Source organism: Diospyros lotus, chromosome 14, assembly GCF_014633365.1.
Source record: "Diospyros lotus cultivar Yz01 chromosome 14, ASM1463336v1, whole genome shotgun sequence".
NCBI lineage: Eukaryota > Viridiplantae > Streptophyta > Magnoliopsida > Ericales > Ebenaceae > Diospyros > Diospyros lotus.
This window is the reverse complement of record NC_068351.1, coordinates 16,862,283-16,934,371: the sequence shown is the minus strand read 5'-3', so window position 1 is coordinate 16,934,371 and position 72,089 is coordinate 16,862,283. Positions and strand designations below refer to the sequence as shown.

General features: G+C 33.2%; 2 protein-coding genes across 3 annotated transcripts; both read left to right on the top strand.

Annotated features, from left to right (window-relative positions):
- The first annotated feature begins 34,183 nt into the window (after positions 1-34,183).
- Positions 34,184-39,062, top strand: LOC127790421 (boron transporter 4-like). 2 transcript variants are annotated; one of them, XM_052319938.1, is made up of 15 exons: positions 34,184-34,307; positions 34,803-34,922; positions 35,029-35,111; positions 35,253-35,445; positions 35,560-35,698; positions 35,794-35,959; positions 36,072-36,238; positions 36,369-36,422; positions 36,786-36,959; positions 37,061-37,156; positions 37,244-37,360; positions 37,550-37,869; positions 38,053-38,335; positions 38,504-38,641; positions 38,769-39,062. In XM_052319938.1, the coding sequence occupies exons 2-15, from the start codon at positions 34,819-34,821 to the stop codon at positions 38,799-38,801; spliced, it is 2,067 nt and encodes a 688-aa protein (XP_052175898.1). In that variant the 5' UTR covers positions 34,184-34,307; positions 34,803-34,818; the 3' UTR covers positions 38,802-39,062. The 2 variants fall into 2 exon arrangements, with proteins under 2 accessions (XP_052175898.1, XP_052175899.1); XM_052319939.1 differs by lacking the exon at positions 36,369-36,422.
- A 7,448-nt stretch (positions 39,063-46,510) lies between these two features.
- On the top strand, positions 46,511-47,190 carry LOC127790676 (uncharacterized). The gene has a single exon (XM_052320271.1). The coding sequence runs from the start codon at positions 46,647-46,649 to the stop codon at positions 46,986-46,988; it is 342 nt and encodes a 113-aa protein (XP_052176231.1). The 5' UTR covers positions 46,511-46,646; the 3' UTR covers positions 46,989-47,190.
- The last annotated feature ends 24,899 nt before the right edge of the window (positions 47,191-72,089 follow it).

The window sequence follows — 72,089 nt, the reverse complement described above, 5'->3', positions numbered from 1 at the left end:
GAAATTATGCTAGGGGCAGGTCCGGTTTCAATACCCTCGTATAAAATGGCTCTTGCAGAATTAAGAGAATTAAAGACCCAACTTCAAGAGTTGTTGGACAAGGGGTTCATCAGACCAAGTATGTCGCCATGGGGAGCACCAGTACTCTTTGTCAAGAAAAAGGACGGGAGTCTGAAGATGTGTATCGACAGCTAAACAAGATAACTGTCAAGAATAAGTACCCACTCCCTAGAATCGAGGAGTTGTTTGACCAGTTACAGGGAGCCAAGGTCTTCTCAAAGATCGACTTGAGATCAGGTTATTACCAATTAAGGATCAAGGCAGAAGATGTGCCCAAGACAGTTTTTTGTTCTCGATACAGGCACTACGAATTTTTGGTGATGCCATTCGGACTAACCAATGCCTCAGCAGCCTTTATGGATACTATGAATCGAGTCTTCAGGCCATTTTTGGACAAATTCGTGATCGTGTTTATAGACGACATACTGATATACTCTCCATCGGAAGAAGAGCACGAGTCACATTTAAAGGTAATATTGCAAACATTGAAAGAACATAAGTTGTATGCCAAATTCTCGAAATATGAATTTTGGTTATACCAAGTGGCATTTTTAGGGCATGTTATATCAGCCGAAGGAATATCAGTCGACCCGGCCAAGATAGTAGCTGTGACGAATTGGAAGCAACCTCGGTCAGTTATTGAAGTTAAGAGTTTCTTGGGATTGGCTGGGTATTATAGAAAGTTTGTGGAAGGGTTTTCCAGGATTGCAACACCCCTCACCAAGTTAACTCAGAAAGAGGTGAAGTTCGACTGGAGTGAGTGGTGCGAAAAAAGTTTTCAAACACTTAAGGATAAGTTGACAACCGCTTCAGTACTAGCTATGCCAAATGGATCAGGAGGATTTATGGTGTACACTGACGCCTCAAGAAATGGGTTGGGGTATGTGTTAATGCAGCACGGTAAGGTCATTGTCTATGGGTCCCGACAGCTCAAGAACCACGAGAGGAACTACCCGACTCACGATTTGGAATTGGCTGTGGTGGTATTTGCCTTAAAGATTTGGAGGCATTATTTATATGGCGAGAAGTTCAAAATTTTTAATGATCACAAGAGTCTACAATACGTCTTCTCGCAGAAAGAATTAAACATGAGGCAATGAAAATGGATGGAGCTATTAAAAGATTACGACTGCACTATTCAATACCATCCTGGTAAAACTAACGTGGTGGCAGATGCCCTAAACAGGAAAGAAACCACTGGTGTGGCCGGAATGATGATGGCAGAGTGGAAGCTAGTGGAAGCATTTAGTCTGATGACGGTGGGAGTAATTTCTCAAGGAAACTCTGCATACGCAGCTAGTCTCACGCTGTAACCAGAATTAATGGATCAGCTAGCCTATTCAAAAGACTCTTGAATTAAAATGTGGGTTGACGAGCATGGGCGAGCAAAGAAACCAGAATTTGAGGTAAGAGAAAATATCCTTCAGTTTCAAGGAAGAATATATGTACCTCGTGTGAAGGAATTACGGCAGGTAATTTTGGAAGAAGCCCACCGATTCAGGTACTCGATACACCCTGGTGCCACCAAGATGTACCAAGACTTGAAGGCTGTATATTGGTGGCTGGGAATGAAGAAAAGCGTGGCAAGATACGTAAGTCAATGCGACACATGTCAAAAAATCAAGATTGAGCATCAAAAACCGGGTGGAAGTTTGCAGCCATTAGAAATCTCGGAATGAAAATGGGAACATATTACGATGGATTTCGTGACTAGATTGCCAAGAAGCCCTAAAGGAAATGATGCTATTTGGGTAATAGTTGACAGACTGTCTAAGTCTGCTCATTTCTTAGCCATGAAAGTAAGACAACCAATCAGCAAGCTAGCTCAGCAGTATCTTAATGAGATTGTCAGGTTGCATGGAGTGCCAGTAAGTATTGTATCCGACCGCGATCCAAGGTTCACTTATAGGTTTTGGGGAAGTCTGCAAAAGAATTTAAGTACTCAGCTTAGGCTAAGTACAACTTATCATCCCTAGACTAATTGTCAATCAGAAATGACCATTCAAACCTTAGAAGATATGTTGCGAGCCTGTACTATTGACTTTCCAAGTACCTGGGAAGAGCACTTACCACTGGTAGAGTTCGCTTATAATAACAGCTACCACAGCAGCATTAGAATGGCTCCCTATGAAATCCTGTACGGACGAAAATGTAGATCCCCAGTATGCTGGACTGAGGTAGGCGAACGTCAAATTTTGGGGCCCAAGATAGTTCAGGAGACAACAGAAAAGATAAAGATCATTCAAGAGAGAATTAAGGAAGTCCAGAATAGTCATAAATCCTACGCAGATACGAGAAGAAAGAACTTAGAATTCCAAGTTAGTGATACAGTGTACTTAAAGATATCCCCACTAAGAATGATGACTCGAAGCAATAAGAAAAAGGGCAAGTTAGGTCCCAAGTATATAGGACCATATGATATAATGGAAAAAATTGGACCAGTCGCTTATCGACTTGCTCTACCCTTGGCTCTATCAAACCTCCACGATGTGTTTCATGTATCGCAACTTCGTAAGCATGAGCCAGATCCTTCCCAGGTAATGCCAGCTGAAGCTGTCGAGATCCAAGAAAATCTTTCGTACGTTAAGAAACCGGTCAAAATTTTGGATCGTAGGGATTAGGTCCTGAGAAACAAGTTAATTCCCCTTGTGCAAGTCCTGCGGAGAAACCCGATAAGTGAATAAATAACTTGGGAACGAGAAGAAGACATGAAGCTCAAATTTCCATAACTTTTTGAAGATCCAATGAGCGAAAAATGATCAAGTTTCGAGGACGAAATTTCTATAAGGAGGGGAGAATGTAATACCCTAAGTCATCGTAAATAATAATTTGGTATTTAGACCCTAGAAAAATTATTAGAATTATGACGTTAAGCGATAAATTTAAAGGGTAAGGTATAATAAATTTATTGATTGGTATGTAGTTAAATGCATTGCATATAGTTTTAAATAAATAATAAAAATATGTCATAAATTTGTATTTTATTCTATTAATGTTTATAAATAGATATATATATGTATAAGTGTATATAAATAGATATATGTATACGTACGTATGTATGTATGATATAAATATGTATATGAATATATGTATATATCTGTATATATATATAAAGGCAAAAATCTGCAAAATCTGGAGCAAGTGCACGGCCATGCTCTGGCCACACCTGCAAGCAAGAAAATCAGGGAGGTGGGGGGCATTTAATGCCGAGGTGACCATCAGAGTGGCTTCCCGAACACGTGAGTGTCTCGATGGGACGTTCACGGCAGAGTTCGGCTATAAATAGCCGCGTTCGAGCAGCCTTCTTCATCCGAGAGTTTTGCTTCATAGATCGCTCGATTTGGGTAGTGTTTGAGAGATTTGAGAGTGGGGTTTTGATCCTCGAAGTGTGGGCAAGCTTTTTGGTGATTTTGGTGGCCAATGGAGCAATGAAGAGGGAGATCCAAGCATCGCTGAAAAATCGCAACTTCACCGGAGTCGCGCCTTCAAACGCAAAATCGAGGTACCTATTGTGCTTTTTTCTAAAATTTAAGGCCATAATCAGGTTCGGGAGGTCGAAATTAAGGGGGAGGGAAGCTTCTTTTGAAGCTTGGAGGCTCGGCATTGTCGTCGGCGGTGAGAAGGCCACTGGAGAAGACGAACCAGGTGGGCGCGTGGTTGCATGCGCCCGCGAGTAGGAAGAAGGCGCGTGCCTTCCACGCACCCGCAAGAAAATAAATAAAAGAAAAGAAAAGAAATAAAGAAAAAAATAAAATAAAAGAAATAAAAAAAATTGCAAATTTTTTTTATTAAATCTGGAATTATGTTTATGTCTTGTTTTATGAAAAATATTTTGGAAAATGCTAAATTAATCATTTATTTAAATAGTTTTTCTATTATGGAAATAAGGAAAAAATAGGAATTTAATTTGGAAATTCCAAGAAAATTCCAGAATGCTAGAAATATTATTTAAGGAATATTAGTAAAGAGAAATTAGATAATATGAAAGTCTAGATAATTATCATGTAATTTTGAAGAAATAAGGCTTAGAAATAAAGAGAAATTGTAAAAAATATGGAAAATAGTAAAGTAATATTCTAAAAATATAAATTTAATGTTTTAGAAGTCCTTGAGGGCAAGAGAATTGAGAAATAGCCGCTCGACACGATTTTCGAGGTCGACACGATTTTTGAGACAACTTAGCTATAAGTTTACCGTTTCAAGCTTAGTACGGTTATAAATGTTTATCTTTGAGAATGCTTACATCATATTGACATACTATGAAATGTACCCATCACGTAGACTGCATCCATGACATGATTATGAAATGCATAATTACACGTTAATGTCATTGATCACACGCATTTGAGGCCGTAGGGAGTACCAACTAACACTGCTACTTTACCAATGGTGCACCCATACACCTCGGCTTTGAAAGAGGTGGCCGCTAAAATGGTAGGTAGCATGAGGGGTGCTGTTGACACCTACGAGGAAAGACATTGCATACACACATGACATAGCATTATGTACCCTTACTTAGATGATTCAACATCTAACTTGGATTCGCCCCTAGAATATTCAACGTTCCAGTTGGGATTTGCAGTGATGATACAAAGGTTGAAGATGTGTAGTGGCGCGAGACGTCAAGAAACGAGTAAATATGCCACGTTATGTTGTAATATTAATAGTTCAAGAATTATGTACGTTTTAATTTACTTTCAATAGCTTATGTATCAATTTTGTAATAAATGTCATGTTCAGTTATATATGTAATACCACGAGCAAGTTCAATTCAGCTTCCACTTTATAAGATTGTATTTATCTCTAGTGTATAAATTAAGTACTAGACAGGTCTTAGGGAATTTCGTGAATAATGCAATAAAAAAAAAATAAGACCAAATTTTCTAAGACATAACACGCCTAAGAGAAGATGGGGTGTTACATTATTTTTTTTCATAATTTTTCAAAATTCCAATTAGTCCAATTTTTATTTTTAATCAGACCCTGAGCAGCGAAAATCCATAATATTTGCTCTTATTTCTCATTTTTCCTTCAAATCCTATCAATATGATAAATTACTTAAAATGAATATAAAAAACATATAAAAGGATGATAATTAAGTATAAAATTAAGTAAAAATGGTATAGAAAATATATAAGAAATATCATCACATCATCTACCTTTGTCATTTTTTATTTTGGCTTTTACTCTAGTCTCCATAACTCTATACTCTTCGTTGGCACATTCTCTATTGGTATTATCCTCATCCTCTATTGGTATGTTAACTCTTAAACAACATCTTCATCATCATTTTAACATGAAAGGCCTTGGCCCTTTTCGATATTTATTTTACCCTAAGATCATCTCTCACTTCAAAAAAATGGATATGCCTAAAATTCTACCGCTAATTACTTAGGGACAAAATTAGTAACAAATTTTAATTCGTGGTTTAACGAGACGCCACTAATTACTTAGCAACAAATTTTTAAATTCATCACTAAAGCCAAAAATTCCATAGGAAAAAAAAGTATTAAAGATGGAAAAATTCTGTCACTATTAGCGATTTCATTGTTATTATTGGAGACAAATTAAAATATTTCATCACTAATAACAGATGCAACAATAAAAACAAGGGGCATCTGGTGCCCAATGGCTCGAGCGCATGCGTTCTCTCTCTCTCTCTCTCTTTTTCAAAAAATGGTGCTTCCTCTGCCACTTGAACCCAAAACCTAGCGTGATTGAAGGCCGTAACATGGCTCGCTTGACCACAAAGCTATGAACTCAATCAATTATTTATTTGCCCCAACTTATATTTAAACTATTCTTTCCTACTCTCTATACTAAAATCCCAACTTCCTATCTAACTTTTGGTCCTACCCAACGATTAATCAAATTATTATTAAATTATCATATATGAACAATATCAATTATTTTATTATAAAATAAAAAAACCCTTAATATAGAGTTTAGAGACATAAATTTTTATTTCTCTGAACTCATATGGTTCCACATATGTTAGAATATAAATATTATTTATATTTATATTCTAAAATATAAATACTAATTATTTTATATTCTAAAATACCAATTATTGTCGCATTCATGTTTTCACTTTTGATTATCTTTATTTTATGTTTCTTTATTAAGCTAAGGCAGAGATAGAATTAATTCTATATCTAGTGGTAAAGACAAAATTAATTCTATCTCTAAGGGCAAAGAAGGAATTTTTTTTGTCCCAAAAATCAAAGACCGAAAAATTCCGTCTTTGACTGGAAAAAAATATATAGAGACGAAAATTTTGATTTCAAAGAAAAATTTTGTCTCTAATTTCGTCTCTAAATCAAAGACAACTAATTTTTGTTTTTAAATTTGTCTCTAAAATCATTTTTTTTCAAATCTATCTCTAATCCATCTCAGTTAGATACACACAAAAAAAAATACCTCTCTAAAATCTTTTTTTTTTTTTTTTTTGTAGTGTCTAATTTCTCCAAGGCATACCCTTACTTAGGCAAGTATATATGTATTGGATCTTTTATCTTGAGCTAGCATCACTAATGTTAAGACTCTCTTTAATCCCTTAAAGCCCAATTCTCACCCCTCATCTTGGGATGACACCTCGCTCGGGGATTCTACACTTTATTAGTAGCTTATGGGCAGCTTAGTTTACCTTACAATGTCCAAACATTGCCTGTATTGTACATCTGGTTAGCCGATTCAGTTATGCTCCTCGCTCAACTCATTATGATGCCATCCTCCACATTCTTTGATACATAAAGGACACTATATTTTATAGCCTTTACTACTTCACATCTTCTACTCTTTCCTTGCATGCGCATTCAAATGTTGATGGATTGATGATCCTACATACTGCTGCTTTACCAATGGTTTTTGCTTCTCCTTTAGTGATTCTCTTATCGCTTGGCACAGTAAAAAGTAAACTGTGGTTGCCTATTCTAGCATTAAAGTTGAAGATCGCGCTGTGACTAATACTACATCTGAACTGGTTTGATTATGATGGCTTCTGGCAAACATAGGGGTCCCTACCACTAAGGTGACTCATCTTCCTTATCATAGTCGCAATGTATTTAAATTAAAAAATATTATTTATACAAATAATTAGATTATTAAAAGAATGACCAAAAGCGTTAAATGATAAAATTACCTTCACTCAATTAGAAAGCTCTGCCTCGCTTCATCTCATCACCGCTTTCGCCTCGCCGACCATCGATGCATCCTCTCGTTGCCCCACTGCAGTGTCTTGTGCGACCGCCGTTGCATCCTATCATCACTTTGTTGCAACGCCTCTCGCAATCGCCGTTGCATCTTGTCATTGCCTCTTCGCAATGCTTCCCGTCGACAATCGTTGCACCATCTTGTCGCCTTGCCACTACCACATTTGGATGAAGTCTAGGCTTTTCTCGTCCACAGCGCTTTGATGATCGATGATGAAACTCGATCTATAAAATTCGATTCAATCATCGAGCCTATCATCTCGTCGGTACATGTAGTATATAAAAATTTAAATTACCCGTAATGATATTTTATGAACACACCAAACATATGAAGATTGATGGTCACTTTATTCAGCATCATTTTGCTCATAACACTCTCAAGCTCGTGCATTTCCCCTCATCTGATCAATTTGCTGAACTTTTCACGAAAGCTCATCGTCTAAGACACTTTCATGATCTTTTTAACAAACTCAAGCTACAATTTTGAGTTTGAAGAGGATGTCAATATAATTATACGCTTCAAATAAAAGATAATTACACAAAATATAACTTCTATACAAATTATCTCCAAGATATCATCTCTTCAAATACATATATATAGTTCAAATCAAATTAGAATTGGTTAATTTTGTTGTATCTTTATATGTTTATCTCCTGTACAATTTGGTTTATAAATAGCTATGTAATACAATACACAAGTCATTTCTGCTGTCATGTGTGAATATTTTTCCCAAAATCCCTTATTCATCTTCACATGTGGTTACGTTACATTGCATAATTGGTTCAAATACCTGTAGTTATTTAACTATTAGGCTAGGAATGAGATTTGAATTCAACTTTTATATGTTCTAATACTATGTTAAATTATTAATTATCACCTTATTTAAAGACTTCGGTTGATTGATAAAGAATTAACTTTATCTTTTCCTATGCCAATAAACTATTTATTCGAAAGCAAAATGAAAAACATCTGTATGAAAAATGACAAAAAGTTGACGCTTGAATGTTGTCCGCCAAAAAAAGCTTCAAAGAAGGAATTTTATGTTGATTCTGGATGTGTTTTAAACTTCATTGTTTGTAAAGCTTGAGAGACGTGCATGGTTGAATATAAATATTTCAATGATTGACTAAAGGTGGTTAATTAAACGACAGATTTGTCATTAAGGAAAGTTAAGAAAACAAATGGAGTGGTGGGAAAATTTTCAATCTATAATTTTGTGACTATATATGGACTGTTACCTACACCATGTATGAACCTGATTTGTAAATGTATGTTGGTGGCATGGTGTGATCACTAGCTAGTTGAAACATTTTGAGCCTAAAAGTGTGAGATTTGAGCTTAAACAGGGGATAATTAATTTTGGGCAAAATATCAAATTTTGCAAATTTCATTCAATTTTGATGCTGGATTATTTGGTGATTAATTTGAATTTAGTGTTTGGTCTGTTCTAATGAGATATTGGTCCTTAAATTGGGCTTCAAGCTTTTATAACAATATTTTTGAAATAAAATAATAGATTTTATATGTTATGGGACTTTTTGGTATTGCTGTGATGTGAAAGTAATGTTGATAAGATATTATTATATATCTTGTTTGATATTGTTGTGTTCTGAAGACAATATATTAATAAAGTAGTGTATGGTAATTGAGTTTGGTATAATGATGCTTATTAATTAATGTTAAAAATAAGTAATAATTGTTTAGTTAATATTTTGATAAAATGTTTAATATATATTCTGTCAAAAAAAAAAAGAGTAATGCTATTTATTTAAACTGAAATTATCTCCACTCTAGTTGGTAGATTTTCATTAAAAAATGGATACAAGTTTCTAATAAAAATGTACCAATTGGATCTCTAATTTAAATAAATAACATTACTTAAAAAAAAAAAAAAAACTTATCATTCAATTTGTATTGTATTAATCATTTTCCATCTTTCCATCAAATTCAATTTTTTTCTCTTCCAAAACAGTTTTACATGCATGGATCTCATCTATCCATGCAGCCTCTGCCGTTTGTATCAGACACCAGGCGCTTCAGCCTCCGGAGAAGACGAAGAGATGCAGCCTCCGCCGCTGTCTGTGTGCTAGGCATTGCAAGTCGTCAGCACTGGAGAAGACTGACTGACGAAGGGTCGCAGTCATTGTTGCATATGTCACCCTCCGGTGTCTCTGCCACCGTCTGCGTCGGCACCTAGGAAGGTCCGCACTACAAGGACCTTAGTCGTCGAAGATTGCAGAGTTAAACAGTCATTGTTATATTTTTGGTATAATGCTTTTCTAAAAAGTGCAATCACCCCTGCACACATACATGTACATATAATTCAGCGTACATTAATTAGTAGCTTACAAATTGATGGGAAAATACCTTTACTCACTAAGTTATTCTTGAAAATTGGTCACACTCATTCGGCTATGTATCTTTACTAACAAGTAATAAGGAGATGTCACCTGTCTTATCATTTATCTTAGTTTTGAAGAATTACCATGAGTAGCTAATTCTCGAATTTTTATCTGAATCAGAACTTAACATTTATTTCTATATAGGTCAAGAAATAACCAAGCACAAGAGTATTGGAAATAAACTAAAAAATTCTTCGTTATCATTTCCAAGTTTATCTCATTTTTTAAGAATATTTTGAGACTAACATTATCTCTATCTAGTTTGATAAACTCTTTGCTAACTCAAGATAACCGAGCATGAGAATAACAAAGAGAACTTCAAATATCCCCGCTCATTTCATTTATGGAAAACTCAAGTCTATCTCTATCTAATCCAAAATATCTAGCTCCAACTCAAGATTATCAAATTTGATAATCTTGGATAAGAGAGCTCTAAATATCTCAACCTACCTGAGTTACATAAAGGCAGGAAACCCTCATAGATAAACCACTAAACTCAGTGTTCCTATACATTTATTGTCCATTCATTTTATTTACTTAACTGTTTGAGATATGCTAGAAACAAACTTTGCCTCTCTTGCATATACTTACATCGAGGTAAAATTATGATGATCATTCCTAAATACTATCATCACAAATATATACATATATAGGTAATTTGTTAAAAATAATTTTATATGTAACGGTCCACTAATGGGTTTAGAGTATTTAACATTTTATGTTCTATATTTTGTGTTTTATGTTTATGTTACTTAAACATTTGAGTATAGTAAATTTTGATAATGTAAAATTTCTAAGGATAGATATAGATAATTTCATGGGCTTATTACAAATGGGCTTAATTTAAGTCGTTAAGAAATGAGGATTTGGGCCTAGAGGTAAAATGGATAAGTGGGCCACGATGTGGGCTTGAGCCTATTTGGGTAATAGAGGTTTAAATTCAACTAGAAAAATAGGTGAAATAAAAAAAGAGAGATTAAATTTAAAATTGGTAGCCAGAGTGTCCTTGAAAGTGTTGTTTGTCACGTGAGCAAGGGGTGAATTGGTCATTTCACAAGAATAAGCATGCAAACCTGCAGCCACTTTCCCTTAATCCTCTGGTACACCGTATTCTCTTATTATGTTGTTCCCTTTTTGCAACGAATTGCCTCTTGATTCTATTACCATCATTTTCGTTCTTCTTTTCTAGCTGCTACGTACATAGTCTTCTTGTTCTCTTTGTTATTGTACACTCTACATATCTCTCTCCTTACCGTTTGAAGCTCAGTGAAGAAAGGAGCTTAGCCAGCAATATTTGTCCGAGAACTACTCCTCAACCAAGTTCCTTTCAACCATTCTCTCTTCATTTTTGCAAGTGATACTTGCACTATTTTTTTTCTATTATGTCAAGCAAGCCTCGTGATTGTCTCATCCATTCCTACTCACTGTATGTTGATTATTTATAAATGTACATATACTGATCTAGTGTGTTGTATGTGGATTTCTTGGTGCTTCATGAGTCTTTCCTTGAGGGTTCAAATGGGATTTACATCACCCCATAATTCTTTTTCATAGGTGGCTTTGTTGGTTAGGAAAGGATGCAAACACCTCATTCGTTTTGTATCCTGTTGGACTGTGCCACGTAGAAATATATATTTGGGTATATATACCAATGAACTGTGAGCCTTTTTGGTAGTGTATCTGATACCTTGTTCTACTTCTTGTGGGTCTTCTTGTAGTCTCGAATGGAGCTTGATACACCCAAAAATCCTTTTTGTGAATGGTATTGTCGACGTTCGATTTCAGCCGATCGTGATTCATTTTGGGCCGCGGTAAGTAAATCCAAAATACCAAGAAGAAGAAAAGAACCCAAATTCCAAACGTGAGTCAACGCCAGAATTTTTACGTGGTTCGGCCAGAACGATGCCTACTCCACGACCGCCCTCTGATTATTCTCCCTCTCCCTCATGATATCTATCATTCTTATTTATACTGAGGGGCTTTTACAATTTAGATAACATAAAGAAATACAATGAGTGTATAATGGGAGACAAACAGCCCTTATCGCCTTCACAAGACCGGGAGTGGGATCCTCATTACGAGGGGCATGGGCTGTTGCAGATAAAGTGAACGGACCCTACCTCTGACTTCTCAGCAACTTTGCCACTCATGCGAGCTGGAGGTTTTAGGCCAGCGACCTAGATGGTCAACGATATGGAGGATATTTCTGGGAGCTCGTTAGTCGATTGTTGGGAGCTCGTTGGGAGCTTATCTGGAGCTCGTCAAATGCTTACTTTACGAGTTCCAGATTTCGGTGGTGGCTGGACTTTCCTTGACGAGGTCGTCTAGGCCTTCTTGGCCTCGGGTGATTGGGCCGGTCCATCGGACCGAGTCTGGCCCATGCGGGGTGATACGGGAAATACATATAACAGGTATATTTTCATATTAAAGGAGATACAAGACCTTACTCATCTCTATATTTCAAAGATGCAGCGTTTCACACCTATATATATATATACCTCATCCGAATGTGCCTCTCAAATTCGTGATTTATTGTAGCGAATTTGACCATGCTTCATTCTTTTAGGTATATCTCCTTGTGATGATATCCGATTTAAGATCAATTTGATGCGTTGGAAACTAGACTTCATAGGCTTTGATTTAATGCACTATTCGAATGATTTGATTACGTTTTGAGCCCAAAACAACCCAATTAATTTATGTCAAGAAATTCATAGATTACTGCTTTCGTGTAATCTGACCACATGGTATTCTTTGGCCTATAACTTTTTGTTCCCATCTCCGAATTTAGATCAGTTTATTGGGATGTAAACTAGACATCCTAGGATTCATTTTGATATATTACCCACATTATTTGGCTTCATATTGAGTCCATAATGGCCCCGTCAATCTTGGCAAAAAATTTGGAATTTTACTATTTTGAATTCTGCATTGTTGTGGTTTTTGTGGAATAACTTTTGGTGGATAATTCCGATTGTGAATCCGTTTGTTGTTCCCGAAACTAGAGTTCTTAAACTTAAATTTTAAAAGTTTGTTTAGGGCAATTGATCAAATATCGAGCCTGAATCAATTCTTTGAAATCATCTAAAAATTTAAGAAATCATTGATATGTAATTCTTTTTGGGTTGCCCATTCCTTCTTATGGTTGAGCTATAAGCATGAATGCAAGTAAATGCATATTGGCACAAGTTAAATGAATTTAAGCAAAGTATATAATGGGAAGAATAGTATATTAAATCTATAATACTCCTCAAATGGTGAATCAAGATTTAACCTTAAATAGCATCTCCCAAAATTATTTCGGTGTTATAAATTTGCATCATAAATGTGGTAAATATTATAAAGTAAGATATGCTGGATTTATTTGATGATGGTGAAAGACTCGGCATGGGTGAATGATATTGAAAGTATTTATATTGGGAAAACAAGGATTTAAATGCATGTGGTTGGCAAATGCATAAATGATGCATATATGTACATGATGTATATATATATTTTGTGCACCTATTATTTTGTGCGGAGGGAAAGGATACCCTAGAGCACCTGGCACGGGATGAGGTAGGCATAGCCCGACAGGTTGGCTCTATACTTATTTGTGATATTCTATTTACACGATGCACTTTTGTATGTGTTGATTGATGGCTTGCGAGCCTACGAAATTTGATACTGACATTGAAATTATATGCACCTTTGCATAAGTGGTACATGGTGGATGATATATTTAAATTGGAATTGATAAATTCATAAACTATGAATCTTGTGCATAATTGTTGAGTCCTTGATTACTCTCTTTTGTGCCACCATGTTCTTGGATCCTACTCATTGTTTATTGTTTCTCGAATTTGTTGAGCGTCGTGACTCACTTGATCTTCTTTACCATTTCAGGTAAAGGAAATACGGTTATTGGGGGTTAGTCCAGTGGGATTAAGGCCTAGAGATAGTAGTGTATGGAGATGTGTTCTAGCTTGAAGATCCTTAGTAACATTTTCGTGACGCTTGTAGTGAAATGATTTTTATTTTGTTAATTCACACTAGAACCTCTTATTTATTTTGTATAGCCTTTGATACTAGACTCATGAGATATTGAAAATATAATTGAACCTTAATTTAGTTTCCACTGTTAATAATGAAATAAGTTGTTTGTTTTAATATAGTTTGTTCTATATCATCACTGCGATGATCTCCTTGCGGATATCCAATACTAGCAAGAATATTCGGGAGTGAGCCCTTACATTATACACAAACCAAATATTAAAAAATAATATGATTTTTTTTTTTTGTTTCTTAAAATATTTTCATATGTAAATTATCTTTAATATAAAATATTATATGCTAAAACAAATGTAGACTTTATTGTTCTATTTTTTTTTATTTCATTACTTAATCACTCACAAACAAAGCCAATATGGAGACAGAGAACTAAAGAGTAGAAGAAAAGCTATTGGGAAAAATATGGAGATTTTTGTATAACGTAGCTCTTGAATAACGTGAAAACTCGTTATCTTTTGTTAGTTTTGTATTTTCAAAAAAGGTTTAAGGTAGTGACGATTTTTTGGGTAGGTCAAATCTTTATAAGTCTCGACCCATGATTGAAGTATAACCCTTATTACTACTTATTGGCAACCCAATATAGAAATCGAGCCATAAGCCTATTAGTCATTTCTTTAGAGAAAAAAATGAGCTAAGCCCATTTGTTCAAGAAATGAGAAGCTTAGCCCATTTGTTTGTTTTTCCCTAGCTGTCCACATATATATATATATATCTATGTCTCTGGGGGAGACTCTCATTCTTCCTGTCTCTCTCTCTCTTGTCGGCGTCAATGTCCCCTCTATATTTACCTACTTTCCTTGCCGCTTTGTGTGGCATTTTTGCTTGCTGATTTGTGCGGTGATCTCCTTGCCATTCTTGGACCGCGCCTCATCGATTTCCTGTTGTTGTACTTTTCGTACAATAGTTTTAATGATGAAAAACATATATTGGTTTAATCCCTAAGTCATGAGTCAAGTATGTGGTTTTCAATATATATCAATTTCAATATCAAGTTTCACTTTGTGAAAATGAAAACCCTGTTTTGACTAAGTCTGGAAAGTTAGCATCTTATAAGGAGACATATAAGAAAGAGTTTTGTTTTTATAAAACTATCTCCCGATATTTTGATATCTAACATTCATTAGTGCTAAAACGATTTTTAATGAATTTTTCATTAAATAGAAAATATATATTTTGGAGGTGGTATTATTGCTAAAACTTGAATTTGTACTAAAATACAAAATCTACTTTCTTATTGATTTGGATTTTTATTTTCTAAATATTTTTATTGAATCCAAATAGGGGGTACTTCGTTATTTACATTTATATATTAAAGTAAATGGAAGGTAAAATATAAATAAAATAAAATGAGAACATTTACTTAAACTAAAGAAATGTAAATAAGCCGTGATGTATACATGCTGTGGATTGTGCTTTCATGCAAATGTTTCTGAATATCTGTCATGTTCCTATGCATGTTTCGAAACCCCTTTGAAAAGGTTTTCAATGTTTTCAGTGTATGCTATTTCGAAACATCTCTGCTATGCATGTGTTTTCAATTCAAGTTTTGAACCATGTTTCGAAACCTATATGTCTATGTTTCGAAACCTCATTTCCAGAGAGGTATGTTTCGAAACCTCTGACATTCTGTCAGCAGATCATTTGAAAATCGAGATGCATGTGTGCTGTATTTTTGTATGCTTCTCACATCATTTTATTAATGCATTCTCCATGCTATGAGATTCAAATTTGAATTTGAATGTGAGTGCTTATAAAATACTCAAAGTGGGCATAAGGATTTGTCTCCCACTATTTGCTGTCTCTAAGTGCTTTGTCTAGCTGGAAGCTTGTATGTTTCGAAACATGTTGTCTATGTTTCGAAACCTTGGTCTATTTATGTGATGTTTCGAAACACACTTTGTATGTTTCGAAACCTACTTTTCTGTCTTGTCTCTAACGACTATAAACGGCCAGATTTCTATCTCTTGGTATAAATAGCAGGTATTTGAATACAAGAACAGATTGATTGAGAAAGAACAAGATACAACAAGTGAGCACACACTAGACACACACACACAAGCACAAATGATCTAAATCCGTTTGACAAGCATTCAACGAAGATCCATTCATTCATAGATGTGCATTGTGATGTGAAAAAGGAAAAGCAAGTGCAAACAATAAGTATCATCATCCAGCTCTCCTCACCTCAAGTTAAGAGGTTTGTACAATCATGTGGTAAGGCTTTTATTGCTCATTGGGTTGTAAAAGATAAAACGCTTATTATCTTGTTAATGTTGTAAAGGTTTGAGTTTCGCTTAAAACTCATTTGGTGTAAAGGTTTGAGTTAAGCCTAAAACTCATTGTGTCAAAGGTTCGAGTTTATCCTTAAAACTCACTTGGTGTTAGGTTTGAGTTGAGCCCGTAAAAACTCACATTATAAGGTTTTGGGGTGAACCGTGGTAAAACCCTTGTTATGGTGATCACTAGTAAAAGTGATTGGGATTGCAAATCCTTCAAGTGGGTAAGCTTGAAGGTAGTGGAGTAGGCGGGTGCTGAACCACTATATATCTTGTTGCAATGTGTTCTTTATCTTTCATGTATCATTATTGCCCATTGCACATGCTTGCATAAGTTTTGTTATCAAAGTTTAAAATAGTTTTCTTGAGCATAAACTTATACATATTCATAGAAAACATATCTTTGATATACACACATCTTTGGTATACTCTCAATTATATAAATCGTCTTTTCCAAAGATCGTTATTTTGAAATACAAGGTAAAGGATTTCGAATCAAGCAAAACAGTAAAATAGATTTCGAAACATATATAGTAGGTTTCGAAACCTACTTAATAGAAAAGTTTATTTCGAAACATATATCATATATTTCGAAACATAGTGTTTTGTCATCTATTAAAGTTTTAATTTATCGAAAATTTACCTAATCCCAATTCACTCTCCTTCTTGGGATATATTTACCATAATTAGGAACCAACATTTCCCTCTCTATATATTTGATATGGGCGACCCTTGGGAGGTAAGCTTTTGCGATCTTAATCCATTCTTGACTTCTCGTTTTTATCTTTGTGATTCTTGTTCCTATGTGGACTCTACTTTGTGTAGAGCATTCACTTTCTCTTGGGCGGGTGAACAGATTGGGTTTGGGCTTTGTTGAGACTTGGTGGTTCTATTCTTGGTATTGCTTAAGTGGTGATTCGATTGCCTAGATATGAGCCTTGAATGTCTCTATCGTGACTGTTATAGAGTTTTTCTTATACTTTGTGTATATTTGTTTGATTATGTTTTTGATTAATACTTGCACTAACTATCACTTTTTATAGATATTTCGCTCACATCTTTAAAGTATTATTTGTCCTTACTAAAATTGTAAATATTATAAGAAATCATATAGATTTTATAAATGTTATACTTACAAATAAATTTGATAAACAATCCTTACAAATTGACTTGTTACCTACAAATTTATAGTAGTTTTATTTAAATTTAATAATAATACATAATAGTGATTAGTTTTATTATTAATTTTAAATATGACTTATAAATTTAAATAAAAGTATTATAAATGTATGTTTGTCAATCAATTTATTAAATTTATTTTAATTTTTTATAAATATAAGAAAAAAAAGTTGATTTGACTTCTGATGCATGAAAACACCGAAATGGTATAGGTTTAGCATTTCCAAAACATTTCCTATCCCAAACCACTAAGAAACACCTAAAATCTATTTTTGGGCTCTTTTAATAATTTTAAAAATATTTCAAGACTATTTTGTAATATTAGAAAAAATAATAAAAACACGTTTTTGTTGCACGATCACATTAAATATGAAAGCAATTTCATCTATGTTATTTTGGCTACCACGTTAGAGACATAAGCAACTTATATTTATGTTTGCTTTAATAGATGATGATTGAATTTATGTTTTTGTTTGATTAAATAATTTTTTTTTATAAATTCTTATATTAAAAATTATATTTACAAAAGACTCATATATTTTATTTATTTATGTATTTTTTATTTTTTTATTTTTAAAAAATATTATTTTTTTATTTTCATCTCGTATCATATATATTTTAAATTTTTATTTTTATACAAAGATTTGACAATAGAACCCATTGATAAATGATAACATTTAGGAAAATGTTACTTGTACAAATAACTTAGTTACTGAGAGAATAATCGAAAATGCCAAAATTTAAAAATATCTTTACCTAATTTCTCGTTGTTGCCTCTAGATGAAGCCCAATCAAGCTTCATGATAAGGCCCGATCAGCTTCATCCCATGATAAAACCTAGTTGGATTTCATGATTGATGAAATCTAATGATTGATGATGAAGTTCAATCTATGAAGTTAAATCATATTTTATCATAGGATGAAGTCTGATTCAATCATCGAGCTTATACATCTTGTCAATATATGTAGCACAATCGTAACATCTAATAAAGTGCTTTTGTTTTCATCTTCTGCTACTACCAATAACGTTTCAAACGTCATTGATAACGTTTAAAGGGCATGTGTTATCATAATCTTCTGCCAACCTTTCCTTTGTCTACGAAAAAATAAGAATTATGAAATGAGGTGATATATCAAGAAAACATTACATTTCAATAGAAATTAATTATTTATGATAATTTCAATTACAATATATATTATGTTAAATTTTTTTTTTTAAACATTAAAAATAGTATCATAATATATCTAGATAACTTAAATAGTAACAAATACGCTAATACTATTAGTGATGTCATTATTATTGTAAGCACCCCGCCCGGATATCCCAACCGCCCGATTTATCCGAACGGAAGCGCTTACGGAAAGAAAAAAGGAATAAAACACAAGACAAAAATACCCTGGCATGCATACATAAGAAATACAACAGCGAAAGCAAAATGATATACATGCACGCATGTAGGTACCCCACTAGAACAGAGGTCACGGAGTATATAAAAATATATACAGACATTGTGCCAACAAATAGGAGATACAAGGAACAACCCGGCACAGTAAAAAATAAGAAACAAAAATCCTATCAAAATATCAGAGATAACAGGGGCAAGTTAACTGTATTCCTTACCGATACAGCTGGCTGCTAGGTGGAAAGATTCTCACCCTCGGACTTCACTTTACCCTTACCTGGAATGATAGAAAGCAAGGTGAGTCGTAAGAGTCAGTAAGTTATAAGAAATTAAAGGCTGTAACGTGAATAGAAGAGATCACCCCAAATATAGTCCAACACGTACACACAAGCCATGTGATGCAACAATACAATAGTGCAGCATAATAAAAGCACATACCAGTCATTGGGGCCCACACAAGACACCTGACACCCAAGTCCTATACCAACCTGCCGCTGCCCTGAAAGGCAACATAAATCTCCATAAACCTGCGCACGCTGTCCCGGGTCAGTACTCCCGTCACCCGTGTCCATGTCGGTACTCCCGACACCCGAGCCATAGGCTCCCTCGGAATGGTCCTCCCGTCCGAGAACTAATAACTACCAATAGTCATGCAATGCACATAAAAATGCAATGGTGTAGTGAGCATCAACGTGATACACTGACGCCCATACATCCAGGCATCAGGCCATGCTCCGCCCACGTAGTAAACCACACACGATGCATATGCCCATACTGGATGCTCATAACCAAGCTAGAATGTCCGTGACCAAGCATAACCAGATCATGAAAACCCCAACATGCAACCCGTACCCATGTGCACACCAAAACATGCAACAAGAATGAAATGATACCAGTCATGTTATAATCACGTAATGGCAGAGCTAATCAACAGTGCTTGGCACCGGTCAACGATCAGTGAATAGGAGAGACCAGCCGACGGCCTAAGATAGACCGTACAACAGTCACTCCGTCACTGAACAGCTAATCTTTGCCCCCACTGCCCAACCGCTCTAACCTATGATCAACCAAAATCCATAATAATACCCAAACAGCTAAGAACCTAGTCCCGGGTGAGTACGACATCATTCCCACAGGCTTGGGGGTGGCACAAACCCCCATTGGCAACCAACAAATAAAATCCTCGGGACTAGTTTAATAAATTAAATTTTAAAATAAATCGTTTAAAATTTCATAATTTATTAACAGCTGAAACAAACGAATGGAGGTCAAATAAGTTGACAACGAATAAAAAGTTGTGGAGGGTATAAAGAACATGCATTTACGAAGATATCCTTAGGCTTGATTTGACCCAACGCGGTAAAAAAATATACAAACTATAATACCCCAATAATTCGCCAAAATTAACAAAATCGGACTTTAAACGAAATTTCGACTATACAGAATATTTATTACTAGCTTCTCTATATACTTGGCTAATCAAAACTTGAATTAAACTTGATTAAATCTTGATTTTCCACCAAAATCCTCTAATTTTTCGTTCGCGCGCCCGTTGCTTCTTTCTGGAATTTGTTTGCTGTTCGCGCCGTAAAAATCGGGCAGAAAAACGGCCTTTAATTGGCCAAAATAAGCGGACAGAACGCGGCCACGTGGCTGCCGCTGGGAGGCCACCGCCTCAAGCCCAAAACGGCGTCGTTTTGGGAAGCCTAGGCTGATTAAAAATCATCCAAATTCCAGCCCTCGCGCGCGCAGCCCCGCGTCTCGAACCTGCGACCTCTCCCGCTCCCACAGGCCAGCGTACCGCCCGCTCTAGCCACTGCCTTCAAACATATTAGCACACGTATTTATATATAAAGGGACCCTTGGTCCCTCTTTCCAGAAACGCACCTACCCCCTCCAACTTCCATTATTTACACACACCCCTATAATATTTACACTAACGTTCAAAACTACCAAAAATTTCACAATTTAATTTATTTTAATTTTTTTTCTTATTTCAGAAATATTCTAAAATAATTAATTAATTGTCTTAATTTCTTATTTTCTTAAAATCACGTAATCTATTATTATTTATAACAACAAATTATTTTAATATTCCTTTTAATTTAGATTAACACAATAACTCAATAATTAAATTAATTTACTATTTGCGGTCGCTACAATTATTATTATTATAATAATAACAAATAGTTTACAAATTATAAAAAATACGTAGAAGTGTCATTATCCGTTGTAATTAATTGAGAGGGGGAAGATTCTGACGGGGTCACTAGCCGATGGATACTCCTTTTGACAAATCCATATTTGCCAACCCAAAAGTTGGACAAGCTACCTATATAGTAGGAAACTTAAAACATTTATTACATGCAAACTTAAAGTTCCCTTCGCCATGCATTTAGATCAATATAGTATCCTATTTTAGGGAGATTTTTGTTGCTTCTCCTAGTCCTCCTCTTTGTATAGCCACCGTTGCAAATAATATAAGAGTCATAATTAATAACGATATTATCAATCATGTATTATATTCTTATTAAAGAATATGGTAAACAAAAATATATATATATATATAGTTTCCTCTATTTATTATCTTCTTTATTAAAAAAGGATATCATATAATTAATAACACTATCATCATTTATAACTTTTATTATTCTGCCGCCATAAATACGCATGACGGAGAATTTGAGTCCAAAAAGAGACAAATCTTTGGTTTGGGGATAGGATGGACCATGTTGGACAAAACTCCCCCCCTTGGCCCATTCACTCTTAAGAAGTCACGTAACTTTTTTTTAAATAAATTTAATAATAAATAAAATAAATAACACTTTTGTTCAAAATACTTTTCATATTTTATTTTTTTCTATTTATATGTTGGGTAACAAACACTACCTTATATTAACCAACGTTACCTCACAAAATACTCATTCTTCTCTCCTTTCCCCATCACAGAACTTTGTTTTTATCACCACCATTGTCGCGGACACCACCCTCGCTACTTTGACATCAATGTAAGTTAAATCTTTTTAAGTATAATTTTATTTTAATTTATTTATATTTAGTTTTATTTAAGTTATTGAATATAATATACTTAGTTAATTCCTAATTTTAAAATTTAATATATATGTATACGTTATAAAATATAAAAATCTTTATATATATATATATTTAACAAGGTGATTGTGTCAATGATATTTTGAGAAGTAAAAATAAATTAAACTTCAATTTTAAATTCATTCAAAATCTAAGTTTGTGAAATTCACTTAAATTTTATATTTGGAATTTTGTGATTCTAACTATATATACTAATTTATTTATAAATAAATTTTATTACAAAATTTTGAAATGAATTCATTCCAAACAGAGCCTAATAGTCTTACAATAACTGTTATTTAGTATTTTACTAACAAGGGAATAGACTGGAGCTATGTTGCACGGAAACGGAAATGGGAAACGTTTCCGATAGGAAACGGAAACATGGAAACGGACGTTTTTCTAAAAAAATAGGCATAAATAAGGTCCGAAACGGAAATAAGAAACGTTTCGAAAATATTTCGAAAATAAAGAAACGGCACCTATGAGGAAACATATTCTTTTGCAGATGTCTCAATTTCATGAGTAATGCTATTCATATTGGGGAGAAATAAATAATAGGGATGTGATCATTCATGTGAAAGTGTTTAATTAATATCATATATTTATTTTAAAAATATAAAAAATAAAATTTATTGAGCATTTTTCATATTCTTTAAATAAATCCTTTCATATTACTGTCACATCATTGTTGTTCATCTCTATTGAATAATATTACTTTAATTTTATAAATAATAAATTGCTGTGTTAGATAGGTTTGTAACGTTTGTTGGTGCATCTAAATTACCTTTTCACCAATAAATTCATTTTAGTTCTCCAAGCCCTTGGGATTAATTTTAGGTAATAAATGAATTATACTTTAAAATATTTTATTAATTAATAAAAAATATCGTTAAATTCACCTTAGTAATGTTAATTATTATTTTTAGAATAATGATTAGGGTGCAATAGCTGTATTTTATCAAATAATTAAATTGTTTAAATATTAAAAATAAGGAAAATAATTAATATTACACTAAAAAATATTGTATCCTTTAGAAATTCAAAAACTAATTATTTCTTTTTGAAATTTGGGATGTTCTAAAAAAAATATTTCCAAAAAATAAGTTTCTAAAATAGTTTATCATTTCTTAGGATGCAAAATAAAATGTAACTAATAAACGGTGTTATTATAATGAAATTAATATTTCAGATGAAGGGTGAATTTGTAATTTTACACAGTTATATTTCGTTTCACAAACTTGACTCATGAGCATGTTAAAAAGTCATTAAGACTGTTTGTTTGGAGAAAAATATTTTCTTGAGGCTAAACAGTATCTCAAAAAGAATTTTTTTGAAATATGTTTTTTATTGTTTGGCTATAAATTGAAAATATTATTGAAAAACTACTTTCAATGTTTAGCTAGCACTTAGAAAATTACAATATTTTTTATCATCAAATCTATAATATAAAGATAAAAAAGTGTAATAAATACATAATTTCAACAAAAATTAAAACATAATAATATTGTATAACACAAAGAGTGGGAGCTAGAAAGAGTTAGATGACAGATGGCACGTAGCTAACGAAAGGTAAAGTGAGAAGGATAAAGCGAGGCGACGACGAGGTAGATGGAGATTGAGAGAGGGTAGTATATATCGAGGATAAATAAAGAATGAAATAACACTAGTTGGATATTTTTTGGACTGAATGTGGGCAAAGAACTCCTAGGTTAAGCATGCTTAAGTTGGGGAATCTTAAGGATAGGTGACCCCTGAAAAGTTCGCGTAAACCCATTAGAGTAAGTTGTTCCAATCCTTTCTATCGCTCGGTGCGGGATGTTACAAAGAAAGAGCTAAAAAGAGTTAGATGATAGATGGCGCGCAACTAATGAGAGGCAAAGTAAGAAGAAGAAGGCGAGGCAATGGCAATGTAGATGGAGATTGAGAAAGGTAGAGCACGATAGAGATAGAGAAAGGCGAAACCCGATGGATATAACAACGTAGGCAGAGATTAAGAGAGGCGAAGCACGATGGAGACGAAAAGAGACAAAGCACAATGAAGACATCGACACAGGCGAAGACTAAGAGAGAAAAAATGCAATAGAGATAGAGAGAGGCGGAACACAATAAAGACTACGACGTAGGCTAAGAGAGGTAGAACACGATGGAGACAAGAGAGAGGTGGGGCAACACATGCAAATAGAGGAGAAGTAGGTGCGACTATTTTTGGAAAATGATTTCCCATTTTTTTAGATGAAAAATTATTTTCTTAGAAAATGCATAATTTTATCACATAGGGTGCGTTTGACTAGCCAAGTTTTCCATATAAAATGGCCAAATTCCACTCAAATTCTAGCTTTTGGGATATTTGATTGACCAAATTTTCTAGAAAATTTTTTTTCTCACTTTTGGTCACATGACCAGATTTTCTAGGAAATGCTGGAAAATGTTTTCTCATGGGGGAGAGGGGTAGATTGAATTTTTCAAGGAATTGATTTGCAGATTGCCCACCACGTTTTGTACAAGCATTTCTCTACTCCCTCAACAGTGATTTTTTTTTATCCTTTAGGTAGTTGAGAGTGTATACAATGGATATGAAGTTGTGGTGTCAGCTCAAAATGTAAGGACGTGATTGAAGACTATAAAAAAAGAATATGTTGGGTTAGATCCTAACACTAGATGTGTCACAGCCGATGCATTGGTTTGGGAGGAGTTTCTTAAGGTATAATATTTCATTAACTAATAAATATTTTTGTCATTGCATATTAGTAGTATAGTTTTTTTTGGACATTTACAAGCATAAAATGTATATCCCTTTGTTTCTAATTTTTTTTTTAAGAAAAACTAGACTTTGGAAAATGGAAGACCAAACTTTGTCCTCGATATAATGAGTTGGAGGTTATCCTTGGAAATGATGCTGCTACAGGAGATCGTTCTATAATTGGCAATAACGATTTCTCTCCCATTCATAGTATTTAAAAGTAAATAATAAAAATATATGATTCATAATATGCCTTATATAAAAGATTCTAACAAATTCTCTTCTTTTTTTTTTTTTTATTAGTAATGGATGAAAGTGTGAATGAGATTGACACTCTAAGTGAAGATATAAATACAAGCAGAAGTAGCACTCTTAAATGTAACGTCAAAGGAGGAACCAACAAAATCTGGCATAGACATACCCAACCCACTAATGAGAGTATTATTGCTATATCGAGCATTGTCACATCATCTAAAAGAATTGCTAATGCTATAGAGATTTAAGTAACGTTAGATACGTAAAATCTTATCAATTGGCAATTGATTCTAGAAAAATTACAAGGCATAAAGATAGACAAGTGTGGCATCATGCAAGTCTTGAAAGTCTTTCAATCAAATGAAAGTTTTGTTAAAATCTTTATGAGCTTGACTGATAAAGCATCCATACGAGATTTAAGTAGTGTTTTCTTCATGTTACAGTTTTGAGTTTTGAATTTATTTTCAATTTTGTGTTTTGAGTGTCTGTTTTGAGATTTTTAAAAACGTGTTCTTTTTATCATTTTGAAAAACTGTTTCTTAAAATGAAAAACTAGAAAACGTGTTTGTTTTGTAGTTTTGAAAAATTGATTTGTGTTTCTTTTCCTTTCTTATTTTCTTTGTTTTTATTTTCTTTTTTTTCTCATTTTCTTCTTCTATTATCCAATGCTGTATCTTCTCCGACCAGCAGTTTCATTGTCAACGACCACCGTTGGTCAGAAATTCACCTGATTAGAACCTACCATTAGAAACTCCAAGACAAGGTAATAGGGCTTAATTGTTTACATATTTTTATCTTAATCTTGTATTAATTTTTCTATATAAATGTGTGTTTATATGAATTTTATATTATTTTAATCTTTTTTTGTAGAAACCCGATAAAGGAAATTAATTTGAAGATTTGAGCGTAAAAAGAAAAAATATATATTATAAAGTTAATTTTAAAATTAATATCAAAATTAATATTATAATAAATAAACAAATAAATATTTAAAATAATTAATATTATAATATAATTAAAGTTAAATATTATATATATTATTTTATATTATATATTATTTTATAATATTTATATATATATATATATCATTACAGAGTAGCAGAGGCGTGAATGTGTGTGTATATATAATAATATATTAATATAATATAGGGGTTCCAATTGGATGGCAATTGGAACTGCATGTGCCCTAAGTGTATGTATGTATATATATATATATATATATAATAAAATATGAGACAAAGTCAAATTGGAATGGGACTCGAGCTAGGGCGGCCAGCGCTATATATATATATATATATCTGGGCAGGGAGCATCATTCTTCCCCTTTCAATTTTTTGTTTTTATTTTAATTTTAATAATGTCTAGTTAATTTATTTTAACTAGGGTTTGAATGGATTTTAATTCTGGGATTATGCGATTATTTATTTAATTTGATTCAAAATCTGATTATTATTTGCATGAAGATTTTATATTATTGTGTTTAATGCTTTAAAAAATTGATCACCTTTTAATGATTTAATGATTTATGCATGATTGACTAAAGAATTGTTATAAATTAGATTTATAGGCAATATAAATCACATGCTTGACTATGAGATCGAAAGATGATTAGCTAATGTGTGGAAATTAAGGAAGCTTAGTGAGTCAAATCCCCTTCCAAGATTAGAGATTTCCAAATAACTTAATGCTTATTTATTTCGTTGATATCTGCTCAGAAATCTGATAGTGAAATTGAATTAATAAAAGATTAATATGACATGAGAAAACTTATTAATTAATTGAGGAAAATCCACCATCACATGCGAATAATTATAAAATACTATAAGGATATTTTTGGTTTTGAATCAGACTGAATATATAATTACATAATCTAGATTAAATGAAATCTAAACCCTAGTGCATTTATTAATTAATTTTTCTCACAAAGAATTCAAATTATTTATTTATTTTTATTTTTGATTTTATTTTTATTCATCCGATTAGTTAATTAGTTTAACTTAGGATAAATTAAAATTATTTTGGTATTGTAATCTAGTTCTCGTGGGATCGACACTCGTTTCATCACTATATGCATATTTGATTAGGGTACACTTGCCTGAATTAATTGTGCATAAATCACACATCAAATTTTTGGCGTTGTTGCCGGGAACTAGTTTATTACATATTAAAACTACATAAGTTAGCCTTAGATTGAACATTTATATATTTTACTTTAGAATTTAAATATTTTAATTTTATTTTATTTTGTTCATTTTTAATTTTTAATTTTTACTTCTTTTTTTTATAGGTTTTCTTTTTAGGATTTAATTTTTTTATTTTCATTTATTTATGATTATTTTTATTTTACTTTATCTTTTAGGAAATTTTTTATTTTTTATTTTTAATTCTTAAATTTTTCAAGAGATGGCGCCCAACAGTTATCAATGGGGTAATGAGAAAGCAAATACAAAGGGAGTTGGCATTTATAACTTTGATCCTATCATTGTCTTATCTGTTCAAATAGCTACATTAAATGAGAATGTGAAAAATTTGAGGGTTTCAACAGTGAATGTTTCTCCTTCTTATTTTTTTTCTTGTGAGATTTGTGGGCAAGAGGGACACATTAGTGTTGATTGTCAAGACAAAAATCTTTTTTATTCTTCCCCTGAACAAACTGATTTTATTTCTTATGGTGGCAATAGGTCCAATTTCAATCCTTACTCTAACACTTACAATCCTGAATGGTGGAGCCATCCTAATTTTTTTTGGAGTAATGATCTACAAGCACCTCCCAGCTTTAACAACAACTTCAAAATCCACAAGAAGAAAAGTCAAATTTGGAGGACATGATGGAAAAATTTATCAATAATACGGAGGCAAGACTTCAAAGCATGGAAACTCAAATTAAACAACTTGCTCAAACAATTTTGGAAAAACCACAAGGATGAGCGCCTAGCAATACTGAGGAGAATCTAATGGAACAAGTAAAAGTCGTCACTTTGCAAAGTGAAAAAAAACTTGAAAAAGAAGAAAAAAGCGAAGAGCATACAAAAGAGGAAGAAAGCCAAGATCTTGAAACCAAAGAAGAAGACCATGGGTTATCAATGAATAACAAGAAAAGTTCTTTTATTCTTAATTTAAAATCTTTTGAAACCCCTCTTTCTTTTTCAAAAATATTTTTTACGGCTAATTTGGTTCAACAAGCTATTAAATTTTTAAAGGGGTTTAAAAAGTTTCATATTAAGATTCCTTTGCTTGATGTTATTTCTCTAATGCCTTATTATGACAAAGTATTGAAGAAAATAATGGCAAAGAAGAAAAGATTGGCTAAATTTAAGCCTCCTTGAAGATGGAGACGTAGTCAAGCTAATGACCATAAATAAGCGCTTGATATGAGGCAACCCATTTGAAATATTATTTATTTTTCTTTTTATTTCTCTTATTTTTAGAATATTATTGGATTGATTTCTTATTTCATTTTTTTCTCTTCTTTTTAGGACGTGTTGAATCCATAAATCCGGCCTCTCTTCTTCAAAGGAATAAGACCAACAATTTTCAAACATTTCAAGAAGATCTACATCAGGAGAGTATTGCTTTTCTTTTCTTTTTTTCTTATTTTTAAAGATTGGGGACAATGTTTAATTTAAGTGTGTGGGTGGAAAATTCAATAATTCTCAATTTTGTTTGATTGCAAATATATATATATATATATAGTGTGCATGAATGATGATTTTCTTTAGAAAAATGTTTTATTTTCATGTTTAGGCCGATTTCATGTTTTCTATATTAACTTTGGTTTAATACATAGTTAAGTCAAGATTGGGAATTATTCTATTTGATTATTGATTCTAGGTTTAACAATGTTAAGAAAAATAAATTGATTATGCCGGATTATCATGATTGTTAAAATATATGCTTCTTGATAAAATTCATGAGATTTTGTGATTATGCATGATTGATTATGTGACAATAATATTGTGATTATTTCTCGAAACTAGGCCTAAATAGAGTTGAAGTAAAATGGGATAATGAAAAAAAAAGAGCAAAACAAAAAAAGAAAAAAAAAATGTTATTGCTATTTATCTACTCCTATATTTTGAGCTGCTTAGTAGTAACTAGAGGTTGACAGTGTGCTCCTACATCATCCTTCACGTCAAACGATAGTTCAAAATATGAGTATGCAAATGCATTCTAAGCAATTATTTAGAGGAGTAACTGGGTGTCTTTATCGCAAAATGTTGACATTCGAGTCAAAAACCAAATAATGCTTAGAAAAGATTGATTCAAAAAAAAAAAAAAAAATCATCTTTATTACTCCTTATGTTTGTAGCACGGGAGAAAAGTGATTGCAAGAAAGCTATTGCATGATTTAATTCTCTTAGTTGCAAGGTTTCATGAATTAATTTTGAAGTATGCATGACATCAAAAGTGATGATTTTGCATGACTAATTCTTTCAATTAATACTTTTGGATTTAGAGTTAATATGATAATATGGATGGTAACCAATTTCGAGATTAATTATGCATTGACATGTTGTTGGAATTCTTGATTTTGGCCTAGCAAGAAAATGAAATGTTTATTTTGTATTTTTTCTCTACTTTGCTCGAGGACAAGCAAAAGGTTAAGTGTGATGTTATTTGATAGGGATTAATTGTTTACATATTTTTATCTTAATTTTGTATTAATTTTTTTTACATAAATGTATGTTTATATGAATTTTATATTATTTTAATCTCTTTTTGTAGGAATCCGACAAAAAAAATTAATTTGAAGATTTGGGCATAAAAAGAAAAAAATATATATTATAAAGTTAATTTTAAAATTAATATCAAAATTAATATTATAATAAATAAATAAATAAATAAATATTTAATATTATAATATAATTAAAGTTATTGTATTTAATAGTATATTAAATATTATATATATTATTTTATATTATATATTAAATTATAATATTTATATATATATCATTATAGAGTGGGAGAGATGTGAATCTGGAGTGCAATTTTGTTCAGCCCTTATAACAGGGGTGAACATCATCCTCATAAAATTATGAGGGTGAAAAAAGTAATGGAATGGTCTGAATTAATTAATTATCGTTCTGTTGTTTTTTTACTCTCACGATTTTTGTGAGGGTGATGTTCACCCATTAAGGGGGTGAACAAAATCGCACTCGTGAATGTGTGTGTATATATAATAATATATTAATATAATATAGGGGCATGGCAATTGGAACTGCATGTGCCCTAAGTGTATGTATGTATATATATATATATATAATAAAATATGAGAGAAAGTCAAATTGGAATGGGACTCGAGCTAGGGCGGCCAGCGCTATATATATATATATATTATATTATAATAGGGGAATGAAAAACATGGAATTAGAGGGCTGAACGCGCACGCGTAAAAGAGGAAGCGGCCGAATTAGAGGGCTGAAGGCGCACGGGGAAAAGAGGAAGCGGCCGAGAAATTGAGGCGCACAGTGAAAAAGGAATTGGAGAGATTTTGAAGCCGCGGACAGAGGAAATTGCAAGGGACGCACGCAGCGACAATTTCAACCCAGCGCAACTGTGACCCAGATCTAAATCAGATCTGGGCAAGGAGCATCATTCTTCTCGTTTCAATTTTTTATTTTTATTTTAATTTTAATAATGTCTAATTAATTTATTTTAGCTAGGGTTTGGATGGATTTTAATTCTGGAATTATGCAATTATTTGTTTAGTTTGATTCAAAATCCGATTATTATTTGCATGAAGATTTTATATTATTGTATTTAATGCTTTAAAAGATTGATCACATTTTAATGATTTAATGATTTATTCATAACTGACAAAAGAATTGTTATAAATTAGATCTATAGGCAATATAAATCACATGTTTGACTATGAGATCGAAAGATAATTAGCTCATGTGTGGAAATCGAAGAATCTTAGTGAGTCAAATCTCCTTCCGAGATTAGAGGTTTTCAAAAAACTTAATGCTTATTTATTTTGTTGATATCTGCTCAGAAATCTGATAGTGAAATTGAATTAATAAAAGATTAATATGACATGAGAAAGCTTATTAATTAATTGAGGGAAATCCACCATCACATGCGAATAATTATAAAATACTATAAGGGTATTTTTGATTTTGAATCGGATTGAATATATAATTACATAATTTAGATTAAATGAAATCTAAACCCTAGTGCATTTATTAATTAATTTTTCTCACAAAGAATTCAATTTTTTTATTTTTATTTTTATTCATTCGATTAGTTAATTAGTTCAACTTAGGCTAAATTAAAATTATTTTGGTATTGTGATCTAGTTCTCATGGGATCGACACTCGTTCCATCACTATATGCATATTTAACTAGGGTACACTTGCCTAAATTAATTGTGCATAAATCACACATCACAATGGGATTAACATACACAAAATGGACTAGGTTTAACGATTTGATTTTCGTATATCTAACTTTTAATTTTCGGCTAATATCTATACGTACTACTAATCATCATTGGCCATTATGGCCTGTGATTTTTAGTGATCAGAGGAAACCACCCAATACCCAAGGGCCCATCGACCAATATACCCAAAAACTAGCAAGATCCAACGGTTAAATCTCCTTAGATCTAAGATCGATGACGGCGACAACTTTTAATAAAACCAACATGATTGACGACGATAGCTTTCAGTGGTGGCGGGCGAGGTCGATGGCGGCTTTCAGCGGTGGTGGGTGAGGTGGACAACGGCTCATGGAGGTGACGAAGATGGCGAGAGGTGGTTGAAAGAAGAAAGAAAACCCACGGTTTGAACTAACAAGATTGAATGGCTGGGGGGCGATCGACGGTGGCTTTCAATGGTGGCGAGCAAGGTCAACAGTGGCTCATGGTAGCGACGGAGATGGCGGGGCATAATGACCAATGCTTGAGAAAGAGATAGCAGAAATGAGAGAAAGAAGAGATTTAGTTATGTCGAGATTTTGGGGGGTTGAGGGGTGGGGGTGGAGATTGTTTTCCGTGTTTTTGAGTTTTCAATGTATTTTCATTGAAAACACCCAATTGTTGTTTTGGGTTTTCTTTACAAAAATTTTAATTGTTTTCGAAAATGCGTTTTTAAAAATAGCAAAGGAAATGTGTTTTTAGTGTTTTGAAAAACTGAAAACTCAAAACAGGTTGAAAACGCCAAAGAGAACACGTCTCAGGGCCTGTTCTCTTTCCCGTTTTCGGGCCATTTTCTGTTTTCAACTTTTAAAAACATAGAAAACGCGTTCTCTTTGTTATTTTTCAAAACGCGTTTTCAAAAACAACTAAAAATTTTGTTAAGGAAACGGCGTTTTCAGTGAAAATACACTGAAAACACAAACCAAATGCAAAACGCGAAAAACAGGCTCCCCCACCCCCCCGGGCACACGCACAGACCCACTCCCCCCTCTCTCTCTCCCTCTCCATCTTCTCTTTATTCTCCTCTCCTCTTCTGGCCATCGCCATCGCCACCGCCACCACCGTCAGCCTTCAACTCCACCGCCACCGCGACCAGCGCCCCTCAATGCCACCGCGACCAGTACCGCAACCACCGTCATCGACCTTCAACCCCACAGCCACCGTCACCGCGACCAGCGCCCTCATCGCCACCGGCCCCCACTGCCATCGCCATCGCAACCAGCGGCCCCCTCCTCTGCGACCACCGTCATCGACCTTCAACCCCACCCCTCTCCGCCACCGCGACCAGCACCCCCCTTCGCCATCGCCCCCCACTGCCATTGCCACAGCGACTAGCGGCCCCCCCTCCCCAGAAAACCCTAGATAAAGAAGATGGGTTGTGGCTAATTTGATTTTTTTTTGTGTTATTTAATTTATTTTATTTTAGTTATTTATTAAACTGAATATGTGATATATTTTGTTTGTATTAATTTTTTTAAATGATATTTCTAAGGTTGTTGATTTTTTTATTTTATTTTATTTGAATTTTATTTTATAGTTTAAAGTATTTGAATCAAATTTATAATTTATTAATAAATATTTATTATTTATTTTAAATTAAATTTATTAAATAAAATATTATAATAACAAAAAAAATCATTTTTAAAATTTCAAAGTAAACGCATTTTCTAGTTTTTTGTTTTAAGAAATAATTTTTCAGAATGACAAAAAGAACGCATTTTCAAAAATTTCAAAATAGACACTCAAAATACAAAATTCAAAATAAATTCAAAACACCACCTTAGTTTTTTAGAAGCTTGGCCATGATCCACCTCCATTACTTTAGGATGTCATTGACTAAAGGTTTAATCAGTGGACGGTATTTAGTATGTTTGTTGAAAATAATGTTTAATTTATAAAGACATAAATTGCGTATTTTTATATATTTTGTAATATGTCTGTTATTTTTTCTATTTTGTTTGAATGTTTTATATGCTATCATTTTTATTTAGAAATATACATACATTGTTAAACAATAGATAGTGGTTACTTCACATGATATCTATCTCCATTCCTCGTAAATTTACAAATTACATTCAAAAGAGTTATATTTGTCAAATGATGTACTGCAACAAACAAGATATGACATCCAATTACACCCTAAAAAAGAAAAAATTTGACAAATTTCAAGTTCAAATAGGTAGACTTCCCATGGAAAAGGGGACAATTTTGATGGAAAAAAATAGCTATCAAACAACCAAAGCAAGGGGACAATTTCCATGGAAAAAATGGCTATCAAACAATTAAACCAAGAAAAAATGACTAATTATATGGAAGATGGTGACAATCAAATACCAAAAGTTATAAAAAGTATAGCAATTTTTATATAAAAAATTAAGTCAATCAAACATCTTTAGTTGACAGTTTCTATGCAAATCATTTCTAAGCAATTCAATTGCCTTGAACTTGTGTGTTTGATTGGAATTATTTTCCATAGAAAATGTCACATCAATGAAATTTTTTTTATATTTGCATGTTTGATTGTTTAACATATTTCATGACAATTTTTTATGGTATAACACATTGAAGTATGTTTTGACCTATTTTTTATAAAAAAAAATTGTAATTAGGGAGAGGTGGAAATTATTTTTCATGAAATTAGAAATTTTTTTTTTCATCTTTTTTCAATCAAACACACTATTTTCTTTTTATATAAGAGTGTGTTTGATTTCACACATTTACCATAAAAATGTGTAATTATTATATATATTTTCTATAAAAACAATCAAACACTTTTAATTTTTCTATAAAAAATATGTGTATGGTGCAATCATTTAAAGTTTCTTTTCATAAAATTTATTTTTTAAATAGGTGGGGTGATTTTTGTTTTCTAGACAATTATTACCTAGAATTAATGCAATTAAACACATCTTTAATTTCATACGTAAGATCAAAAGCATCGTGACGATTGGAAATCACCACTTTTCCAACCCCTCAATGATTGACAGCTGGCAGACATCCAGAGCCTCACAAGATTGATGGAACACACAGCATCAGAACCCAAAGCAGGATCCATCTTGACTCGCGCGCTTACTTTAAATTACTTGTAGTTGTTTCGTCTCCTAACTCCCAAACTCCAACTCTCTGGTTCGCTTCCGCGCCATATACAGCAAAATACTAATCGTTTGGTCCTCCGGCGAACTTTCCGGAAATTTTTTTCTATTATCCGGCACATCTAAGGTCTCTTCGTCTTATACTTCTCTTCCAAGACTGTAAAAGTGAAATTCAAATGTAATTCAATTTTCGTTTTAATCGCCAGATGCGTATCATTTGTCAATGTTTCTCTTGACCTATTCCAGAATTACTACCGCTTTGAAACCGAAGGTTACAGTCAGCTTCTTCTTGTTCGGTAACTGTGAACCGAGTGGCCTTTTTACACGACCTTTTAACAGCCATTACTCGGCGTCTTCTGTTCTTTATAGCTAGCCGGAGTGACCGTAGAGAATTTTTATACAAGAAACCTTACTAAAATAATACGTCAACATCATTTTTACAATTGTGATGGGTGTTATAATTCAAATGTGTAGTTATCGAATGATTCAATTAGTATGGAATTCTGTATGAATTTTTAAAATTTTTATTTGTATATATTAACCCTTTTGATATACTGTTAGTCAAAGCCCTCTCTGAGTATTTCTTAGTACCTGGTGTTCTGATATAGTATATCATTGCCAGTGATTTTGCATCAGTAATGGAGCACATTAAATCTCCATTCAAAGGTATTGCAGAAGATATCCGTGGAAGACTACCGTGCTATAAACAAGATTGGATTGAAGGCGTTCGTTCAGGATTTGGGTATTCTTTTTATTTGATTGAGTAGTGACATGACACCGTTCAAACTGTTTGATTGTAGTTGTAGTTTCAAGTAGAATTTAGTCTTTTTTCCGTCCGTCTGTGCTAGGATATTGGCTCCAACTACTTACATATTCTTTGCTTCTGCGCTTCCTGTTATCGCCTTCGGGGAGCAACTAAGCAGAGACACAGGTTGGTCATTGAATGGGATACAATTCTCTCAGTCAGTATTCAGTAGTCATATTCTTCGTTGAGATTGAGAGAAAACAGCAAAAGAGAAGAGGAGTTTTGAATTCTATTGATTCTGTCTTTGGTGGTTACTTTGTGCTTTAGATGGAGCATTGAGCACAGTTGAGACTTTAGTTTCTACAGCTATATGTGGCATCATTCACTCTATATTTGGCGGGCAGCCTCTTCTGATTCTAGGAGTTGCAGAACCCACAGCAATCATGTACACATACTTGTACAACTTTGCCAAAGGAAGAAATGATTTGGGACGGGAATTGTTCTTGGCATGGGCTGGCTGGTATACCTTTTCTGTCCTTTTCATTTTTAAAGCATGGTTTTTGCTCATGTGTGTGTGTGTGTGTATCATTATGTCAGTCGCACTTATGTTTTTGCCTTAAAAATTCTTTTACAGGGTCTGTGTTTGGACAGCTCTGATGTTGTTTCTTCTTGCGATCTTCAATGCTTGCTCTGTTATCAATAGATTTACAAGGATTGCAGGGGAACTTTTTGGCATGTTAATTGCTGTTCTTTTTATTCAAGAAGCTGTTAAGGTATAACATTAATTTAGAACATAAATTGTACTTCAATCTTTGGAGTCAGCTATAATACTAAAGGTTTATTCGTTGCATGATCATGTAAATCACAGGGATTGATAAGTGAGTTCAGTACTCCCAAGGCTGAAGATCCAACACTGGAAGAGTATCAATTCCAATGGCTTTATACAAATGGACTGTTGGGAATCATTTTCTGTTTTGGCGTTCTCTACACAGCCTCAGGGAGTAGGAAGGCAAGGTCATGGAAATATGGGACAGGTTTGTGAGGAAATATGGATGATATGAGCTTATTATTATCATTTCTCGTGTCCAAAACATAAAAATTAGGATGTCTCTTACCGGGAAAAAAAAAATATGTTGTGCTTGGCAGGGTGGCTCAGAGGCTTCATTGCAGACTACGGAGTTCCTCTCATGGTTGTAGTCTGGACAGCACTGTCTTTTAGTGTACCAAATAAAGTTCCGTCTGGAGTTCCCAGAAGGCTCTTTAGCCCTCTCCCCTGGGAGTCTGCATCTTTATACCACTGGACTGTTATCAAGGTAGGGCTATACTGACCATTGTGTAGGCTGATGAATCTGTTTCTTATTCCGTAGTGAAGTTTCAATCTCTTCATCAAATAGTAAATGGAGTTACATTTATTTTTGCAACTTCCTCGGTTTCTGGTCTCAGATCTGTTCTACAGGAACAGTACGGGAGGAAAGTTTTCGTGATCGCTACTCTAAGGTGAAAGGGCTTTGCTTACATATAGAAAAACTACTAACGGAAGCAAACATGTTTTTTCGTCTTCTTCATCTGTTCCAGAAAAAATCCTAACAATGATATATTGAGTTGAAGCAAGCAACCGAGAGTTAAATTAGCAGAAAAACTATTCTACTAACAAGAAATTGGGTTAATTAGCATAACTTTTTAGGGTGTTATAATTAAAGATCATGTCGCTCAATTATCCTAACGGGAAAAAATGGATCTAATTTTTTTTCTTTAGTGTAAGCTTTAAACTCCTCTGATTTTAACCAAATGTTTTCCTATTCTTTTGACGAGTTTCCAAGATTATGGATACTAAATCATTTAATGGACTCTCTCCTGCAGGATATGGAGAAAGTCCCTCCCATTTACATATTTTTGGCCCTTGTTCCAGCTCTGATGATAGCAGGGCTTTACTTCTTTGACCACAGTGTTACTTCACAATTGGCACAACAAAAGGAGTTCAATCTCAGAAAACCACCTTCTTATCACTATGATATCCTGTTGCTGGGATTTATGGTACTATATATGTAACTGGACTTTAGTGTTGCTTGCTGTTGTTCTGATTATTACTTTTTCCTAAAATTCATGTTCTATGCTGCTATAATCTCTGTATTCAGACTTTACTTTGTGGACTGATTGGAGTTCCTCCTTCAAATGGGGTCCTGCCACAGTCGCCAATGCACACCAAAAGCCTCGCTGTTCTGAAGCGGCAGGTAGGTTCAAGAAATTTTGGAAGAAACTTATTATCTAGTGAGCGAGCTAGTTGAGATGTTTAAAGAGTCGGATCCCATGATTTACAGTTGATTCGAAAGAAGATGGTTCAAAGTGCCAAGGAGAGCATTAAACAACAAGCTAGCAACTCCGAAATCTATGGAAAAATGCAAGCTGTATTCATGGAAATGGACAGCTCTCCTGTTGTAAGATCTCCTGATCACCACATATAATCTGTGCCTTTGAAAATTCACTTGGCGAGTTTCTCTTTATCTAATTGCTGTCCGCAAAACTGAGATTGTGAAAATTTGTCGGCTCTTCATGTGAGTATGACAAACCTCTCCAAAAGGAGAAGAAATTATTTGCGGTTTTTTATATTTGTGTTGAATGCACAGGCTAATGTAGTCAAAGAGTTGGAGGACTTAAAAGTGGCAATTATGCAAAGTGAATATAGAGAAGCAAATGCAGAGGGAACTTTTGATCCTGAGAAGCACATTGATGCTTACTTACCTGTCCGTGTTAACGAGCAGAGAATGAGCAATCTGTTACAGTCACTCTTTGTTGCAGCATCCATATGCGCTATGCCCCTGATAAGGAAGATACCCACGTCAGTTCTTTGGGGATATTTTGCCTACATGGCTATCGACAGCCTCCCAGGAAACCAGTTCTGGGAAAGAATGCTTCTCCTCTTCATCACACCAGGCCGGCGATACAAGTAAGATTCTTTTATTTTGTTAGCACAGTAGTAGTGAATTGCAAAGAGCTCTCGCTACTAGAAAATCATGTCTTGGAATGAAGTACAAGAGGAAGAAATGGCTAAGAGCCCTAAAATCATGAATATAGCATATATATGCTTCCTTTTCTTTTTCCTAATATCCCTGGAAAACCATGTTGGCAGGGTCCTGGAAGGGGTTCATGCTTCATTCATCGAATCAGTACCATTTAGACAGATAGTGGCGTTTACTCTCTTCCAGCTTGTATATTTCTTGGTGTGCTTTGGAGCGACATGGATACCAATTGCTGGCATCCTCTTCCCATTGCCTTTCTTCCTTCTCATTAGCATAAGACAGCATCTTCTCCCCAAGCTATTTCTTCCCGCACATCTGCGCGAACTCGATGCAGCAGAGTACGAGGAAATTGCTGGTCCCTCAGAACCTTCTCTTGGCTGCTTTCCTTTCAGGGTACGTGTTTGAGAAAGATAAGCTTAGCTTAAAATACAATCAAGAGTTGAACTCAAAATATCCTGAGTATGTGCAAGCCTAATTCAAATTTGATGCGATTCTAATCTTAACAGTCAACAATTGATTATTATCTAATTCTCTGAGGCTGACCTTTCCGGCCTTGATCAGGAAAGGGAAACTACTGCACTTGGAAATGAGGAAGGAGTAACGGAAATTTGTGGCAAGGAGATATTAGATGAGCTGACAACAAGTAGAGGAGAGCTGAAGCTTAGAACTGTAAGCTTCGGCAAAGATAGACCTGGACAGGTACAAGATATTGTTCATATGGTTTACAATTGATGCTTTTTTTGGAAAGAAATATTGGACATTCTCCCAGTGATTAGATGGTCTTGGAAAGCTTTAACCAAATGTGCCATATGATGTGTTCCCGCAGGTTCACCCTGATGATATTGTTCAAACAGATTGAAGTTGTAGGATTTTGAAAGGCAAGGGTTTTGAGAAGTTATTGATAGATGGTCGATGGACAATTTGAATAATTTATCAAATAGGAAAATTACGTTCGTATGATTTTTTTGAGAATGAATGATGAGAGAAAACTTTTTCTTATATCATTGTGAGGGTTGATATATTATTTGCGTCGTGTAACATTATGTTGCTTGACGAGGGCCCAGAAGGATTTGCACGGGGTGGTGACAGGCAAAAAGGGTGGGGCGATGTGGGCAGTAGGGGGGTGGAGTGGGGGGCAACATATCAATTCTGATATCATTGTTTGGTAGTATTAAGAGTTCTTCTAAATCTTTGATTTATGATTGAGGTCATTTAAATGTGACCTAGTTTGGTTTCTGACCTAACTTTAGCTTGCATGGTGATGAGTTTGAAATTTCATCCCACTTAGATTACTCATAAAATGGACCATCTTTATTGACAACATGTAGAGGTGTCCATAAGTTTGGTGTAGACCCGCAAATTAATTCAAACAAATGTGAATGAATGTGTTTGATTTGGATTTTTTTTTCTTTTACATAATTACATAATAATATACTTCAAGGTTTGTTATAATAAATATTTTTTTATTACATTTCTTGTTAACCCTAATTATTTTTAACCTAATAGAAGCATGTTTAATATATAAATCTTTATAATTTTTTTATAAAAATAGTTAATACACTTATTAAAATTAGATAAAAGTGTTCACGAAATTACAAGTTAAAAAAATTCATTTAAGGGGTTTAAAATCTTTAAAATTGTTCTTTATAATTGACGTTTTAATATTTAAAACCTTTTAAATAATTTATGTAGACTTGAAACTTTATCAACATTTCTATTAACCTTTGAAAACTGTCTTGCTTATATCTGACTGAATTTTTCTAAATTAAAGTTTAGATCCTAAGTAGGGTTTTGTTAAATTAAAAAAAAAAGTTCAAATATGTTTTTATGAGGTTAATAGAAAGTCCAATAAAAAATATATATTCTAGTAAATCTCAAATATATATGAACCACACTGGAGATGTTAATTAATTTATTCATTTTATTCTTTTTATAAACCTGTCCCTCCTGTTCCCCTCAAACTCCCAAGCATGGTCTTAACATATATAATGATAATATTATTATTACGTTACCATGTTAAATGATATTATTATTATTATGAATCGTTCTAGATGTGCTGATGGGATGATAAATCTAATGATCGAATTGGACTTCATAAATTAAATTTCATTATTGATCATCAAGACGCTGCAGAAGGGAGAAGCCCGAGCTTTATATGAAGCTTGATTGAGCTCGCTTCATGAAGTTCAATTGGGCTTCAAAGGCAACAACAACGAGATGGTGTAACAGTGGTTGGCGCGAGACGTTGCGGCGAGACTATGATATGATGTAGTAGCGATCGCATGAGGTGTTACAACGAGGCAACAGTAGAATGCAGCGACGGTTGCGCGAGACGTTACAGTGGGGTGATGAGGTGATGCATTGGTTGTTGACTAGGTGATGAGAGACAGCGATAAGGTAAGGCGAGGGAAAGCTTGCTGGAGGCGATCATGGCAGAGGAAAGAGAAGGCGACCAAGGGTAAGTGTAACGCCCCGTTTTTCAAGCGCGCTTTAACTCAGGACGATTCTAGGATAATATTTATTTATTTATTTATTTTTCAATACTACTAAAACTAAACCATATCATTGCTCTTATCCATCCCAAAATTTCCATTCATTTATCTCCAAGGAGAATCATCATAATATCAAATGCAGAAGTTAGAATCGAACTTAACATCATAACATTAATCATAAATCAATTCTTACATCACGGAAACATAAATTTCTCAACATGACTTAATACATAAGTTCTCAATAAACATTAACCCTAAATAGAGTTCTACATCATCATTCCTCAAAACGTTCAAAATTCAAAGTAGTAGAATTTAAATACATGGGCTATATAACATACATTCAACTCATCATGCACTTTGCTAAGTGCCATTTCATGCCTTATTCATCCTCGTTTCTGCTACAATCTCCATCTGGAACGTTTGAATATTCCAGGGGCAAATCCCAAGTTAGATGATTAATCATCTAAGTAAGGGAACAAAACATTTAATGCTTATGTATGTATGGAATGCACATAACATCATAACTCCCATGTTTGGGTTGACTGCACACCTTAAGATTACTCGCCATTTTTTTAGTCTCCCTGCTAGATCAGGGTGTATGGGTGCACGCTTAACAAGGCAATGACGCCAGTACCTAATCCCAAACCCATGTAACGTATGACTGTGAATCTCATCATGCTCATATGTATATTTCATAAATCAAACATATAAATGCAATGCAATCTACATGACATACTCATATCAAGACATGACAACATGATAAGATCATTTACATAAAATCGAATTTTGAAAATCGAACCACTTACAAACCAATCATTTTCATCAAACTTAATCCATTTAGGAGTTACCACTTACTTTGCAAAAAGACAATTTTGTCTTTAGCATAATTTTGCCTTAAATTCGCGTCGGACTTTCAATCATACTCAATTATGAACCTTGACATACCCTGGGCATCATAATTACTTAAAAAAAAAATTAGATTTCTAATTTTCTCTAATTTCTCTCATTTCCTCCTATTATTTTCTCAAGATTATGAAATAAATACTTTCTCATAGAATTTTCTCAATTTCTCTTCACAATAATTCCTGAAACAATATTCATAAGCTCCAAAAATTTCCTAATAATTTTCAGAATTCATGTTCTATTTATTTCTCATTTTCTCTTTGATTTTCAAGCATCTATTGCCTCAAAAATCTATAATAAATACCAATCATGCATTTCTCTTCTAATTTCATCATCAACAATTCTAAAATATCATTCTCATATTTTTGAAATTTTTGAAGAAATTTTCGAAGATAACTCACATTTCCGCAGAGTGATTCGGTATTCTTCTATACTACGACGAAGTCTCGGTTTGCATATCCAACAATGTCTTCTGCCATAAATTTTCACAAGAATTACTAAACCCAGCCTATAGGATTTTTCTAGAAATTTTTGATATTTTTCTCTATATTTTATTTTTTCTATTTTCTTTCTTTCTTTTTCTTTTTCAAATCTCTCTCTTACTCTCAAATCTTTTTTCTTACAACATTTCTCTATCTAATTTAGGTCCTCAAACCTTTCAAGTTTCCTCTATAAATATAAAATGTTGAATTAAGTTTAGCATAATTGTAGTGACTCGCTATCTTTAATTAGTTTGTCACCTTTATTAATTATTTTTACTAAATCTCACCAATAATTTTTAATTATTTGTCCACACCCTACTTTATCTCCCACATTTCTCTATTATTTCACCTATTATTTTTGATTATTTGTCTACACCCTACTTTGTCTACCAGATTTCTCAATTATTTCACCTCTTATTTTCAATTATTTTGTCACATTTCTTAATTATTTTTCACTAAATCTCTCCCACAATTTTTAATTATTTGTCCACATTCTACTTTGTCTCCCACATTTCTCAATTATTTCACTCATTATCTTTGATTATTTGTCCACACCATACTTTGTCTCCCACATTTCTCAATTATTTCACCCATTATCTTTAATTATTTTGTCACTTTTTTTAATTATTTTTCACTAAATCTTACTCATAGTCTTTAATTATTTCTCAACAACCTACTTTATCTCTCACATTTCTCAATTATTTCACCCATTATCTTTAATTATCTTGTCACCTTAATTATTTTTCACTAAATTTTCTTTTAAATAAATTATTCTTTCATTTAATTTATTAATTTTAAACCCATTTTCTTAGCCTACTAATTCTAAGCCCACTAATTTTAAGCCTATTTATTTAGCCTTTCATTTTTTTCAATTTAGCCCACTAGCTCTAAGTTCATTTACTTAGTCTTTCATTTTTTAACTTAACCCATTAACTCTAAGCCTATTAGTTTTTTCAATTATAATCTTTAATGGATGTTAAAAAATATTTTAAATACATAAAAATTAATTATTATTATTCTCAAAATACTAGAATATTACAGTAAGGGTGGTAAATCTATAAATTAGGTGAGGGCATTTTTATCATTTGACGTATTTGGTTATTCTCTTAATAATCTAGTTGTTTGTACAAGTAGTATTTTCTATTTACTATATATATATATATATAATCAATATTTAATGTAAGTAACTATCATGTATTTAAATAAACTTATTAATAATGAATACATGACAAACTTTTAAAAGAATTATTGTATGTATCGTATTAACACAATAACATACATAGCAAGACCGTTACAATATCAGATATATATATATATATATGTATAATATAACTTTGCTTCAAAGGCTAAACTTAGAAGTAGACATGGCCAAAATTGAACCGGATCGGCGGTTCGAACCGGAACTGGACCGGCCGGAACCGGACCCGGAACCGGCCGAACCGGAACCGGAACCGGAACCGGACTGAACCGGCGAAATTCGGTTCGGTTCCGGTTCAAGGTTCCGGGGAACCGGAAACCCCCCCCCCCCCCGTGCCCCCCCTCCCCTAACGGTCCACACCCCCCCCTCCCCCCCCCCCGTGCCCCCTCCCCCCCCTCCCCACCTCCGCCAACGGTCCACACCCCCCCGTGCCCCCCTCCCCCAACGGTCCAAAATTGGACCGTTGCCCCCCTCCAACGGTCCAAAATTGGACCGTTGGCTGCCACCCCCCAAGCCAATTTTATTAATTTTTTTTTTAATTTTATAATTCCTATCTATATATACCCCTCCCTCCCCCACTCATTTTTCACACTTTCTCTCTCTCTCTCAAGTCTCAAGCTATTATTCTCTCAATTTTGTCTCTCATTTAATATTTCAATTTCAATTTCTTCAATCTTCTCATTTTGTTATTTATCAATTTATTCAATTATATTGTTAATTATTTATTACTTGTTACTATATTATTTTATCATTATTATATTTTTTTATTATCATACTTTTTTCAAAAAAATGGCAAGTGAATGTAGAAATTTTGAAAATGTTGAAAATGTTGAGTTTGAAGCTCAAAATTTTCAAACACAAGAGAGTGAAACTCAACAAAAGAGAGGTGGAAAAATTTCTACTTCTGATATTTTTAATATTCATTTCAAGAAAACACCAAAAGGAGATGGTAAATTTGATGTATCTTGTAATTATTGTAATCAGGTATACAAATTCAAGCAATGAGGTGGATATGGTACTTTCGCCCGACATTTGCAAACAAAGCACCCGCTCAAGGTTGGATTGAGCCGCGATCAAACACAAATATCCGGGTTTGCTACCTCTTCAAACTCTCCTCAATTATTTCATTATAATGAAGCTAATTGTAAGTCTGGTTTAACTGAAATGGTAGCAATTGATCATTTATCTTTTAGTTTTGGTGAAAAAATAGGTTTTACTCGATTTTGTCAAAACTTTGTTAATCCTAGTTTTAAATCAATTCCTAGAAATACTTTGAAAAGGAATTTGTTAAAATTGTTTAAAAACTCAAAAATTGAATTGATAACATATTTTCAAAACAATAATATTAATGTTTCTATTTGTAGTGATATTTGGAGTGATCATTGGCAAACTCATTCATATATGGGTATTACTTGTCATTGGGTTGATGAAAATTATGTTTTACAAAAAAGAATTCTTGCGTATCGATGTTTTGATGAAAATCATAATGCTGAAAATATTTGTAGATTAATTCAACAAATTTTACAAGAATATAGATTAGTTAATAGAATTTTTTCAATTTCTTTTGATAATGCATCGGCTAATACTGCTTCTATTAATGAATTGAAAAGAGTTTGCCAACCAAATTTTGGTGGAAGATTTTTTCATGTTAGATGTGCATGCCATGTTTTAAATTTATGTGTTCAAGATGGTATTAAGTCACTTAATTCTTATTTAGATCCAATTAGAAATGTTATTTCTTATATTTGGGTACACCCTCGAACTGCAAAAGCATGGGCACATTTTTGCACCTCCAATGGTCAAACCCCAAAACGTTTTTCAAAAGATGTCCCTACTCGTTGGAACTCAACTTTTAAATTACTTAATCAATCTTTTGAATATAAAGATTTATTGTGTTCTTTTGCAGCAAATTATATTCCACAATATCCTATTTTTCCAACTATGTGGAATGTTTGTAGTTCAATTTTGAATATTTTACGAATTTTTAATAATGCTACTCATACACTTAGTAGTGTTTATAAACCAACTTCACATCAATTTTTAATAGAAGCAATGAATGTGGTCGGTGTATTAATGGAAGGAATTAATGTTGAAGAAATTTGTCATGTTGTTTTAGAAATGAGAGAAAAATGGTTACGTTATTATCAATTTATTCCTGAAATTTATCTTGTTACTATGGTATTTGATCCTAGGTGTAAATTTGATGGTTTAATTGAGTGTTTGTCTAACTATTATTCGTTGTTAGGATTAGAAAATAATGAAGAAATTGATGTGAATATTATAATTTCTAAGGTTAGAACTTTATGCAATCAATTATATGAAGCATATGTTATTGCTCCTAGTAGTGAAGAATCATTTCCATCCATGGCTTCGCATTCCTCTTCCTCCCAACCAATGAAATGGGGTCATAAATTTTTAGATCAAAGGAGGAAAAAACCTAGATCGAGCTCACATTCGGAGCTCGAAACTTATCTAACCACAGTTTTTGAGTTTGGTGATGATACAGGTTTAAATTTTGAAATTTTGGAGTGGTGGAAAAGGCACAAGGAGACATTTCCAACTCTTGCAATTATTGCAAGTCAACTTCTTGCAGTTCCAGCTTCAACTGTAGCCGTTGAACAAACATTCAGTAGTGGAGGCAACATTTTGGACGAAAGAAGATCAAGATTGGCTCCAGAATCATTGGAAGCTCAAGTTTGCCTCGATGATTGGGAAAGAGCTAACATGCGACGTCAAGAAGAACTTATCCATTCATCATCATCTGACGAATGGGTTAATGATGGTTCAACAACGGCGACTTCCGACTCCAATGAAGATGCGTAGGATCCAACTCATCCAAGTCCATATTTTATTTTTTTTCACATTTGTAAAAATTAATTTCTTGTATTACATTTTTGTTGTAATTATTTTTTAATGAAATTAAGTCTAATTCTATTTTTTATTTTTTATTTTTCACATTTGTAAAAATTAATTACTTGTATTACATACTTGTTTAGTTGTTTTAATTATTTTTAATGAAATTATTACTTATATTTCTTCAATTTTTAGTAGTGTTTTTTTATTAAAAATATGGTTGAGAATATTTATATTTACAATTACATTTAACAATTAAAAATCGAAACCAAACCGAACCGAACAACGGAACAAGGACCAAAATTGAATACAACAATATTTAAAAAAAATTAAAAAAATTCGGTTTGAACCGGAACCGGAACCGTTGACCGAACTGGCTCAAACCGTTGACCGAACCGGCACGAACCGGAACCGGAACCGGCACGAACCGTCCCAAACCGCCCTTGGGCGGTTCGGTTCAGGTTCAAAGATTTCTTGAACCGGAATCGGCGGTTCATGAACCGTGGCCATGTCTACCTAGAAGCAATATGAGGACTGGAAAAGCAAAAATAAATTATTAAAGAGAAAAAGGGTGCTTGAAGTGGCCACGGCAACGGCCACGGGTGCGTTCTTATCCAGATTCACAAATTGCGTTGCCGCCACCTTCTTTTCCCTCACCTCTCTCTCTCTCTCTCTCTCTCTCTCTCTCTCCTCACCAAACTCCACAACTCTCATCTCATCTTCTCTTGTCCTCCGTTTCCAAACACTCTCAAATCAAAATCCTGCCTCTCTAATCTATGGCTACCGCATTTGCTTGTTTCCGTCCATCTCCCACCCTCTCCGCCACCGCCGCCAGCCACCGGAAAACCACCACCTCCTCCTCCTGCTGGTGGGCCCCGCTCTTCGGCTGGTCCTCGTCCGATGTGGACTACATTACCTCCATCGACAAGAACAAAAACAACGCATCGGTCGGAAAAACCTCGGACTTAGAAGCGGAACGGTCCAGATCGCGGTTCGCGCCGGGATGTTTCACGGAAGAGAAGGCCAGACAGCTCCGGAGGACGACCGCGGAGACGGCGACGTTCCACGACATTATGTACCATTCCGCCATCGCGACTCGCCTCGCCTCGGATCTTTGAACCGCTGATCAGACGCCGGAGGGGAGGTGCCGCTAGGCTTTGGCTTAAATTCCGATCTTTGGTTTGTTGGCTTGCAATCTGAACCTGTCGACTTGAAATCACTTTGATTTGGATGTGATTTAATTTAATTATTAGAAATTTGTTTTGAGTCTGAAATTAATTAATTTCTACTCCACTCCAGCTACCGCCGATCTTTGATAAATAAAAGTTGATGGTTTGATAAATATAATGTAAATAATTATTATATTGTTAATGTAAATTCTGGTCTAAAATTAATATTATCATTGTAAAATGAGATTAGACTTTACAAGTTTATTTTTGTCACCAATTAAAATGTATTATTATTATATAGTCCATTTACTCCTAAATGATCATCTATATGTCACAGTTACAAAAATCACCAACTATAGATTTTCATGATTTTTCATTGTTTAAATTTAATTATGAATGATAAATAAAAAAAATTAAAATCACCAACACAAACTATATATCATATATATATATATATATTTATGTTTGCCGCGCCTCTAGTTCACGTACGTACGATGCCTCTTTTTCTTTTGAAACAAAATGATGAGAAGTATGATCCAATGAGACACCTTTTTGATAGAATAATGCTATACACAAAACTAATTTTCATAAATTGACGTGAACTATTAATGTTACGTATAATATTAATGATACATCTGTTCATATAAAATCAATTATAATATTTTTACTCAAATTAACTATTGGTCTTCTTGTATGAAAAATTTTATAAAATTAACAATAGATTAATACTTCAAAATAATCCTAGTCAAGATTAATAATAAAGTTGCTCATATAAAAAAATATTTATAATATATAGTTCTATCATAATTAACAATAAATATACTAGGGTTATTTGTAAATATTGTTTTGGTGTACAACAATACTATTTTGATGCGAGGAGGCTAAAGGCCTAGAGGGGCTGCTTGAAATTATTTTGGTTTTTAATTTTTATTTTCCATTTTCATAATTTTGAAATAAAAAGTTGTTCAACTCACAATTTTAATTTCAAGAAAATAGGGTTGCAATCGAATTGAGTCGAATAGAATTTTGTTGAACTCAAACTCAACTCAACAAGTCTGAGCTCGAGCTCTGCACGTCAAAGAGCTTGAGCACCTAGGCTCGGGCAATGCCATGGGTGATGAGAAAGACTACAATAACTTAGAGATATTAGGAGTTTTATAGCTAGAGAAGTTTGTACATAACACTTGTGGATGCATTCACTAGAAAAGTTGTCAACATTGCTTTTTTGGACACCTACTGTAAGCTTCACTAGATGTTGCTGCTCTGCTCGCTGATACAATGTCGACCACCTGCTTACTACTATTTCTGGCACTATTTCTGACAATCTAGTTGCTATTATTTTTGACAAATGAAGAAGATGAAGATGAAGGATTGCAACAACTTTTTCAAACCCCTATCTCTTTCTTTTTCACAAGCTTCCATAAAAAGCGTTTTCTTTTCTCCTTTGTCAAAGCTTCCTTCAATATATTATATATATATATATATATTATCGAGAGAAGCAATATATATATGTATATATATATATATAAAAAAAAAATAAAAAAGGGAACTTTTAAATGATTAGATTAATATATATAATAATTTTAAAAATATTTAATTCAATTATATTATTATAAAAATTTAAAGTTTAATAATATTATGCTAAATAAAATATTAATATATTTATAAACGAGATTATTCATGAGGTATTTGATTAGTGGTTAATTTTGTAAAATTTTGTTATAATTATAATCCCCGTTTTGATTTTAAATTGGTTTAATTGAATAGTTATGTGTAATATATATATATATATAATATAATATATTATAATAAACATGTAAATATAATATATATATTATAACATAATACATATACTCAATGAAGTGCATGCATGGAGCATCTATATAATATATAAGTATATAAGATACCATATAATATATCATATAATATATCATATAAATATATACTTAATATATAATTTAATAATACTCAATTGCTTGTTTGTAGGTACGAAAAAGGTGAGTTTGGAGACTCAAATTGAATTGAAGAATGAAGAATTCAAACCTAACACATGCACATTAAATTGAAGACTCAAGGCCTAATACATGTTTAAGACCCAACTTGAACAAGCTCATGGAAGACATCATTTGGAGAAGGCCCAATCATTTTTTTTAATCCTAGTGAAGACCAAAAACCCAATTGTAGAAATTTATTTTTTTTTATTTTTAAATATTTGTTTTATAAGTGCTTTATTATGTGTGTTTTTTAGCTAAAATTTATTTAACTAATAGGTGTGTATTATAGTTAAGATCTATTTAACTTTATGAGTGTTTTATTATGTGTGTATTTTAGCTAAAATTTATTTAACTTTATGTGTGTATTATAGGTAAAATTCATTTAACTTTAAGTGTGTGAGTACCCATTAGATATAATTATGTCTAGTTGAATAATTGAAATTGTGTGGTTTGTATTGCATCTTGTGGGCTATAAATAGTTTACTTGATTGCATTTGTAAGTGTGATTATTATTCTTGAATCAAAATTTAGTTGTTTTTTTAGAATTTTCTCTTTGAGAATTGTTTTTATTCTCTCTTATTTTCTCTTGTGATCTTACTTTCTTTCTTTTTTCTCCTGAATTTTTAAGCCATTTATTGTTACTTTATTATCCACCGCCTAAATGGCTGGTTAATTTCTGCTATTTTAATTCCTATCATTTAAATTCTGTTATTTAAATTACACCATTTAAATTCCCGTCAATTAACTTTTAAATAGAAATGAGTAGCTAAATCCAATCTTGGGTTAAGGCAAGGACAATGTCCAATGCCAATGATTTTCAAAGAAAGCTACGCTTTAAATGAGTGACATTAATTTAAATTTCAATATGAGTGTGTATTAATTATTGAGAAATCACTAGATTTGGATTGAAGCGTAAGCCTAATTTAGAGCTTTCATGCCATGTATGAGAGTTACTAGAATTGGAAATGCTATCATACCCAAACCCGAATGATTAATTTAGTTGTTTGTGTATTAATTACAATTGAATTTATGGTAGTTGCTTAAATTAGAATCCCGCATATCATGTATGGGGATTGCTTAAACTAGAACTATCATCATCTCTAATTGCATTTAATAACAAACCATCATATCTGAAATTAAATTAATGTTAATCTTTTATGCTAAAAATTGGGAATCAACGGGTTGGTGCTGAAATTGTCTTAACTTAAGTGCTATCCAATTTCATATCCTCATATTTAGCGTTTATTTCAACTTCTGCCTTGCTTTATTTCCTAGTATCTGTTATCTAAAAAATCATAAAAAAAATCATGTTATCAATTCATCCAAATGCGTATGTGTGTGTGTAACATTTTTTTCCTTTTGCCCTAAATAAATCTTTCAGTGGATGACCTGGACTCATCCAGAAAATATAAATTTAAATTTGGACTATAACTACACTTGTACACTGACGAGTATAAACCTCTCACCTAAATTAAAATAAAAAATAAAAGTTTTATTGTGTTTTTATTGCAGGGTGAGAGTGCAGCCAGTATTCATGAATTTCTAATCGAGGATGTTTACGAACATTTAATCAAACATATTAAGGGTGTCAAAAAATATTCGAAAATTGGTGAACTGGACCAAACCAGACCGAACCATGCTTTTTGGATTGATTCTATGGTTCAATTGTTAGGTTTTGGTTCTAAAAAATTAAGAACCGATATATTTAGTTTGGTTACTACTTTTTTATTTTTTTCAAACCGTGGTTCAAACCAAACTGGAACTAATATTATACTTATATATATTATAATTTTTTATTGGGTATATATATATATATACGCATAAACAGTATCACTTCCTAGAAAACTAGAGAGATTCATGAACTAAATTGAAACTGGTCCGGTGTGACGAATTGATCATGGTTTGATTTTATATATGTAATGGTTCGGTTACGGTTCTTATTTTTTCGGAACCGTTAAAAATAGCCCGATTATTGGATTCTTATAGAACCGGACCGATCCGAACCGTTGATACCCCTAGAGCATATTAGTATTCACGAATCTCTAATCGAGTCAGCTCGTAAGCTAACGAGTCGAGTTTTATTAAGTTTAAACTCGACTTGTTTACAAATCGAGTTTCAAAATTAAGCTCAAACTCACATTGTTTATCTTAACGAACAAATTCGAACGAGTTTTTGTCAAATCGAACACCAAGCCGCTAACGAACAACTCAGCTCATTTGTGATCATACAAGAAAGCAAAATGAATTCCAAAAATTGGAATGAATTCAAACCCCATCTCATGTTTCATTTCTTTTTCTTTTTGTACAAATCAATCAAAATACATTCTACTCAAATCAAAAACTCTTTTTTTTTATTTGTCTAACAAAATCAACAAACTATAGAAAAAACAAAAGGAAAGAAAATTGAAAATCCACATAAAATCAAACATCTTTCCTGTCATCAACTAGAAATCATCCACTTCTTCATTTCTTTCGTTATCATTAACCAGAAAATTGTCCATCTTCTTGGTTTCTTTCATTGTTGAGCACCACCATCCATTTTCATTGTCTTCTTCATTGGTTATTGTCATCATATCCTCTTTGTCATTCTCTCTCTGTATATATGCACACACAAACAGTTGTAGAAGAAACAAAAGAAAAAGAACGTGAAGAAGAATCAACGACCCTAGATTTGAGTTAATTAAACTTAGATTGTGGCTCGTGGACCTATATTTGCTCTCTCTCTCTCTCTCTCTCTACACACAAACAAACTAAAGAAGAAGAAAAAGAAGCCCCCACGAGCGTAGCACGGTTGGTTCTCAGGTAACAAATTGCATCAAAAAAAAAAGAAAAAGAAGATCATGATAATGATGATGATGTGATGTAGACAACCTCAAGTCTAGGGTTGGTGAACTCACTAGATTGCTTTGAGTAGAACATAATTCTAATAGAGATCATTAGATTGCTTTGACTAGAGTATTGAATTATTTGTAAGGTGTTATCAAATACACTTTACACTATTATGGATATACTATTGTACTTGAGGGGTATAGTAATGATAGCACAACACAAGTGGCTTTTGACCTTTATTCAGATGACACAACACAAGTGGCTTTTTACGTTTAATTGCCTGCAATAGTAGTGTAGTCTATTAGAAATCTTCTCAACAAACTTTCACAACCTGGTCTACTATCTAGTCCAAGTTCTTTACTTAGAGAAGAGAAGTTACGAGATTAGGTCATTAATAAACCTTTTAGCAAATATCTCTTTATGGATGATACTTGATGTCAAATGGTAGAGAAACCTTTTAGCAAATATCCCTTTATGGATGAAACTTGATGCTAAATGGTTGAGAAACCTTTTAGTAAATATCCCATTATGGATCAAACTAGAGGTTAACTGGTTGAGAAATTACCTTTTAGCAAATATCCCTCTATGGATGAAACTAGAGGTTAAGTGGTTGAGAAACCTCTTAACAAATATCCCTTTATATATGAGATTAGTTCCATTGTGTTGTTTCATTGCGATCATCAAACTAGTATTAGTATATTACAAAAAAATGGTATTTAACGATTTTTTTTTTTTTTTTTGCTTTATCAACTGTCGTGGAGCATTTAGCAGTAATTTTCAGCAACCGCTGGAGTAACGTTAAGTCATATTTTTTGCGGCTTTTTAAGAATCGTCGCAAAAAATTTCAAAAAACTTGAATTTTATCGGCGGTTTCAAAACCACAACAAAAATTTCAAATATTTTAAAATTTCAAAATTCAAAAAATTTTGAATTTTAAGAAGCGCGCGCCCAGCCGCGCACACGACGAAGCTAATTTCCAGCATCCTTTCCTTTTCCCGATTTTGAACCCACAATCTCCCTTATGCAGTTACGTGCGCAAAACCACCCAATCTGCAAAACTTAGTTCTTATATATTTACGCATATAAATTATATACTAATCCAACAACTATTTTTCAGAATTATATTTTATATTTTTAATATAAATTAAAAAACATAAATTAATTGATTATTTTTTAAAAGAATAATGGAATAAATTAAATATAATTTAATTTAATTTAATTAATTAATTAATTTATTAAAAAATAAAAAAAAAGATTTTATATATTTTCTTAAAATTTCCTTTTGAAATTATTAAAATTTTGTTAAATTTCTTTTTATTTTTTTTGAATTAAAATTTTTAATGAATTTTGTGACGGTTTTGAAAAACTGCCACAAAATGTTATTTAATTTTATTTTTTAATTATTTAGATTGCGTTCTCTTTACTTTTCAATTTTTAGTTTTGAGTTTTGAATTCATTTTTAATTTTCTGTTTTGGTAGTCTGTTTTTAGAAAATTGAAAACGCGTTTTCTTTTTCATTTTGAAAATAATTTTTTAATAATATTTTATTCAATAAATTTGATTATTTAATAAATTAAAAATATTTAATGTTTATAAATTATTAAAAAAATATCTATATTTTAAAATAATGAAATATTTTTTTCATTATAATAATAAAATATGAATAAATAAATAAATAAATGTGTTTTGAGTTTTGAGTTTGTTTTGGATAAAAACACTCAAAATAATTTTTTGTTGTTTTGAATTTTCTTTACAATTTTTTTTTTGTTTTCAAAAATGTATTTTTAAAAACAATAAAAGAACGCATTTTCATTATTTTAAAAAATTGAAAACTAAAAATAACTTGAAAACAGTAAAGAGAACGCAATCTTAATTTTTTTTCTAAATTTAGCCACGATTTTTTAAAAACCGTCACAAAATAATTTTTTTTATGAATTTTGCAGCGATTTTGAAAAACCGCCGCTAATGTTATTTAATTTAATTTTTTAATTATTTAATATTTTTTTAAATTTAGCTGCGGTTTTTTGAAAACCGTCGCAAAATTAAATTTGTTTATGAATTTTGCGGTTGTTTTTTAAAACTGTAGCAAATGTTAAATTATTTTTATTTTTAATTATTTAATTATTTTCTGAATTTAACGGTGATTTCTTAAAAATGGCCGCAAAATTTAATTTTAATTTTTAATTATTAAATTATTTTTTTAATTTAACGACAATTTTTTAAAAACCACTACAAAATGTTAAAAAAACATCACAAAAAACATATTTTTCGACGGTTTGTAAACTGCCACAAAAAAATTGTAGCAAAAAATTATTTTTTTTGTAGTGGTAGAACAAACAACAAAGTGTATAAAGGAAAAATAGACATATAAACCTGATGTATAATATTTTGAAATAATTATTAAATGATTGTGTGATATCATTTAAATTTTTGAGGTCAAAGTGGAACTAGGTTGGTTCTTTGGCAAAGCTACTAAGAAAGAATAATGATTCAAAATGATGGAAACCTATGTGAATGGTGGTACCAGAAAGTAGGTTTATATGCGCAATAATAAGTCATTTGTGAACCACGAGACAATGCCCATTTTCTTATGTTGTGGTTCATTTATGTGGTGTAGGATATAATGTAACTATAACATATGAGATTGAGCATTTGTTGTTAATATATTCCATACCCATGTTAGGTAGTGTGTTTGTTTGTTTGTAACACACACTTGATGGAATCACTTATATGAGTGCCGAAGTAGAGCGAATTTCTATGAGAGTTAAGCAAGATCTCTAGAGTACTCATGAAAATCCAAGAAGGGCATAAAGCTAAAAAGTGCCCAATTGTGTTTAATACCCCTAATTAGAAGGCACAGTGTGGGGGAATGACAACTTGATTAATGTAAAAAGATGTGGTTCATGATATATAGAAATCCTAGATTTTACCTAGTTTCTTTAAGTTGAGCTCATTTCTGCTAGGCATTGATGCAATGTGCTATCGTGCTATTTCTTAGTCCTTTTCGTTTTTTACCCTCTTTGAAATATGCGAGGAATTGTTATATTTTGAGCCTTCATTTATGGGTATTTTCAAGCCAAGTTGGGAAATCTTGCCCCATATTAGAAGTTTATATCTTTTTGTGTGTGTTTATATGTCACCATGGACTTGAATTGAATACTTATGGGATTAGGCCCAAGTGCGGGTTCCTTGGACTTTGCTCCAACTTAATTTATTTATTTTTGGTTTTCCAATCCAAATTAGTTTTGGATTTGGTTTTCACTTTTCCTTTCTTAATTAGATTAGGATTTGTCTTAGTTTGTAATTAATATATATTTGTGTTATTTTCTTTTTCCCTAAACCATAATCACAATCTCTTCTTAAGAAAGAGTAAAGTGAAGACTATTATCAAAACACCCTTTAATTTGAATACGCATTTTAGAAGAAAGGATTGTTAATTCTTAAAGGATGAAGTTGTCAGACATTTCGTATCAAGATATTATCTTTGAGGAGCAAGAATCTCTCTTAATGATAGTGTTTTACAACACGACTCGATCTATTTTTTTTGTGATTCCATTTTTTTGGGAGATGTTAGTGTTGTGGCATTTTATTTTCCTTCTTTCATTTGTTGGGATGTTTATCTTTCTTCCTTTGTTTGTCAAGAATCCACCTTAACAAAGATGGATTTGGTAGACATTGCATGGATGAGTGCCATGTGAGTAACAAATAAAGCCATTCACTTAGCTACATGCCTTATTATTTACCATACCACATGGGATATATCTGGCCATGGATAAAACTCAAGACTTGGCTAACCCCCACGATGTTGGAACAAGCACCCATAAGTCATCGTTGAATGGATTACATCGTGGGAAATTCTATTTACAATCATCAATTTGCTCTCCGCAACCTATTTTTAATATTCTTAAAAAATCTTCAGATAAAATCTCATATTTACCCTTAATAAATGTTGTACGCTCAACCACCCAACATTTACTCTTTCAAGCGCGCGTGCACGCAATTTCTCACCCATCATCGCTACAGCCACTTTACTCACCATATCTAAACACCTTTACTCACCCACACCACGCATCCATTGTCATTCAACATCCAGCAAGCATTACAGAACAACTATTACTCAACACAAAAGATTGTTAAGTACAGTTCTACTCGTGATAGACAAGTTAAGCATGGAAGATTATTATAGACAAATGTTTACGGAGTTTTACAAAGAAGATAATAACTATTCATGTTCTGGTGAGAAAGAAGATGATGAAATACATGAGGTATTTGAAAATTTGTTGTTTTTCTAAATTTATTTATAAGCAAGAGTTGGGGAACTCTGAAGTATCCCTCGAATCCTCGAATTCGGGGGAATCAGTGTGCCCCGAATTCTTCGATTCGGGGACTCCTTGAGTATCCGAACCAAAGGATTCGGGAACTCGAGGATGCCCCAAATCCTTCGGTTTGGGGGAGTCAAGTAACCCGAATCTAATGATTTGGGATATTTTATTACTTTAAATTATTTATGTTTTTTATTTACATAATTTTTATTTTTTGTTCATTTCATCAGTCAGCTGTTGAACCGTTTACTAACAATCAGGTATCATACATTATTAAACTTTCATTTAGTTATTATTTGAACAATGTTTTCAAATTATTTATGTTTTCTATTTACATAATTTTTTTTCATTTGAACAGTCATTTGATGCTATTGAACCATTTACTAGCAATGAGGTATTATACATTTTTATTAAACTTTTATTTCATTATTATTTGAACAATATTTGAATTCTATTTTTTTATCAGCTGTTTAGCAGTAAAGAAGAACTTATTGGATGGGTTAGACAAGTTGGAAAGAAAATGGAATTGTTATCGTGATAAAGGGTTCTGAATGTGGAGGTCCCGGAAGACCATTTAGAGTTCGCTTTGCTTGCGAAAGAGGTGGAAAATATAGACAATCAAAAAAGAGAGAAGAATCAGGGGAAGAATTAAAACGTAAGTGTACGGGTTCAAAGAAATGTGATTGTCCATTTCAATTAGTTAGCCTCAAAGTTTTAGATGAAAAATGAAAGTTGAAGATTACATGTGAATTTCAACTCAACATGCACCATCAACTCAACTTGAGCGTCATTCATACGCAGGGTGGCTTACAGAAGAAGAAAAAAAATATTGAATACAATGTCTAATAATATTGTGAAGCCTAGAAATATTTTGATGGCTATAAAGGCACAGGACGATAGAAACGTCACTACTATCAAAACTATATATAATGCACGTCAAAGATATAGACTTATAGAGAAAGGTGGTCGATCACAAATGCAATAGTTGATGAAGAAATTAGGAGAATGTAATTATGTGGAGTGGCATAGATGTGAGAGATCAACATATTGTATTACAGATTTATTTTGGGCTCATCCGATGGCTATAGAGTTATTAAAAGTATTCTCCCATGTTTTAATAATGGATTATATATACAAAACTAATAGGTACAGATATCCACTACTTCAGATTGTTGGTGTAACATCTACTGAATTGACTTTTCCTGTTACATTTGCATTCATGGATCATGAATACAAGGATAACTACACATGGGCAATGGAAAGATTACAGAGTTTGATGGGATCTAATATATTTCCGAGAGTAGTTGTTACGGACAGAGAATTAGCATTGATAAATGCAATACATAAAGTGTTTCCAAATGCTACCACCTTACTATGCAGGTGGCATATATCAAAAAATGTACTCGCTAATTGTAAGAAGTTCTTTGATAGAAAAGAGACATGGGAGAAGTTTATATTAGATTGGCAGCTTGTTATGTTTGCCTCAACTGAGAATGAATATGAACGTCGGCTTCATGACTTAATAGTTGAGTATCATGTATATGACAATGCACTTGATTATGTGAGAAAGGCATGGTTGAATAATTATAAGGAGAAATTTGTTGCAGCGTGGATAAATAAGATAATGCATTTTGGGAATGTTACTACTAACAAGTACTATTTATAAAACTCAGATTTCATATATCTTTACTTATTATTTATATTATGATATACTCAAAAATTATGATATCTGATATATCAATATGCTTTTGTTCAAGGGCTGAGAGTGCGCATGCGAAGCTGAAAAGACATCTTGGATCATCTCAAGGTGATTTTGAGTCATCATGGACAATCATCAACTCTCTTATTGAGTTACAGCATACTGAGATCAAAGGATCGTTTGAAAAGAGCTTAACATTGGTGCAACATAATTTCAAACCAAAAATTTTCAGAGAATTACGAGGTATTATCTCTAGAAATGCAATGAATATGGTGTTAAAGGAAACACAGATAGCTCAGAAAATTGGGGTGGATAAGATTTCATGTGGATGTGTGATAAGAAGTACACATGGTTTGCCTTGTGCACATGAAATTGCAGAGTTCATCATTCAAGGACGACCAATTCCCTTATCAGTTGTGCATTCTCATTAGAGAAAGTTACATTTGATGCAGACTACTTGTGATCATGATATCTCATCTCTACTGATGATTGAGCCAGAGATAGAGACCATATATAAAAAGTTTCAGTTAGAATCAGAAGCAGGTAAATTAGTATTGAAACAAAAGTTGAGAGAATTAGTTGATCCTGCTACAACTTCATTGATGCCGCCAAGTGATAAAATTAAAACAAAAGCTAAGCCATCCTCAAAGAAAAAACATCATTTTGATAGTTCAACCAAGCGTGATCCATCATATTTTGAAATAGTACAGTCTTCTCATGATAACACAACCCCAGTAATACAGAGTTCAACTAAGATAGGGAAGGAATGTAAACTTTCAAAAGCTCGCATGAATGTGAAATATAGATTGTGAGGTTATGATGATTCTTTCCCACCAAACGTACAATATTTCATACACAATATTGTGAATGTAGATTCTGATGGACATTGTGGGTTTCGTGCCATTACAGCATTACTTGGCATGAGTGAGCAAAATTGGGGAGATATTCATCTTAACCTGATTGAAGAGTTACATGTTTTTTGTGCTGAGTATTCACAATTATACGAATCTAATATGCGTGTAGATGAGTTAATGCATGCACTCTCTTACTTTGAGTCTGTTGCACCTCCCCAGCACTGGATGACATTACTTGACATGGGACATTTGATCGCTTCAAAGTATAATATTGTCTTGATCCATTTGTCTAGACTTCAATGTCTTACCTATCTTCCGCTGAGATCAGTACCTATCACTACAACACAAAATTATTAGTATTGGTTTTGTGAATGATTGTCATTTTGTTCAGGTATTCTTATTTGTTATGTTGTGTATTTGGATTATTATATAGTTATTAGATTGTTATTAATAATATATGTTATTATTATTTTTCAGGTGTTTCTTAAACCAAATTTGCCAATACCTCCAGTTGCACTCAAGTGGCGTACATATCGAGCTGATAGTGCATGAGAATGAGAAATACTATATATAGCTAGAATTGAAGCATTTTTGTCTATGATCGACAAAAATGTGGCAACTAAAGATATTATTGATTTAAGTTATGGATAACAAAAATATGAATGTAATGTTATTGATTTAAGTGATGGATAAGAAAACTATGTGGCAATTTTTTTATTAAGTTTTTTTTTTTATAAAATTATAGTTGTATTAGTTATAGTTGTTATTGTGTATTGAATATGTGATGTTTTTATAAAATGTGATTTGTATGCAAGCACCATTGATATGTTTTCAGTTGTTTTAATTTAGGTTTTTTAAGTATTATTTAAAGTTATAGCAAAATTTATATTTATTTTGTTTTAATTATTCTCCAATTACTTTAATTTTAGTTTTTTAGTACATAAAATTGGGAGGTTGGTGTTGTCCGAACCCTGGGATTCGGGGACGCTCAGAATCTTCGAATTCAGGGGTTCGGGGCTATCTCCAATCACCGAAACCAATCCCCGAACCCAGAGATTCGGGAGGATTTATATATCCCGAAGTTGGGGGTTCAGGGACATCCTCAATCACCAAATCTAGAGATTCGGGGAGATTTATATTTCCCGAACTTGGGGGTTTAGGGACATTCCCAATCATTGAACCCAGAGATTCGAGAAGATTTATATATCCCGAACTCGGGGATTCGGGAACATCTCAAATCACCGAATCCAGAGATTCGGGAGAATTTATAAATCCCGAACTCGAGTATTCGAAGGTATCCCTAATTTGAGTCTGTCCAGTAAATATCTTTTTATTTTTTAATAATAAAAAATAAAAATACATTATTTTCTTTAACAAAATAATGTAACGTGAGTTGTTTTAAGTTACATCAAAATTCATATTTTATTTATATTTTTTTAATTTTAATATTTTAATTTTAGTTTGTTAAGTTTTTTTTTAAAGTTATATCAAAATTAATATTTGTTTAGTTATAATTTTTTCAGTTGCTTTAATTTAGTTTATTTAATTTGTTTAATTTCTCTTCAATTGCTTTAATTTTAACATAAAATTAAATTAAAACTCTCCCGAGCCTCAATATTCGGGGGGACTCGAGATATTCGAATCCTGAGATTCAGGAACGCCCAGCATTCCCGAACTTAGAGATTTGGGGTCATCCTCAATTACCGAATCTAGAGATTCTGGAAGATTTGAAAATTCCGAACTCAAGGGTTCGGGAAAATTCTTAATTGCCGAACTCATAAATTCGAAAGTATTTGAAAATTTCGAACTTAAGGATTCGGGGCCATCCCCAATCACCGAAGCCAGATATTCTAGAATTTGAGTGATTCCAAAACTCTGGGCTTCGGTACCTCTCTGCCAGTGGCATTTTTAAGTATATTAAATTTATATTTTTTAAGTTACATTAAAGTTATATTAAATTTATATTTCTTCACTTTTAATTTGTTTAGTTGCTTTCATTTTAGTAATTTTAAAAGTTAAATCAACATTTATATTTATAATTTTTTTGAGTTGTTTTAATTTTAGTTTTCTTAAATTTTTTTAAAAGTTACATCAAAATTCATATTTTCTTTTGTTTTTTTGTCTTCAATTGCTTAAAATTTAATTTTTTTAGTTAAATATAAAAGAGAAAGAAAAATTAAATAAAATTACATTAAATTAAAACTAACAATAAAATATTATTACAAATAACTTGATCTATTTTAGAAATACAGCAAATAAAAGTACTAATAAAAATAATTCATTCATTCATTGTTCCATCATGTTCGTGCTTGAATTAGATTTGCTCATCTTGATTGGGGGGTTGAGAAGTACGAGATGTGGAGGCTCCGACAGTATCACATGGCGGCGATGGATTGAAACTTGTAGAAGATGATAGAATACGATTTACGTGGATACACGTCTCTCTCCATGCATCTGAGGATACGGATTCTACACTTGACATGGTAAGATTGAGAGCACATAATGCAACACGATTACGCTAGAAAAAAAATATACATATATCAATTTTTTTAATTTACATAAACTATATTAAATAATAACTTAAACATAAACTTAAAATCTTACTACTTCAGCAAAACTAAGTAGATCTTCGCCACCTCTATCGAACCCTGATCGACGTTCAGGATTTTGTATCAATGCATGAGTAATAGATCCATACCACAGTAAGTAATCATATGTAAAGTGCCATGGAAATTCACAAGTCTACCGCGTCGATGTGGTGGTAATAAATGAATATCTCACCGATTCCAACTATCGTCAATAAATGCATAAATTACTCGATATGATGTCGTAACTACACCCCGCTTAGCTTCAATAGGTGATAATGGAGGTGGAGGAATAGTCTGTACATACCCAAACTATCGTAACACCCTCTCAGGATGATATGGTTCGATAATACTTCCACATTTCAAATAACCCGAGAAAAATGTAATCTTTGGTAATGAGTGATGTGCATGAGCCCTCCAATACGGCATCCAAATTACTCGCAAGTGTTTTTTTAATGTAAACATTAATTTCAGAATATATTAATTAATTTATAAAATCATAACACGAAAATAAAATACTTTGTCTGGTGATAAATCATCAATCCGCTCCCTCGCAGATTGTAAAATATCACTATCACGAACAGGTAACCAATGAAGAGCTCGTGGTTGTTCCTCACTATATAACAAACTGTATTTATTTCTACTAAACTGAAAATGTTCATATACCCATGCCTGTAAATTTGATATAAACAATTATTAATATATGTAAATACATAACATAGACTTATGAAATTAAAATAATTATCTCAAGTAACGTAAGATATCCACTGATGCTTTTCACCTCTCGTCTACTCGCAATGTCAAGTTGTCTATATAAATATGCTAGGCACGCAGCTCCCCATGCATAACTACCAATCATACTCAAATCATCTAACAACGTCAAATAGGCCACCGGAACTAATGTACCACTCTTATCTACAAATAAGGTACAGCCTAATAAAAATAACAGATATTCTCTACTGACATGTTGGATTTCTTCGTTGGAAACTAAATCTGATATATGCATGAATGTTTTTCTCAACCAATCTAACTTTACAAATAGTCCTCTATTTTTTACTATCTGTTGGGCTGCTATATCTATTGAAATTCCAAGTAAACTAGATAATAAATCACAAGCTTCATTACCACTCAAACGATAAGGGATAGATACAGGCCTTCCAGTGACTGGAATCTTCAAAATAGACGACACATCATATAATGTTATACTCAGCTCTCCAAATGGTAAATGAAATGTATTCGTCTTTGGCTGCCATCTTTCTGTAAATGTTGACACAATCGTAGGATTTGTAAAACGATACGTGCAATCTATCAAAGGTGATAAACTAGAGGTCATAACGATATCACGAACACGTTGATTATTTAATGGCCATTCGGGAATTTTTAATCCATGGCTTTTACATTTTAATACACCTCTTTCTTGTTAAAATAATAAAATATTTAATTATTTCAATTATAATAATAACTTTGGTGTAACAAAAAATAAATATAAGTTACCTCTCCTGACCATATTGCAAACGCAACGTGATTTTTAAAGCTTTTTAGAATGGATGGATCCTGAGGGCCTCCAAGTAATGGTCCAACAAAAATATCATCATAATCGGATGGTTGCTCTTACTGACTAGCCTCAGGAGCAACAACAATAGATGGATCTACTGCCTTTGATACATCTAGTGGTTCACTAGTACTCTCCACTCTTCTCCTTCTCCTCGATGCAGTGGGACGCTGTCGAGACGAAGAAGGAAGAGATTATTCTGCTTCATGAGCTCATTCTGCTTCATTATTTCTTCTGCTGCGTACCATATCTATACAATATAACACACAAATTATTAATATTTTCTAAAATACAAAATTAATTAAAAATTAACATTAATTAAAAAATTAATTAGGCACCCCCGAACCCTAAGATTCAGGGGGTTGGGGTTCCCCGAACAACGAGGTTCGGGGAACCCCGTCCCCCGAACGCCCAGGTTTGGGCGGTAACTAGGCGTCGCCTGGCGTCTAGGAACTCCGACGAGTCCCAACATTATCGCATCTACCATGAAATCAAATTGGAAGGCAAAATGTTTACCTAGTTATGAGATTTGGGAGACTCCAACAGGCTGGACGAGGCAAGTAAAGTTGGCGGCGCTGTCACCAGTGGTCTGAAGAAGAAGAAGAAGAAGAATAGGGTTTGATGCGCGTGGGTGTAGTTTTTGAGGGTTGAGTGTGTGGAGGGTATATTTGGCATGTAAATGGTTGCAAAAAGTAATAAGTGTGGCTACAGTGAGCAAAATTTAAAATTTTAGTTACAATGGTTACGAAGAGCAAATTTTATGGTTGCAAATAGAATTACCCAAACTAATAAACTCTAGCGTATTTGCTTCCCAAATTACCCCTATCCTCTACAACCCATCTCTAAGAAATCTTTGTCGTTACCCAACCTATAGTCATCGACCACCTCTCCTACCTCATCATTGTCGACTCCTTATTGCCAACCATCTCTCCTTGCCACATCATCAGCCTCTATCTTCATCACAACTCCTTCCTTGTTGTCATCATGCCACCTCATCTATCATCTCCTATTGTTATCACTACATTTTCTACCTTATTGTCGACGACTATTCTTCGCTACAACTGTTCACCCCTACATCATAGCTGGACACCACATTCACTACAACATCTTCCTCGTCACCACTACACCTTCTTGTCTATCCTTTTCAACCAGCCACCCCATCTCATTGCTAACCGCCATCTTTAGCACAACTACTTCCTCGTTACCACCACACATTTTCCTATATCTTCTACAATCGTCGCCACCCACCTCCCTTGCATCGTTGTTGGTGACTCATCATCATTGTAATCGCCTACCCAACCTCATTACTGACCTCTATCTTTGCCACAACTATTTCTTTGTTGCTGTTACACCTTTTCCCCCATCCTCTACACTTGTCACATACCACCTCCCTTGCATCGTCACTAGTGACTTTTCATGGTAACAACCATCCAGCATAACTTATTCCTTGTTTTTGCCACACTTTCTCTTCCATCCTCTATAATAGTTGTTGACCATTTCTCCATCCTCGTCATTGCCACACTACATACCTTAGCCTTGTCACTAACCATTATCTTTGCCACTCATCCCCGTTTCTCATTAGTCAACCACCATATTTAGGAAACCATTTTCTTCCTCGTCGTAAGCCACCACCCATAGCTTGCCTTATTGTCAGCCACCATTTTTTCCACTCATTTGTCTCTTGTAAACCATCTTCCTCCTAACCCATTTCTTCTCCATCCTAATTATTGCTAGCCATTAAAGGAAGAACCTCGTCACAAACCACTGCCCAGCCACCTCGCCGCTAAGTACTACCTAACCACCTCATCATCGGCCACCAACAATCCCTTATTCTCTACAACCCAAGTCCACTACATCGCTTGTTCATACTAGCCTATTTTCTTTCTCATGGTCTACTAACCTTGTCAACTTTATTGTTAACCATCTTTACCAATTCCTCATTCTTTGCAAACTCCCTTTTTTCCATTCTCATCTTCTACAACCTCATCACCGGTGCACACTCCCTAAACCCATTTTTCTCTCCTGTAATCCTGTCCTCTCTGTCCCCATCATCGACCATTATCCCTTGCTAAGAAATAGAAGAAGACTAATTATTGCATTATTGATGATTAATTAGGTAAGAGTCATTTTCCACTACCTAATCTTATTTTATATGAAAAGAAATAGAAAACTACCCCTTACATGTATTTTGTAATTCTTCCTAAAATTGTACATATATTACGAATTGACAAATTTTGTTTATCTTGTCAAAGTGCTTATAATTCATGATAAGTGGTAGATAAAACTAAACTTAACCGACTAATTAACTAAAATAACTGAACTAATTGATAACAAAAAAAATGAATATAAATCGAAAGAAATAGGAAACTACCCCTTAAATGTATTTTGTAATGCTTCCTAAAATTGTACATATATTACGAATTGACAAATTTTGTTTATCTTGTCAAAGTGCTTATAATTCATGATAAGTGGTAGAGAAAACTGAACGTAACTGACTAATTAACCAAAATAACTAAACTAATTGATAACAAAAAAAAAAAAAGAATATAAATCGAAAGAAATAGAAAACTACCCCTTACATGTATTTTGTAATGCTTCCTAAAATTCTACATATATTACCAATTGACAATTTTTTTTTATCTTGTCAAAGTGCTTATAATTCATGATAAGTGACAGAGAAAACTGAACTTAACTGACTAATTAACCAAAATAACTGAACTAATTGATAACAAAAAGAAATGAATATAAATCGAAATAATCGAACCAAAAATTGAACTAACTCACAAAATAAAAAAAAAAAATTGAACTGAACTTGGACCAAAGAAACCAAACTAATTGATTGATAAAAAACAACCGAAAATCAATTGTAACAAGCACCAACTCTATAGTGAAAATATTATATGCAAAATAGGCATTGCTTCTTGCATCATTTGGAATCTAATTAGAGACCAAAATACATTTAGCAACTCCCAAAATGTGACCATAAGAGAATTAGAAAGAAATACATCCGACAGTGGGAAACTTCAATGAGAAAAAAAAAAAAGATGATTGGACTAGTTAGAATACCCAAAAGTGTTTTAACTAGAAATTAGTGGTGGCGTGGATGTTAAAGTAAGGTTCACTATTTCAATCATTGAAAACTATATAATAGATAATTTATGCATAAAATTCCATTACATAAATACGAAGTTGCAACAACGGGGAAGAAGATGAGACCCATCATTTGCAACCCATACATATGAAGGAAATACATTAAGAAACTTAGAAACTAACCTAACTCGTTGAAAGTCAAAAAATTTGAAAAAACCTAAATCCTAACCTAACGAAAAGTCAAACTAGCCTCTGTTGACGATCAATCATCAGTGTGGTTTAATCATCGATGCACAAGAAAAGGAAGAAACAAGGAACGGTGTGGGTAGGTCGTCGATGTGGGTCTAATGAAGGGGACAGTGAAGAAGGAACAGAGGAATGATAGTTGTCGGTCTCTCTTGAAGTTAAAGTCATTGGTTTCGATTAGGGTTTGCTTACTTTGTGGGTCTCTCTCTCTCTCTCTCGATCTCGGTCTTGATCTCTCTCTCGAAGTTGAAGTCAAAGGCTCAAAGTCGAAGACTCAAAGGAAGTCACTTGGGTCTATCTCGATCTCGATCGATCTCTCTCTCGGTCGGTTAAAAAAAGACATCGTTTGCAAATGGCCAATCAAAAAATGATGTTTTATACTTCGATTGGTTCGATTAGTTCAGTTACTCAGATAAAGAAAACCAAATCGAAAACCAAAAATTAAACTTTCTACAAAAAATAACCAAACCGAACCATTGCAATAAAATAACCGAACCGACAAGTTCGGTTGGCTTGATTTGGATAGTTCGATTAAACCGAACATCTGCTCCCCTCTAGTTTGTACAACACAAAACAAAAAGAAAAAGAATAAGGACGACCCAAGGGACAATTATATCACTGAAAATATCTACAACCGAGAGTGGAGAAAGAGACAAAAAAAATACGAAAGAAGGAGTTAGGGCACCATTTACATTAAAATCTAAACCCGAAAGGGCACCAATCTGCTCAAGAGCTCCTGGCCTGCCTCATATGGCTCCCAAGGACCCATCAGACTCTCCAAAAAAAGAAAGATTACTCGATAAAATACTTGAAAAAATACCTTATGGATGATTAAAACGTCAAAGTAAATTAGAAACAACTCCAAGAAAAAGTTATGGAGGCCAAGTCTCACCTCTAGGAGAGCTATGAACAAACTTTCAAAAAATGGGTAACAATAATGATAGACCAAGAAAAAAAAAGTAAAGGCATGCCATAACACAGTAAACAAAAAAGCCTAAAAGCCCAAAATAACATTTTGTTCTAAAAAGGTGTAAATTTCTCCTTTTTTCTTTTTTCTTTTTTTTCTTTTTTTTTTTTTTTTGGGGGGGGGGGGGGGGGGGGGAGGGGATCCCACACAATGCTCAAACTACATAACTTTGATATCTGCAAAGCCCCTCGAGCGTCTCATAAAAAGGATAGACATTATCATTTAGGAATCCTAATAAAACCTTGGTATAAAAGGGGATACATATTATCTATTAAAAATCCTAATTCTAATAAGATATTATAATAATGGGATAAACATCATCTATAAAAAAATCTCAAACCAAGAAGATTTAGGATTGCTCCATTTTTCTTTATAAATAATCCTTCATTCCAAAAAAATGTACATATATGATATTGGTAGAAATTTTACCCTACAATTTTCAGCATTTTTAGTGTTTGACTTAAGTATTGGAGTGTTTGTGTGAGGACCTTCCCGCGCCCTTTATTGTTTTTCTCCTTGTAAACTCAAGTTGCCAACCGACGACGTTCCCAGTCAAATAAATTCATTGTTATATCTTGACAACAATAATGGGTTTCCTTTAAAACGTGATAATATTCACCTTTTGTTATGGAATTGGCCTTCTAATTCTAAGAAAGATTATGAGAATGATAGTATCGATGAATTTAGAAGTAAAAGAGTAAGAAAAGAAACTAATTTTAGTGATGATTTTTATGTTTTTCTTGCTGATAATGATCCTACAACATTTTCTAAAGCTATTTTGTCTACTTGTAATACCAAGAGCTCAGAGAAGTATAATATATATCAAGTATAAGTAAGGAAGAAAACAACACCAGCTAAATACCTTTTGGATTGAATATAGGTAAAGAACTCCCGGGTTAAGTGTGTTTGAGCTGGGGAAACTCAAGGATGGGTGACCCCCTGGGACGTTCATGTAGGTCCATTAGGGTAAATTGTTCTGGTCCTTCCTATCGCTCGATGCGAGATGTTACAATTGGTATCAGAGCTGACCCTTGGAGAAGGCAGTCCGATGAGAACGAGGAGTGGCGCCGAGGTGCGAGGGCCTGTACAAGAAGTGGCTCCTGGAAGGCTTTTAGGATGACAACCTCTAAAAGGGAGAAGATCTGGGACCAGTTATAAGGTCGCATGACGAGGACGTCATATGCTCAAGGGGGGAGAATGTAATACCTCAAGAGCCCAGAGAATGGTAGTATATATCGAGGATAAGTATGGAAGGAAACAACATTAGCTGGATACCTTTTAGGCTGAATGTAGGCAAAGAACTCCCGGATTAAGCATGCTTAAACTGGAAAAGTTCAAGGATGGGTGACCCCTTGAGAAGTTCGCGTAAACCTATCAGGGTAAGTTATTCTGGTCCTCCTATTGCTTGATGCAGGATGTTACATTACTGATTCCCAATTTTGGAAAAAAATAATTAAAAGTGAAATAGATTCTTTAAATCAAAATAAAACATGAAAATTAGTTGATTTACTTGCTGGAACTAAGCCAATTGTATGCAAATGGATTTTTAAAGGAAAATTCCATTTCGGTGGTACAATTGATAAATACAAAGCAAGGTTGGTAAAAAATTCCGTCTCGGTGGATTTTTAACATATGCTCCCTTTGCAAGAATTTCTTCAATTTGAGTACTTATTGCTTTAGCTGCTATTTATAAACTTGTTATTCATCAAACAGGTGTTAAAATTGTGTTTTTAAATGGTGACTTAGAAGAAGAGATATACATGAATTAACTTGAAGGTTGTGTTGTAGATAAATGTGTGTATACAAGGTGTCGTGATAATGGTCGTGTGATACTCAGTTTATATGTTGATGACATGCTTATTTTTAGCACTAATCTTGATATTGTTATTGAGATAAAGGAGTTTTTGACTTCACAATTTGATATGAAATGTAATACCGTAAATTTTATGAATAAATTTAATTTAATTAAGTTATGTTTAAATAAAGTATGTAAAATGATATATATATATATATTTAGGTTATTAATGTGTATGCCAGAAATTAAATTATTAAGTATGTGTATCGGTAATTAATTTATATAAGTATGCGTAAGTAAGTAAATATGTAAATATAAGTATATAAGTATAAATACATATATAGCTACGTATGTATGTATGTATATATGACTGTAATATAGGTATGTATGTATATATAAAAAAAATTCAAAAAATCCAAATTTTTGTAGAGCAGCGCGCAGCCAGAGCATGGCCGCGCCTACAAGGGACGGTTAGGGAGAGGGGGGGCCTTTCATGGCCGAAGTGACGCTGGAGTGGCCTCCAGGACGCGTAACCGACCATGATAGGTCAAGTTGCGTCGGATTTGGGCTATAAATAGCCGCTCCTGGACTGCCCATTTCATCCGAAAATTTTCTTCTCTAAGCAGTAGATTTGGGGCATTGTTGAGAGGTTTTGGGAGCGGGGTTTTGATCTTCAAGTCGTGGGTAACATTTCTGCCAAATTTGGCAATCAACGAAGCAGAGGAAAAGGCGAATCGAGACTTCGCCGAAAAACGCGTGACTCGCCGGAGCCGAGGGGTGTTCGGCCGATTCAAGGTAAGTTTAATCCCATTTTTTGTTAATTTTTGCTCCATTGTGTTCGGAATAGCAAGATCTATAGGATATGAGGAGAAAAGCCAAGCTTCGAGGTCGGATCGCCGGCCGACGGCGAAGAGAGCAACCAGAGAAGACAACCCAAGAGGGGGGGTCGGGCGCGTGGGCGCACGCGCCCGCGGTTGAGGCGAAGGCGCATGGCCCACATGCACCCGTCAGAAGAAATAAAAAAAATGTAAATAAAAAAAATAAAATTTTGAAATTTTTTTATTAAATCTGGAATGTTGTTTATGATTTATTGGTGAACAATTTTCTGGAAATGCTAAATTTATTAATTATTTAAGTAGAATTTTCTATTATGGAAATAAAGAAAAATAATATTTTAATTCAGAAAAATTTCATGAAAATTCTAGAGTGATAGAAATATTTTATAAAGGATATCAGTAAAGATAAATTAGATTTTATGAAATACTAAATAATTTTTATGCAATTCTTGAAGAAATAAGATTTAGAAATAAAGAGAAATTATGGAAATTATGAAAAAAAAAAGTGATATTCTAAAAAAAATAAGTTTAATGTCTAGGAGTCTTTGAGGGCGACAAGTAGCCGCTCGACACGAATTTTGAGACTGACACGTCTTTCGAGGTAACTTAACTGTAAGTGTACCGTTCAAGACTAGTACGATTTTACCTTTAAGAATGATTACATCATATTGACATACTATGAAATGTATTTATCACGTAGATTGCATCCATAACATGACTATGAATTGCATAAACACACGATAATGTCATTAACCACTCGCATATGAGGCCGTAGGGAGTACAAACTGGCACCGCTGCCTTACCAAAGGTGCACCCATACACCCCGACTTCGATAGAAGTGGCCGCTAAAATGGTAGACAGCATGAGGGTGCAGTTGACACTTACGAGGTAAGACATTGCATGCACTCATGACATTACATTTGGTCCCCTTACTTAGATGGTTCATCATTTAACATGGGTTTGCCTTTGGAACATTCAACGTTCCAGTCAGGACTTGCAGAGATGATTCCGAGATTGGAGATGAGTAGTGTCAAGAGATGACAAGATACGAGTATATGTACCATGATATGTTGTAATATGGATAGTTTAAGAATTGTATACATTGTATTTATCATCAGACGCTTATGTATTAACTTGTAATAAATGCCATGTCCAATTATTATTATATGCATTGCCATGAGCAGGTTCGATTCAGCTTCCGCTTTGTATTTATTTTTTAGTATAAATATCTCATCTAGCACTAGATACGGTCTTAGGGAATTTTGGGATAAGTAAATAAAAAAAAAAATATAGACCAAATTTCCTAAGGCATAACACACCCAAGAAGGTGGGCTATTACAGATATGGGAGAAGCTAGTGTTATATTAGGTGTAAAAATTACTAGAGTCGAGAATGATTTAATGTTGTTACAGGAACACCATGTTGAGAAATTTTTAAGGAAATTTGGACATTTCGATGTCACTTCTGTTTCAACACCATATGATACTAACTCCCAATTAAAAAAATAAAGGAACAAGCATAACTCAATTTGAATATGCTTAGATTATTAGGAGTCTGATGCAGTTAATGAACTATACATGTTCTGATATAGCTTATGTTGTATGAAGACTAAGCAGATGCACCCATAATCCCAATAATGAGCATTGGTCTGCTTTGGTCAGATTAATGAAATAGTTGAGAGGTACCATGAATAATATTCTGTGTAGTTGGTTTTCTATTATATTGAAAAGATACATTGATGCTAAATGGATCTCTAATCCAGATGAGACAAAATCCACTAATGGATATGCGTTCACCTCTGGTGGGTTAGAGTTTGTGGCTCAAGAATTGGCTAGCAATCTAAGTGGTTGAGAAATTTCTTAGGAGATATTCCTTTAAGAACAAAAAGCAATATTGTTTGATTAAGATATGATGTGATTAAGCAACTGTTAAAAGATGAAATTATTTCCATTGATTTTTGTAAAATCAGAAATGAACTTAACTGATTCATTAACTAAACCTTTAAGGAGAAAGTTAGTTAGTGAGACATCAAGAGAAATGGGACTATTGCCAATTATAAAGGTCAGTAGTGATGGTCACCCAACCTATGTGATTGGAGATCTCATAAAATAGGTTCATACAAGTAATAACAAGTCACTATTGTTCATGAGAGCATTATAATTTTTTTTTTAAATCCCATTCCTATAACATAAGATAATGTTAAACTATTAATTCTAAGAAAGATGAGTTAAACTCTTAATGATTGCCATAGCCCTTATGAGTGGTGTTTTTCGGAGAGCAA

Bases quoted from the DNA above. Each gene is read 5' to 3' on its own strand.
- LOC127790421 (XM_052319938.1), top strand. From the start codon at position 34,819: ATGGAGCACATTAAATCTCCATTCAAAGGTATTGCAGAAGATATCCGT. The intron at 35,446-35,559 runs GTATACCTTTTC...ATTCTTTTACAG, and splicing joins TTCTTGGCATGGGCTGGCTG to GGTCTGTGTTTGGACAGCTC. The intron at 36,239-36,368 runs GTAGGGCTATAC...TTCTGGTCTCAG, and splicing joins ACCACTGGACTGTTATCAAG to ATCTGTTCTACAGGAACAGT.
- LOC127790676 (XM_052320271.1), top strand. From the start codon at position 46,647: ATGGCTACCGCATTTGCTTGTTTCCGTCCATCTCCCACCCTCTCCGCC.